General features: G+C 39.6%; 3 protein-coding genes and 2 long non-coding RNA genes across 7 annotated transcripts; 3 read left to right on the top strand and 2 right to left on the bottom strand.

Moving 5' to 3' along the window:
* The first annotated feature begins 4,954 nt into the window (after positions 1 to 4,954).
* On the top strand, positions 4,955 to 11,370 carry LOC135097676 (uncharacterized). Its single transcript, XM_063999622.1, has 2 exons — positions 4,955 to 5,248; positions 6,024 to 11,370. Exon 2 carries the CDS (start codon positions 6,582 to 6,584, stop codon positions 9,624 to 9,626), a length of 3,045 nt encoding a protein of 1,014 aa, XP_063855692.1. The 5' UTR covers positions 4,955 to 5,248; positions 6,024 to 6,581; the 3' UTR covers positions 9,627 to 11,370.
* A 16,537-nt stretch (positions 11,371 to 27,907) lies between these two features.
* LOC135097677 (uncharacterized) lies at positions 27,908 to 48,242 on the bottom strand. Its single transcript, XR_010265960.1, has 3 exons — positions 48,162 to 48,242; positions 41,255 to 41,383; positions 27,908 to 28,059 (listed from the first exon to the last, which is right to left on the bottom strand). It is a non-coding gene; the product is annotated as an uncharacterized LOC135097677 (long non-coding RNA).
* Positions 48,243 to 52,742: 4,500 nt separating this feature from the next.
* Positions 52,743 to 54,218, top strand: LOC135097672 (uncharacterized). The gene is made up of 3 exons (XM_063999621.1): positions 52,743 to 52,925; positions 53,363 to 53,666; positions 54,097 to 54,218. Exons 1-3 carry the CDS (start codon positions 52,743 to 52,745, stop codon positions 54,216 to 54,218), a joined length of 609 nt encoding a protein of 202 aa, XP_063855691.1.
* Positions 54,219 to 55,266: 1,048 nt separating this feature from the next.
* Positions 55,267 to 60,696, bottom strand: LOC135097673 (uncharacterized). Of its 3 annotated transcripts, none has more exons than XR_010265956.1 (4): positions 60,529 to 60,696; positions 59,193 to 59,449; positions 56,739 to 56,903; positions 55,267 to 56,049 (listed from the first exon to the last, which is right to left on the bottom strand). It is a non-coding gene; the product is annotated as an uncharacterized LOC135097673 (long non-coding RNA). The 3 variants fall into 3 exon arrangements; XR_010265957.1 differs by having other exon boundaries at positions 60,541 to 60,696; XR_010265955.1 differs by lacking the exon at positions 60,529 to 60,696 and having other exon boundaries at positions 59,193 to 59,586.
* Positions 60,697 to 66,185: 5,489 nt separating this feature from the next.
* Positions 66,186 to 69,539, top strand: LOC135097671 (craniofacial development protein 2-like). The gene is made up of 3 exons (XM_063999620.1): positions 66,186 to 66,236; positions 67,079 to 67,834; positions 69,462 to 69,539. Exons 1-3 carry the CDS (start codon positions 66,186 to 66,188, stop codon positions 69,537 to 69,539), a joined length of 885 nt encoding a protein of 294 aa, XP_063855690.1.
* The last annotated feature ends 2,550 nt before the right edge of the window (positions 69,540 to 72,089 follow it).

The following is a 72,089-nucleotide window of genomic DNA, read 5'->3' as shown; positions in this document are numbered from 1 at the left end:
TAGTGTAAATCTTTGGAAAGCTTTACTAAATATTCAGTGCCCATTTATGTGAGTATTGCTTCAAAGATTATAGTGTAAATCTCAGAAAGAAGACAAGCAGACCCTTCACCTTAGAAGCACAAACCCACACCACACAAAAAAAAAAAAATAATAATAATAATAAATAAATAAATAAATAAATGAAATAAATGAACAAATAAATAAATAAATAAATAAATAAATAAAAAGACAAAGAATCTTCATACTCATCCTTTATAACACTGCAGTCGCTTCGTTCCAGTCTCCCACACTTTCCTCCTCACGTCGTCTGGCTGAAATGAATGGAGGTGAAGGACGAGAGCTTGTGTCCTGTGGAGCGTGTCTAGTGTGCTCAATTTCCCTGACCTTTGAGCAAGTATTGGATTATTCTGACACTCACAGCGGATACTCACCTATTTACGTCCCCCGGGTTATCACGTTACGACCCAGAAAGGTTCCGCTGCGTCTGGTGGCCTCGGGTCCTCTACTGACCAGCGCGATGGGGCCACTGAGTGCTGGATGGTTTTGTCTATATATTATTTTGATGCGTTTGTACTGCAGTCACTTGTATAATGTAGCCTAAAGAGGACAAAATTAGCCTCTTATTCTCTCTTCCTCTGTTTCAAGGCGCCGCTACAAAATGATGAAAAGGCATGACAACTGTGCTTCACTAAAATGTTAAAACTAACTCAAATTGTTAAAGTCAACTCAAATTCAGATACGGTAAAATAATAATAATAATAATAATAATAATAATAATAATAATAATAATAATATATATATATATATATATATATATATATATATATATATATATATATATATATATATATATATATATATATATATATATATATATATTATGTGTATAGAATCATATATACCTCAACACGTCTAACTACCTTAATATTCGATATACATAAATCTTTATTATATATGGAAGGAACAATTATGATGAATGATAATGATGAAACTTATGACGAAGGAAAAGAAAGAAGAGAAGGAATAACTGGAAATGAAAAGATTAAAACACGACAATCATATAATGTTCCTCGTTCTCTTATACAATCATACGGCGGAATTTTTTTGTTTTTGTTTTTTCCCTATGCACACAAACTACACGGCACGCACGCACACACACACACACACACACACACACACACACACACACACACACACACACACACACACACACACCTACACTAACCCCCACCCCTCCCCCATCACACCTACACCCAGGCCCCAACGCGGACACAGCAGAAGCAAGATTTCAGAACTGCTAAAAGTGACTGAACAGCTCGTCAGAACCGTCAGGAGGAAGTTGATTTCTTCTGACTACGATTGTGAAGGTGCTGCCGAGATGAAACATCATTCTCGACGATCGGACACCGCCAGGGACGCCGAAATTGTCACACAATTGCGAGCCATGGTTGATGAAAACCCCAGCCGGTCCATGAGGTCCATTGCCAGAGAGTTGCAAGTGTCTGAGGGCACCGTAAGGAAGTGTTTGCATGAATATATCAGATACAAGTCATACAAGATGCGTAAGGCTCAACTCCTCTCCGCGAAGATGCAGGAGGACCGCTTCAAGTAGAGCAAGATGCTCAACAAACTGAAGTTCCCTCTGGAGAACAACATGCTCTGGTTCTTTTCAGACGAAAAGAACTTCTGCCAGGACCAGACCCACAACTCTCAGAACAACAGGTGGTTGGCTGTCTGTCCCAAAGATGTGCCAAGAGGCATGAAAGGCATGCAAGTTTCCTGCAACTGTCATGGTGTTTGGGGTAGTCTGCCGCGAGGGCCACGTCATGCCCCCGTTCTTCTTTCCCCAGGGGCTCAGGAGCACCGAAGTGTACATCGAAGTCCTACAGACCCATGTGAAGCCATGGATTGAGGAAGTAGCTGCTGGTAGACCCTACGTGTGGCAACAGGGCTCGGCACCATGTCACACCTCTCGAAAATCTCAGAAATGTCTCTCTGACAATTTCTTTGACTTCGTTGCCCCTGACGTGTGGCCCCCTAACTCACCTGATCTCAACTCTATGGACTATTTTGTATGGAGCGCAGTTGAACGAGGTACTAACCGCACCCCATGCAAGAGTAAGGATGATCTGATCAGTCGAATTAAGGTCGTCTTCGCCAGTCTCTGAAAGGAGGCCGTGAAGAAGGCCTGTGCCAGGTTTCCAGAGGCGTGTTGAGGACGTCATTGATGCCAAGGGAGAATTCATCGAGGAACGGGACACCAGAAGTGTGCTGATACAGAGCCGGTTTTATTTTTTGCAATAACTGCATTTGCAACAAAATTGTGACTTTTTTGTGACCCTATAAAAATGAAAAAAATACTGTACGCACCATATATATATATATATATATATATATATATATATATATATGTATATATATATATATATATATATATATATATATATATATATATATATATATATATATATAAAGATAAACTATACAGTTAAATGTTAACATAATGTATGGAGGTCTTTTCTTTCTTATAAACAAAGGAGAGAGAGAGAGAGAGAGAGAGAGAGAGAGAGAGAGAGAGAGAGAGAGAGAGAGAGAGAGAGAGAGAGAGGTCCGCTCGCCCCTTGAGTACTCCAGCCTTGCCTGGGGCGGCGCTGCGAATAAGCACCTTGCCCTCTTCGACAAGGTGCAGAGCCGTGCGGTGAGGCTGATCAAGGACAGCGGCGCCCAGCAGGAACCACGACTCGGCAGCTTCCAGCACCGTCGTGGCGTAGAAGCCTCACTGTGATGTTTAAGGTGCATCAGCAACGAGTGCCTCACCTACAAGTACTCTGGCAGGCCTCCCGGCGGGCACAGGTGGCCACCAGGGCCGTCTTCCAAGTCCCCACAGAGCTCCTGCAGCCTCATTGCAGGACGTGGCACCACCAGAGGCAGTTTGTGCAAACCTATGTCACCTGGTGGAATGCGCTACTTGCCTCGCAACCACGTCTGGCCGGCATAACTGTCCAGCAGTTCAAGGAGCTCGTGAACAACGCCTGGCTGCCGACATAAGAAAAGGAGAATGCCAACAGAGTTAGGCTTTTAGATAGGAAACACTAGATATGTTGCCTTTAGCCTGTAAAGGTGTTGTGGATTGCATATAAATGTGCATAACAGCAGACTCTGTCAAACTAAACTGTATCAAGTATAAATAAAAGAGAGAGAGAGAGAGAGAGAGAGAGAGAGAGAGAGAGAGAGAGAGAGAGAGAGAGAGAGAGAGAGAGAGAGAGAGAGAGAGAGAGAGAGAGAGAGAGAGAGAGAGAGAGAGAGAGTTTCAAGTAATGAAACAAACATTATCAAACATTATGGCCAAAAAAGGAGCAAACGTTGTATAATGTGCATAATGAAATGTTCATTAAGATATAAGGATAATGATGATTGTCATTTATAATGTAATGTCTTAATGTGTCTCTCTTCTCACACGTTGCAAGTGTCAAAGTATCTTTGACTTATATTTACCTCCTGTATATCATTTATTCACTTATTTAAAAACTTATTTACGTTCCAACATATTTTCATTTTTTCTAATATAATTATATACATATATATTAATCCTTAAGTGGGAAGAATGTTATCATTTTTATATTATTCGCTGGCCAGTCTCCTCATCGCCGAACATGGAGAAAAATCAACAAGAGATACGTAGATGTTGGTGATTGTTTTCCTTCTGTTAAATGATCGACATGAAACACTAAGCATACAAACAAGAACAAAGCGTCACACACCAATAACGGAAAATGACTAATTAAATGACATTATAACAGATTTTTTTTTCCTGTGTGTGTGTGTGTGTGTGTGTGTGTGTGTGTGTGTGTGTGTGTGTGTGTGTGTGTGTGTGTGTGTGTGTGTGTGTGTGTGTGTGTGTGTGTGTGTGTGTGTGTGTGTTGGTGAATAACTGACCGAATATACATGTATAATTAAATCAGCTAAGCACATTTCTTCAGCTAGTTATTACGTCATGTTTTCTTTAGTATCATGTCCTCATTCCATGTTACAATAACAACAATAACAACAACAAGAACAACAACAACAACAACAACAACAACAACAACAACAACAACAACAACAACAACAACAAAAACAATAACAAAACAAACAGCAAATGCAGTTGAAGCTACAGCAACAACAACAGCAACAACAATAACAACAACAACAACAACAACAATATTAACAAAAACAAAACACATCAAATGCAGTAGGAGCAACAACAGACAGACACAGACAGACAGACAATTAGACAGGGTGGAACGAAAATCATTTCGTGTAATGAACTCTTCTCCTCTAAGTGACTCTCTTTAGCCTCTCTTATCACTACAGCGTTGCATCTCTTGCTGTGTTTTACCCCTCTTTTAAAACTAACTGGTCTTCTGATCTTGCTAGATGCTTGCCTCCCATCCTCCCGCGACCTTCCTGCATAACACTCTCTTCGTGCTCTCATTTCTATTCTGTTATCGTTTGCAATGCCAGAGTTAACCAGTACTCTCAATCATTCTTCCCTTTCTATGGTAAAGTCTGGCTATCCCTGCCTGCTTCCTGTAACGAACTTTTCCAAGAGGGAGGTTGTATGTGTGTGTGTGTGTGTGTGTGTGTGTGTGTGTGTGTGTGTGTGTGTGTGTGTGTGTGTGTGTATACATACATACATACATAATATATATATATATATATATATATATATATATATATATATATATATATATATATATATATATATATATATATATATATATATATATATATATATATATATATATATATATATATATATATATATAAGAAGAAGAAGAGGAAGAAGAAGAAGAAGAAGCAAAAGCATAATAACTCAGTCCAGTTCAAGCACTTCACCAATCAGCGGACGTTTTCCTGGGGTCCCGGGCGCTAGCACCAATCAGCAACCGTCTTCCTGAGTCTGCTTGCCACCTAACTCCAAGCTGATTTTCGGCTGCGACAGACGATCCCAAATACAAAGTTGATATACCTACTGGCAAAAAATCCATCCTTCAGGTTTACCCACCCCCAGTGATCCATTGGGCACAAGGATTTCAAGAGAAACACTCCACTGATGTGTGAGAACAGCACCGAGATTTGTCCTGAGGAATACACAGACATGGAGTACAAGAGAGCAGAATCCGTGAAGGAAGTAAGAGCCGCGCGAGCCAAAGAGAGGCGTCTGGCTGCACTGCGTCGCCTGAGTGGCAAGAAAACACAGGCACGAGTAAGTACGAGTATACACCACAGACTGTGTTGCCTCAGATGACCGTCTTGCAGGTTTCTTCTTGAGTGAGAGAGTCTGTTAAGATGGATACACTGCGTGATTGTTTGATTGCTTGATAGATAGACTGACAAATGTATAGGTTGATTGATAGATGAACATATAGATAAATAGAAAGATACACCCAGATTGATGAGTTAAATGATTGGTAGATGGATAGATAGATAGATAGATAGGTAGATTGATAGACTGAGAGATTAGATAGAAAAGTAGATAAACAGATTAATTGGTTGATTGACTAATAGATAAATAGATAGATAGAGAGATATATAAATAGATAGATAGACAGATAGAAAGATAGATAGATAAGATTAAGATAGAATAAGAATGTAAGAAGATACTGACAGATAGATACACAGACAAATACGTAGAGAGATAGACAGATTGATATATTGATTGATTAAGAGAAAGGTAAATAGATAGAGATAGATAGATAGATGGATAAGAAAAACAGATACATAGATAGACAGATACACAAACGGATAGAAAGAAAACCAATAGATAAAGTAATTGATTCGCTGTCTTAATGAATGAATATACGAATAAGTTAATGAAGGAGTAGATTAACAGAGTGACTGACTGGACAGCTGACTGACTGATAGACTAACAGACAAATTCAGGGACATATTGAGATAGATGGTTCATCACCACATGCAAGTTTATATGAATACATGTCTCACTCTTTCTTAACATTTCCTGTTGTCTGGCTGCCCTACAGAAAGTAGTGACAGAGGGACGGAACACTGAGTCCTTGAAGGGGCCGGAACAAAATCAGTCCTTCAAATACAGCGCACCTCAGACATGTGACTCTGAGAACGAGGATGAAGAACACATTGAAATTTCTAAGATTGACTGGGTAACGGAGTGGCTGGACAAACATTGCTTCTTTGATGAGCAGGCCTGGGGCGCCGTCATGGCCGGTGTTGAGGCCACGCCAGAGGAGATGGAAAACGAACTCCAGGACAAACCCAACCCTCCTGTCGGTAACTTTAAACTGGATAGTAGCGAATACACTTCACTAGACAACACCTGCCCCAAGAAATTTCTCGCCGCCCTCACGCGCCTTAATCACTTGCAAAAGTCACACGATGATATCCTGGCACAGCTGACCTTCCCCAACAAAATGGTGATGCAACATGTGACATACATCGTCAAGGCCTTCCTGAGACGCATGTACTTTAGAATGAAGGGCAAGAGCCACAAGAAACAGGAGGCCGTCATGCGCAAGATGCACTACGCCATGTAGGGCATCGTGCATCGCTACTTCAAGCGGGGCATGGATAAGAAAGTCTATTTACACAAAGCAGCGGAGAAGGACGAGTTTGAAAACTGGAGTGATGATGAGGATGACGAGGAAGGTCGAGGCGATGACGACCAGATGGAAGAAGGAAGCGTCAATGAAACAAAAGACGAACAATGTGACGAAGTTCAGGAAAACGAAGAGAACCGGTCAAATAATGAAGACGAAATCCAAAAATGTAAGGCAGCAATTGAAGAGATAAAGATGGCGAAGAAGTTTGTGAGTAGCGCTGTCACGCTTCACGCACAGGCTCCAGAGACTCCGCTGAACACCATGGAAGCGATTTACAACGGAAAGTTGACGGTGGAGCACGTGCTCAAACACCCCCAAACTCTCACCCACCAGAATGACCTCGTGGAAGGGAGCGTGCCTGGGACGGAGGGCCAAGACGGTAACTCAAGCAACGAAGAAGACGACGAGGACGAGTATTACATCTCTGACGACAAGTCACACGCCAGCCTTGAGTTCTCCGACGACGAGAGAATGCACTGCCACCTCTCAGACGTGGAGGATGATGAGTGTGAAACGAATGACGCTTCTTGGGATGAGGAGGACGACAGTGACGCTGAGAGTGAGGCCCGCTTGAGTCCCACTGAGTATCCCTCAGATGGCGAGGAATCCAGCTCGGTTGAAGACGGCGAGTGCGTTGGTGCCAGTGATGATAATATAACAAAGAAAAGCCAGACATCACCAGAGAAGGATATGGACTTCAAGCTGCTTAACAGACTTGCCGGCGAATTCAGTGATGGTAGCGAAGAGGAGGGGCACGAGAAGGCGGCGTGGAGGCGGAGTCAGGATGTGAGCCGCACTCTGTGGATGCAGGAAATGGTCTCTGACTGCCCACTCAAAGACAAGACTTACAGTCAAGAATTCCACTGCTGCCGAGCTCCTTTGTTCCCCAAGGTCAATCTTTCAACACATTCCATTCAAGAGAAGGAAAAAATTCTTGAACAGTTTATGGAAAAGAATGTCAGCAGAAACATTCGCCGCTACGTCATGAAAACAGTTTGCCGAAGGAATTTCGTGATATTCAAAAAGGTGTGGCGGCGTGCCAAGGGCCTCAAGCGGTTCCCAGGCCTGCGCCTGGGCACACAGGGCACTGCAGCGTGGCAGTCTTTCAAGCGGCAGAAGGCCTACCTTAACGATTTCCTCATGACAGAGAAAGAGGCCCTTCTTTACAGTTTGTCGCGGAAGCACAAAGTGTCGTGTGAAGAAATCTACCAAGCACAGGCGACGGTAGAAATGCTCCGTAAGAAATGGCGACTCGCAGTCAAGATTGTCAAGTTCCTGGACCAGCTCCCCATCCGCCGCCTCCAGTACCTGAATGAGCACGTCCTCGCAAAGGCACAGCGGGAAAATGGAGGGGAGCCGCAAAGTCACTCAGACATGACCTCCGTGTTGCTGTTTTTACAGACTGTGGCTACAATGCAAGGACAGGAGTCGCCCTTTCCCTGCCACGGCCCTGTCTGTGAGAAGCTTCAAGGCTACGTGGAGAGCCTCGTTCACGATATCGATGACGAATATAAATTCTTTTCTAAGGAAAAGGGAAATCAGGCCCGCCGTGAGGAGGTCAAAGTAAAATTGAATAACATGAGCAGAAACAAGTTGGAAAAGTACTTGTCTGTCGCGAAAGAAACTTATCAGAGCTTGACGCGCAAGTTTCTGCAGCAGAAGCATAAATACCTTAAGAGACGCTTATCGGAGCACGAGCTTAACAGTCTGTTCCCCTTGTGCCCCAAAGATGACATAGGTCTGATGCACCTCCCTAAACACCAGAGGATGCTACTGCTCACCCAACATAACAACAAACAACTCAAGCTCCGGCGTGATTACATTAACATGGTCAAGGAAAAGGCACGCCACACCAAGACAGTTCTGGCCAAAATGAACAGGTTCTTGTCGCGGAGTTCGGCTCAAGACATAATTTTGAAAGTTTATGACATTCAGACGCAGGAGAGTGATTGGGCACAGAGGAGCATGGTGCTGGAAGATGAGGCAATAAGCTACCTGGAGGTGTCGCCGCAGGAGTACAAGGAGTCCACCAAGGACTCCCTCACAGGCCTCACCTGGGACATCTGGAGTGACGATGAGCAGGACAGTGATTCGGACTGGATGGATGAAGGCTCAGAGGAAGGTGAAGGGGAGATGAGGAAGGAGGAGGAGATGGAACGAAAGGCTGACTATACTGAAAACGAACCGCTGACTATACAGAAAATATTCCGTGAGCTGCATGTACAGTATTATCCTACAGGAAATTACATACTTAAAAATCAGCAGGATGTCCAGGAATCCTATCCAACTTCCTTCCCCTTCGAACAAAAACCCTGGGAGACTCCAGTCCACCACGCGATCCTGGATAGATTCGTAACGTATCTTAGCAACAACAAATCCCAGAATGGCAGGCCGTTGAAGATCGACTTTCGGAAAGAAATACGTCGACTCTGGCACTACAAACCTAAAGGTTTCATCAAGACCATTCGATGCTACGAGAACCTCAGCAAAACTTACAACAAGGAGCACAAGAAGACGTTACGAGCATGGACGGTCACGAAGGCTGACGAAGACCACGAGCACCTAAAGCACCATGAATTCAAAGTGTCCTCGGAGTGCGAAGGCGAGACTCCAGCAACACCTACGAAAGAAAAAGAGAAAATCATTTCGATGAAAAGGAAATTCCAGGTAAATGAAGACATTACTCATCAATTTCTAAATGCAGAGTCAAAGAAAATTAAACTGGATCACGATGAACATGAAACAAAGGAAATGGATACTGGAAAAAAAATCAAAAGGAAAATCGAGGAGAATGAACAAATTACGCAAATTAATAAAAAAATCAAGAATGGCGGATATGACAAAACTATTAATACGAAGTGCACCTCAGCAGAAGACGAAGAACAAAAAAAGTCAGTGAAAAGGCGATTTCAGGAAGAATGGGATGTAATGGAACACCCAAAAGACAACCTCAAAGAAGTTCAAAATAAGAAAAAGAGGGTTTGGCGAGAAGAGAGTCACGAATTTTGAAATGAAAAACTTTGAGAGCAGTGAGGATGTAGAAGGCTGAAGAGAATAAGCATGTGTAAACTATAAAGACAAAAGTAAAAAAAAAAGATAAAAGTAAAAAAATTTATTAAAAATAATTATTAAGAAATAACAGAAACAAATAAGGATAAGAGAAGAAAGAATGACAATAAACAAGAGAAAATATATGATTTGATGGAAAATATAGAGATACTAGAAAAAAAAACAATAAGACTAACGCTTTGTTGATTGGAAAGAAATTAAATTTTGAAAAAAATAGGCCTTGGAAAGAAATTAAGAATTTTACAAGAAAAAATAAAAAAAAAACGACTTGATGGACAAGGAGGAACAAAAGAAAAAGAACTTCATTAGTGGAAAATTAATGATTGCACAAAGCTAGAATTTTGAGATTCCCGATCTTACCTCATCGCCCCAAAAAAAGGAGAAAATTAATGAGAACAGCAACAACAAAATAAGGCATCCTGTAAATAACGACCAAAATCACGAGAATAATAAGAAAAAATAGTTTTGGCTAATTTTAAAAAGATTTAAGAAAACAGACTAAAAAAAAAAGGATCGACAGTCAAAAATACTGAAAGCACTAAAACTTATGCCAAAACACTACAACGAAAACAGAAGTCAAGCATTAGTTACTTAAAAAGTTACTTAAAACATTAATAGAAGCCTTCAAGCACTAAAAATGCAGTCAAAACAACAACAAAAAAAAAAAAAAATAGGCAAAACAATAAAGACAAAAAAAAAAAACAAGAGTAAAAACTTAGAAAAAAAAACAATTAAAACATTAAAAAGTGGTGAAAATACTGAAAAAAATGTCAAAACACTAAAAAGAAGACAAAAATACTACAAAAAGTGTCAAAACAACAAAAAAAAAAAGAAATCAACTCTAAAACAAGAAATCTAAACACTAGAAAAGTAGTTAAAATACAAAAAAACACAAAAAGAAAATAAAAACTAAAAACACTACAAAGGAGTCGCAAGAGAAAATGTTGTCAAAACACACACAAAAAAAAAAATGGAGTAAAACACTAAAAAAGAAAATAAAGAAAATAAAGAAAAATTAGTAAAAAATGAATGAAAATACTAAAAACTCAAACAAGTCAAAACATTACAGTGAGCCAAAATTGAAAAAAAAATGAAGTGAAAATACAAAAAAAGAAAAAAATATTAACATATTAAAAAAAATGCATATTAAGAGAAAAGTGTTAAAATAATAAAACAAAAAGACAAAAAATAAACAAAATGAAAAAAGAAGTTTAAAAACTAAGAAAAAAAAAACAGTTAAAACACTACTAAAGCTCAACACACTGAAGTAGGAGCCAAAACAATAAAGAAACCAAAACAATAAAAAAAAATATCAAAAGTCTAAAATTAGAATCAAAACACTAATAAAGGAGTCGCAACACTAAAAATTAAACTAGAATAGAAAAAAAAAACATGGAGTCAAAACATAAAAAAAAAAAAAATAATTTGAAGCAAAATAATAAAAAAGAAAATGAGTCAAAACATTAAAAAAAATGAAATAGAAGTCAAAACAATAAAAAAAAACAATAACTAAAAATATTAAGAAAATAATGAAGATACTAAAAAAGGATAAAAGGCAAAACACACAAAAAAATAAATAAATGGAGTCAAAAACACTACAAAAACATCAAAGCACTAAAAGGAAAAAAAAAGGAAAAATAAACTACAAAAACTTAAAACACTGTAAAAGTAGTGAAAACACACACACACACACACACACACACACACACACACACACACACACACACACAAAAAAAAAAATAAAATAAAAAAATAAAATAAAAATAAATAAATAAATAAATAAATAAATAAATAAATAAATAAATAAAAAATAAATAAAAAAATAAAAGTCAAAACAAAGAGGCAGGAGTAAACAAACAAAAAATTGAAACACTAAAAAAAGTAAAAAAAAAAAAAAGAAAAATGGAGTGAAAACATTAAAAAAATCAAAATACTAAAAAAAATATGAAATGTACCCAGAACACGAAATGGAGCAAAATAATAAAACAAAAAAAAAAAAAATGGAGTTCAATCAGTAAAAGAAACAAAAAGTAAAAACGCTCAAAAATAATAAAAACATTGAAAACATTCAAAACACTAAAATACAAAATGTGGAAAATGTGAAAAAAAAGAAAAATGGAGTCAAAACATAAAAAAAAAAAAAAGAAGAAATAATGAACACTAAAATAACAGGGAAATGTCAAAACATTCAATGAAAAAAGAATTCACAACATTAAAAAGTAAAAATAAGATGGAATCAAAACTCTAGAAAAAAAAATGGAATTTAAATCAAAATAATGGGGAAAAAAAAACAATGAAAGAAGAAAATGGAGTCAAAGCAATAAAAAGAAAAATAGTTCAAAACAATAAAAGAAAATAATTGAAAACACTGAATTAATAAAAATATGGAGCCGTAACACTAAAATGTAAAACAATAAAAATAATAATAATTATAGTAGAAAAAATAAATAAATAAAAAAAATGCAGACAACATGAAGAAACAAAAATTTAAAAAAAGTTACTAAAATAACATTAAGCCAAACACAAAAATAAATAAATAAATAAATAAATAAATAAATAAATAAATAACCAGTGGAAAAACAACATTACAAGAAAAGAAATTTACAAGTCAAAACAAAAAAAAGTTAAACTTAAAAAAAAAAAGATGATAATGTCAAAAGTATTTATAATAAAATAAAAAGGAGCCAAACACAAATACTAGAAAATGAAAAAAAGTCAAAATACTAGAAAAAAAATACAAATGTAGCCCACCTCCCCCCCAAAAAAAAACATCAAATTAAAACAATGAAGAAAGAAGAGTAAAAAAAGCTGGAACAGCCACAAGACAAGCCAAAGGAAGACCAAAATAAGAAAAAAACACGAATTGGGAAGTGGAAACCTTTTAAAACAGTATTAACACACAAAATACAGAAAATAAGAATGTGTAAACTATTAAAATAAAAAAAATAAATAAATAGATAAAAAAGATAAAATATAAAAAAATCTAAAAAAAAACATTATCAACAAATAACAAAAACAAGTAAGGTTAAGAAAAGAAAACAAAATACAAGAAACAAAGACAAGAGAAAATAGATGACTTCATTTTGAAATGAGAGATATTGTTAAAAAAAAAATAATAATAATAATGACTCTTCATTAAATTGAAACTAATTAAATTTAGAAATAAAACAGTAGGCCTTGAAAACAAGTCAGGAATTTTCTTTCACAAAACCAAAAATTAAAGAAAGAATTTGATAGACGAGGGACAAAAGACAAAGGACTTTAAGCGGGGACAAACCATGACTCCACAAAGCTACAATTTTAAAATGGCCGCACCACCAATAAAAAAAAAAAAAAGGAGAAAATTCATGAGAACAACAAAATTAACTCATCATGCCAATAATTACAAAAATCAGAAAAAAATAAAATAAAAAAAATTGTTCTGCCTAATTTCAATGAAATTTAAGGAAATAACCAGAAAAAAAGATGGATAATGAAAACATTAAAATAAAGTAAAAACAATAAAAAAACATGTGAAAATACTAGAAAGCAAAACAGGACTCAAAACACTACAAAAGGAATTAAAACATTAAAAGAAAGAATCAAAACACTACAAAAAGAAAAAAAGAAGGAGAGAAAATAAGTGAAAATACAGCAAGGAGACAAAATACTCAAAACACTAAACAAAAAGTCAAAACAAAGAGGGATAAAAAACACTAAAAAAGTCAAAACACTTGAAAAGCGTGTCAAATAAAAAAATAAATAAATAAATAAAAAGATGAATAGAGGCAAAATACAAAAACGAAGATGAAACAAAGAAGTTAAAACAGTAAAAAGCAGTCATGACACTAACAAACGGAGTGAAAACATTAAAATATATATATATATATATATATATATATATATATATATATATATATATATATATATATATATATATATATATATATATATATATATATATATATATATATATATATATATATATATATTATATATATATATATATATATATATATATATATATATATATATATATATATATATATATATATATATATATATATATATATATATATATATATATATATATATATATATATATATATATATATATATATATATATATATATATATATATATATATATATATATATATATATATATATATATATATATATAGTCAAAAACACAAAAAAAATCAAAACACAAAAAGAAGATAGACATTTGAAAACATTAAAAGAAGGAAGGAGTTCAAACGATAAAGAAAAAAAAAATAAAACACTAAAAAGATAAAACGACTCAAGACACTAAAAAACAAAAAAAAAAAAAAAAAAAATTAAAACATTAAAAGAAAAAAAAGTGAAAACACGAAACCAACAAAAAAGTTCAAAACACTGAAAGAAAAAAAAATGTAAGGAAAAAGAAAAATGAAAAGAAAGTCAGACTCAATGATAAAGGAAAGTCAAACAATCAATGAAAAAGAAACATAACACAAAAAAGGCTCAAAATACTAAAAAAAAAAAAGTCAAAATAAAAAATACACATTGAAAATAGTAACCAAAACGTAAAAAAAAAAAAAAAAAAAAATCAATATTAATTTGTGTATCCTGGTGTGAACATCACCACACCAAGTGAAATTCACAAGAAAAATGGCACAGTAAAAGAAAAACTGACAAAAAATGTTTACCAATATATATATATATATATATATATATATATATATATATATATATATATATATATATATATATATATATATATATATATATATATATATATATATATATATTTACACTGCAGTTAAATGTTAACATAATATATGGAGGATTTTCCTTTCTTTTAAGCAAAGAAGAAAAATGGAGAGAGAGAGAGAGAGAGAGAGAGAGAGAGAGAGAGAGAGAGAGAGAGAGAGAGAGAGAGAGAGAGAGGAGAGAGAGAGAGAGAGAGAGAGAGAGAGAGAGTTTCAAGGAATGAAGTAAAAATTACCAAACTTTATCCCCCAAAATAAGAACAAATATTGTATAATGTGCAAAATGAAGTATTCATTAAAATATAATGATAATAATGATTGTTGACTATATTGCAATGCCATAATTGCAAGTGTCACTCTTCTCATACACTGCAAATATAATTTATTTATTTATTTATCATTTATTCACTTATTTAAAAAAAACATTTACGTTCTAACTTATTTACGTTTTCTCTAATATAATCACATACATATATATTAACCCTTAAGTGGGAAGAATGTTATCATTCTCCTCATCACAGAACATGGAGAAAAATCAACAAAGATATATGCAGGTATACATCTCTGAACATTCTGCATATACTGTACATAAAAATAGAAGCTTCCAAGAATATTGTCTCCCTTATCACCATACCAAGCAGTCTTTTTACAAAAAAAGAAAAAAAAGAAATACGAAGAGATAAAGAAAAACACAACCCAACAAACCACACCACACACACACACACACACACACACACACACACACACACACACACACACACACACACACACACACCCATCAAAATGTCGTTGCTCTTCTTCGTCAATCAAGATAGCGCGCGGAACTCACTGACTGCCCGGGAACAATGCGGCCGTGGAAAAATACGCGGATGAGAGATGCCTTCAAAATAATAACTTGAGAAGCTGTGTGTGTGTGTGTGTGTGTGTGTGTGTGTGTGTGTGTGTGTGTGTGTGTGTGTGTGTCCTACAACAGGGAACAAGGATAACAATGGGGAAGTTTTTATAGAGTTTATTGGTATGTATACAACGTTTGAGATTTATTAGTTTATTCCGCTGATATCGTCCATTGGTAAAAGATTGTTAGTTTAATATTTGCTTGAATCTTTACACACTCCGATGGTTCAGCTAATTAACTGGCAATGACTTCTGGATCGAGTGCTGTTTGATACTGTTACTCTCTCTCTCTCTCTCTCTCTCTCTCTCTCTCTCTCTCTCTCTCTCTCTCTCTCTCTCTCTCTCTCTCTCTCTCTCTCTCTCTCTCATCTGGTGTGTTTGATTTTCATTCATATTTATGCAAAAGGAACAAGATGTTTTCTTGAGAGAGGCTTTTTCATTACATTTCCTCTGTGTGGGAAGATGCTGCGTTCAAACATCTCAGGGAATACTCGGTGGGGGAAAATATAGCGTACCGAAATGATCGCAAGATTGCACGATTCTTCTTTATATTTAATATTTATAAGCCTATAATTGAGATAAACATATGATGTTTTATTTTATTTTATTTATGCAAGAGGGTAACAAAAATTAGGAATCAAAAAAGGCCGCTAAGGCGACAGTCCCCAGAGACATAAATAAATAAATAAATAAATAAATAAATAAATAAATAAAAAAAACAGAGGATAAGTAATTTGAACCTCCCTCTAGAAAGAGTTCAAATCATAGGAAGGCGGAAATACACAAACAGACAGGGAGTTCCAAGGCTTAACAGAATTTTCAAGCAACGTACACTTTTTCTTTTCTGTCATCATTACAATCTCGGAAGGAGTTCAGAAATAATGTTATTACGATGCACAGGCCTTTTACATTTCATGTATTTCAGTTTCGAAATGTATACCATAATTATATTAGTTCTTGTTCAGTTCCCAAATCACGCACCTTTATAACACAACACTGCGTTATACAGAAGCTGCATAAAGGATAACGAGTCTACGAAGGCAAGTTGACTGCACAGAATGACTCCTCACCAGAGTTTTCATAAAGCAAACGTCTCACTTTCAGTTCCTATTTGGATTACTGAAAATAGATGACCACTTAAGTTGGTAATATAAATGCTGCGTATAGTAAATTATATTACCTCTCTCTCTCTCTCTCTCTCTCTCTCTCTCTCTCTCTCTCTCTCTCTCTCTCTCTCTCTCTCTCTCTCTCTCTCTCTCTCTCCTTCTATCCAAGATTCACCAAGTACCTCCTACCTTCCAGTTCCAGACACACTCCCGCCCTAAACTCGGGCGGAAAAGTGTGCCATAGATTAAGAGGGAAGCAAAATCTGAGACGTAAGGGGGAGCGATATGTATTGCCGGATTATATCATAGAGTGGAGGACCAACCATTGTGTGTCTTCATCCGAGGCTACCACAGCTCGCTACTCATTTCTGTTTTTTCGCTGCCTCTCCCTCCCTTTCTCTCTCATCCCGTCTCTTTCTCTTTCTCTTCTCCTTCATTCTCACCTCTTTCCTTCTCTCTCTTTCTCCTTCATCCTAATTCTTTCTCTCCATCATTCTCTCATTTTTTTCCTTCATCCTCACCTCTCTCTCTCTCTCTCTCTCTCTCTCTCTCTCTCTCTCTCTCTCTCTCTCTCTCTCTCTCTCTCTCTCTCTCTCTCTCTCTCTCTCTCTCTCTCTCTCTCTCTCTCTCTCATTCCGTTTTCCTTTGTTACTTCATGTTGAGAGCGATGAGCCAGGCCAACTATAGGATGCAAAGACTGCACAGGAAAGTACTTGAGGTAGAAGTTTGAGAGTGGGCAGCCTTGCAGAGAAGACTTGCGAGGATCAGCCACAGACAAGGCACCGGAAAGCTTCAGAAGAGGGAATGCTGCCACTGTATTCCCTTCACTGTCCTCTGGTTACTTTGTCTCAAGACGTCCTGTATTTGATCTCCTTGTCTCCCTCAGAACACCAGATACTCTTTTCTCAAACGTCTGCGCGTCACATCTCGACTTATTTTAATACTTTTAACGAGAGTTATTAGGGTTTTCAATGGCGTCCTCATGTTTCCAGTGATAGTTTAACAAGGTTTCTGCATCATCAATATAGATTATAGAGATTGCGCATAAGAATCTGAATCTTGGACTTGAGAGAACGTCACAATGGCAACACAACAGGCAATGACGTCATCAGTGACCTGCTGCCGGGGCGTGCTGGGTACCTGTCAATGGGTTTTGGTGCACAGTTTAGTCTTACGCTTCTCGATGCACATCAACGTAATCATCATCTATATAACGTCCACACGGATGGTGATGAGGATAATTAAACACATCGGCTCATATTTGTGACCTCGGTGTGTTCAATAATTCACGCAATTTTAATAGACATTTATATAAACAAGTACATCATTTTTGCTGAGCGATCGGCTCTCGTGGAACAAAGCTCACTATACCTGCGATTTTCCGTTCACTTCTGAAATTATAAGATAATATTCTGAAGTGCCTCGGTGTCTTTTCTCACAGACTTGTAATGAGCTGTGGTGGAATTAAGAATTTCAAGTTATTTATTTATTTTTTTTTTCATGATTTTAGTGACAGATTAATAAGAATTCTGCATCATCAATATGATAAAACATTAGAAATCGGGAAATCATGCCTGTGGCATTTACAGTAGTCCTTATAGGAGAACATAACGCTTACAAATACAAGAATTCGTGTCATCAGACTTATAATTTTCATTTTTTTTTTTTTTTTTTTTGTATTTCATATATATATATATACACACACATCATCATTATCTTGGTTTTTATTTTACTTTTAGTCTTAAGTCAAATTTTCCTTTCCCCTTTATGAAGTTTTTATTAATTTTTATTAATGTAGACCGTGATATTTGTGATTAGTATGGGTAAGCAGTGACTGTAACGCTCCTCTACTTGTACTCACGACTGACAACAACACGTCAAAAGAGTTCACACTCACTGGATCGCGGCTTGTAAATATGTATGAGAATGATTAACCTTATAATGAAGTGACTCAGTGTCCCAATCAGTGATGCAGTAATATCTAACGTCACTCACGTCATTCCCACCACGGATGGTATAAATTACTTCCACGCTGATTAACTCTCAGGCTACTGTGGCTTTTCCTCAACCTTAATACAGTTTCGTAGCGCAGGCTTTAAGTGTAATTACTGAAGATAAGTAAAAAAAAAGTGTGCCCAAGGAGTTTAAACTTTTCAGCGTTTATAGTTTCAGTTTTTAGACCAATAAAAGAGCATGAGATTACTGAAATAAAGAAATTAGCTTATTAAAGTGTTTTTTTTTTTTTTTATTCCTGATACTTCTTGATTACGACATTGAGCGTTTGTCTCTGTTAGGTAGCCTTTCTTTTACCCATTTTGTTTGGCCTTGGTCGTTGTCTCTAATAAAAACACTCATTACCTATCGGTCAGAATGGTCAACAGAAATACGTGGAACAACGTAAGACCAGACTCACCTCGCACTGCCCCTTAAGTTACTGGAATACCTAGGCAGGAATACACAGGCGAGTGATTTTCATAAACTTTAGTGAAGATGACTGGCTTTCTGCTCCTTTGCGGCGGCGATTAGGTAATGGAAGGACGGCGAGCCCCGACCAGCCAGCGTCTCTTCACTGCCAGCCACCACCATAAGCCATAAGTCATGGGCTGTTCCCGAGGACTTGTTTGGCTAGCGGTGGAGGCTGCACGGCCATCTCTGCGTGTGTGTTGTTGTTGTTTCTGATATAGTGGTGGTGGCAGGAGTAGTAGTAGTAGTGGTAGGAGTAGTAGTAGTAGTAGTAGTAGTAGTAGTAGTAGTAGTAGTAGTAGTAGTAGTAGTAGTAGTAGTAGTGGTACTACCAGTAGAGGTGGTGGTAGTAGTAGTAGTAGTAGTAGTAGTAGTAGTAGTAGTAGTAGTAGTAGTAGTAGTAGTAGTAGCAGTAGTGGTAGTAATAGCTGCTGCTGTTGTTGTTGTTGTTGTTGTTACTAAAGGAATTGTTGTTGGAATTTCCCTTTTTGTTACATGTGGAGGTCAAAACGGACGCGACACACATTATAACGGGTGACAAAAGAAATGCATGACACAGCTTGCAACATGATGATTTAATGCATTTTCAGCAAACCTTCAATGTCACCCTGCAGGACACCCACACTCATAACTATCTCAAATACTAATACAAATGACAAATATATGTAGAAAAAAGCCAAATACTGCACATAAAAAAAAATAAATAAAAAATACAGAAACGGTTGGCCATGCAAATCCAGTGAGTAAGTAATAAAGTGATAAAGCAAAACGTAGAGAAACATTGCTTGAAAAATTGCCATTGTCACCGATAACCAAGGCCGATGTGTGATGATGCTGACCACACACACACACACACACACACACACACACATGTAGATACACATGCAGTAGTATACTAAATACGTCTCTCTGTGTGTGTGTGTGTGTGTGTGTGTGTGTGTGTGTGAGAGAGAGAGAGAGAGAGAGAGAGAGAGAGAGAGAGAGAGAGAGAGAGAGAGAGAGAGAGAGAGAGAGAGAGAGAGAGAGAGAGAGAGAGAGAAACAAAGATAAAGACAAACAAGCAGACACAGTGAAGGAAACAGACAAACAGACAGATACAGAGAGACAGATAAACAGAGACACAGAGAAAAAAAGGCAAAGAGGAGAGGTATGGAAGGTCACGTGAACGCGGACAGAATAAACCAATCTGCAGTATATTTCTTTTGCAATATATGGAGGCCTCACATACTTCTGCTTTTGTCTCCCCGCCGACTGGCTTTTGTGAGCATCATTTTTGTGTGTTGTAAAGCTTGTTTGTGCCGCGGCCACCTTTGCGGTTTAATGGCCTTGGCGTGCTGTATGTGAACGCCAACTAAGGGAAGAGGTTAAAGAGAGCTTATTTTTATACCGAGATAACGGGATGCCCAGTCTCTCTCTCTCTCTCTCTCTCTCTCTCTCTCTCTCTCTCTCTCTCTCTCTCTCTCTCTCTCTCTCTCTCTCTCTCTCATCTTACCTACCTTAGAGCTATATACCCACCTACCTATATAAACACCATCCTACCTACATACCTATCTATCTCCGTTAATGTGTTTGTGATTGTCTTGCATCTAATCTGGAATACAAAGCACGTGCGTACAAATTCCAGACAATACAGGAAATTAGTGCTCGCATTCTTCGACACAACAATGGTTGATCGGGTTCCCACGACATTTTCTCATATTAATGATACAGACTCCTTGTTCAACTAGTATCATAAAAAAGACAAATAAAAGCTCCTGTTACTTCCACTAAGGCTTGATGAATGTAGTCGAGATACAGGGAAGCAATCTCTCAGAATACGGGCCATACTTTGCACACGGCCCGATCTACACGAGGCCAAAACGTGTGCACTGCATCACTTGGCTGACGTGCGCCACTAAATCTTGTCTGAAATCCCCACAGCAAACCATCGTCAGGTAAGAAGGTCCTTTACAATGCCGGACTGTGAAGCAGCCTTAGGTTTCATTTAAATGTCATCGTGTCCAATTAAAAACAATGCTAATAGGCTTAATGAGTTAAAGGAGAGGAGACGCGGGGACACTGATGGAGTTAAAGTCACGCATGGATACTGCTTCAGAGAATGTAAACTTCAACAATCATAAAAGACCGGCTTTCATAAGCACTGCTGTTACCATATAAATTATATGTATTTATTCTCCATTACTTCACAACTGGAGATTTCTCTCTTTCCCATAAGAGTCAAATTGTCAAAAAGATTAATAAGATATTTAATAATCAGGCTATTGTTGATAAATCTATACGGAGATAAGAAGAATATATATATATATATATATATATATATATATATATATATATATATATATATATATATATATATATATATATATATATATATATATATATATATATATATATATATAAAAAACCCTTTCAGTGCGATAAGTAATAGGTCTCAGCACTACAAACAATTCATGAAATCAAAAAAAAAAAAAACCTGCAAGAAAGAAGGCGATAAAGAGGAGTGGATTTTTCAGTTTTTAGTCCATATAATGGAGGTGACTGTGGAACAAGAAGTGCCTCAAAGCGGCTTGTGACTGAGGAAAGATGACCCAAACAGTAGTGAAAGGGTTAATGGTTAGGCCTGTACACAAGAAAACTTCTCATATTTTCCCAGTCCTGCCAACCTCCCCAGAGTGGCAGGAGGCTGCTGCGTGATGCAAACCGAGGGCTACCAATCCTCCCTTCCCCAGTGCTGGGCAAACATGACTCTGGCGACCTCCCTCGCCTCCACCTCTCACCTCGTAAACAGTAAACACAGTGGAGAGGGCAGCGCCACCTGTGTATTGCTGCCTTTATTCTATTCCAGATGGCAGCTGCGCTTCATTTCTCTCTCTCTCTCTCTCTCTCTCTCTCTCTCTCTCTCTCTCTCTCTCTCTCTCTCTCTCTCTCTCTCTCTCTCTCTCTCTCTCTCTCTCTCTCTCTCTCTCTCTCTCTCTCTCTCTCTCTCTGTGTGTGTGTGTGTGTGTGTGTGTGTGTGTGTGTGTGTGTGTGTGTGTGTGTGTGTGTGTGTGTGTGTGTGTGTGTGTGTGTGCTCGCGCGCGCGCAGGCGCTCTCTCTCTCTCTCTCTCTCTCTCTCTCTCTCTCTCTCTCTCTCTCTCTCTCTCTCTCTCTCTCTCTCTCTCTCTCTCTCTCTCTCTCTCTCTCTCTCTCTCTCTCTCTCTCACACAGACAAAGAGGACACACACACACACACACACACACACAGGAGAGAGCGAGCGTGAACGCCACACTGCCATTTGTGTGCCTTGTTTGGAGTAATGCAATCACACGGGGTTACGAACAAACGTAATGAAAATGAAGACTCCACCCGAGGCCCTCAGATCCCTAAAGACACAAGCACCGCACAAGAGGGTACTGGGCTTATGGGTGCCCGTGGATCATCACAGACAAGATCCTCAGGCTTAGTAATCAGGATACAACTACCACCCGCACTCTCAAACGCTTTGTTCTCTCACCAAAGCCAGATCTTAAAGCCCACAGAGAGGATCAGTCGATTACCGCGGACCATTTTTCTAAATCATAATACACATTACTAGAATGATGAAAGTATCCTTTATAACTTCAATAACTTCCACTACAACCTGTTACAATAAGTCGAGAGAAGACGCTGAAATGTTTGAGAATGCGATCTTAGAAATAATGGGTTGAAGCTTAACAAAGCTAGATAAAAAGAAAACAAGACTGGTTCCCAAACTGAATGAAAAATGACAGGACAAAATTCAGTATCACTTTGTTGGTGCTGAGGATGTAAGAAGCGCTGAACAAAGAAAAGACAAGTTCATGGACAGGGATAACAGGTGGATAGAGGCATGTATGTTTTCTACAAGATCTATCATGTGTCTGCCTCCTGGCTTCTTGTATCTTGCCTTGTGTTATCATGTTCTAGACGTGCCGAAATAAAAAATATCTGTAATTAGCAACCATATCAGGCAATGCTCTTTTCTTTATTTTATCATTTATTTTGGATATTTTTTTCCTGAGTGATATATGCGATATTTTAGTGTGTTCAATATTATTACCGTAATTGTCATTGCCTTCTGTAAAATGTTTGTATTACGTTGCCTCGTCACGGTTGGTCAGTGTTACATTGTAGTGCACCCAATCAATATCATTATCTTTGTTAACATGTACATGCCTCTATAGCAGTTTGTCTCTACACCAGGAAGGCTTATATGGAATCGTACGTTTTTTTACATAAACATCCTTCAGATCCTTTGTTATAAAATTCTGAAACCGCACTGAAAGGCGTTTGCGCTTATAGAGTATTATGTTCTTTGCAATAATGTTACCCTGATGCGTGGGTTTAGTGATCTTCACTTAAAAAAAAAAAAGCTCTACCGCAAACGAGGAAATATAATAGACGAAGAGTGTGCAACATCTTTCAGCTAATGTCCATGTGCATCAAACGTCCTGCCTCTGCCATGAAAACAACAGTAAAGACACAGCTTCTAAAATTAAAGTATTCAGAATTTTGATATTCATGAACCTTATTCTCAAAAGTTTCTCTTGACTACTTTTAACAGCCTCTAATGGATGTTCTTAGGGAGTTTAAATGGTCTCTAGAGATAGTTTGACAAGTATTATGCATCTTTAGTGGAAAATAAGATATCCACTTCTATGGTTTTAAAAATAACCATGAAGAGATAAGAAAGTCTTTCAAAATACGTGTTCTCGTTACCTATGAATTAACAGCATCCCAGCACTTCCTATCTTCATTAGCTGCGAAGTAACAAAGCTAAACATCTCAATCACGTTCTTTGCCCAATCATGCTAGGCTCACTAATATTGCCATTATGAGTCATTGTGAAACCCGCCGCCTCGATTGCTGCTCAAGGCATGTGGTGTGGGAACAATAAAAATTTTATCTGATTTTTTTAATCTTTTAAACAACATTTTTCCTTCAAGCCAACCACACTGAGTTTTTTGTTTTTCTTTCATCGAAATTTCATAACGCGGCCTGAATCCCCGAGTCACGGGCGTGGAGGGTTGTCTGATGCGCGGGACTCCCCAAGCCAGCGAGACAGGGATTAATGACGTGTCGTGATGGCCGTGGTGGTGCAATGGTATAGGCCGGGAGGAAGGTGATGCCTGGCCGTGGGTGTGTGTGTGTGTGTGTGTGTGTGTGTGTGTGTGTGTGTGTGTGTTGTGAGCGCGCGCGTGCATGCGTGCGTGCGTGCGTGCGAGCTTAAGATCTCTCTCTCTCTCTCTCTCTCTCTCTCTCTCTCTCTCTCTCTCTCTCTCTCTCTCTCTCTCTCTCTCTCTCTCTCTCTCTCTCTCTCTCTCTCTCTCTCTGGTATAGGCCTACTCTCTTTTACAGATTTTCTTGGGTCATTTTTTTATTTTATTTTTTTTATGTACATATCACTATTCCAGTATCATGGACACACAACTTGGAGGCGTCTTCCTCCCTATCTCTCTCTCTCTCTCTCTCTCTCTCTCTCTCTCTCTCTCTCTCTCTCTCTCTCTACTTAAGGTATCGCTTTAAGGTCTTTTAAAGATATATTTTTTTCGGTGATTCTCTCTCTCTCTCTCTCTCTCTCTCTCTCTCTCTCTCTCTCTCTCTCTCTCTCTCTCTCTCTCTCTCTCTCTCTCTCTCTCTCTCTCTCTGATCACGAGTCCCTGGGTCTCTGCTTGGAACTATTATCAAAGGCTACGTAGATAAGCGATCGGGTTCTTATGATGTTTTCCAATAAATGATGCAGATTCATACAAACACTACTGAAAATCTCAATAACCTTCACTATAGCCAGCGAAAAAGTGTTCAAGTGTAACGCCGAGACGTTTAAGAACACGAAGACTGCTGCAATGTTCGATGTGTACATGGTGGTGATGGTGGTGTGCGTGCTGCTCGTGCTGACGTTCAAATCCCTGTGAGAGTAGGAGGTCAACATCTTTTATAGGTTATGAACTATGCATGAGATTGGAGTCCATAAATGATTAAGAAACTCGAACGTAAAAACCGATAAAAACCGTAAATGTCTAAAAGGTTGTTGTTATTATTATTATTATTATTATTATTATTATTATTATTATTATTATTATTATCATGTTATTATTGTCTAGCAGTGAAAAGGTTACTGATGAGTTAACAAGACAACCCAACAATGGTCAACAACCATTGACACGCCCCTCAGCTTTTTCTTCATTAATTCTACAATATTCGCGGTCTAAGATCTAAATTTCAATCAGTAGAACACCACCTCTCCTCTTCTAAACCTCCTCCTCTTTTTCTCACTGAAACTCAGGTGTCTAAGGCAACTGACAGTAGCCCCTTTTCTGTTCCCTCCTAATTTCTCTATCTTCATTTTCGATCCAAAGCTGGATGTTGCGTTTATGTGCGCAACAATTTAACCTGCTCTCTTGAATCTTCCGAGTTTTCCACCATCTGGCTACGACTACAGAGTCACTCTCAAACTAAATTTATCTGTGCTGTATACCTCTCACCTAACTCCTCTGACTATAAGAAATTCTTTGACTACTTAACTTCCAAAGTGGAGCACATTCTGACTCTCTTCCCTTTTGCAGAGATCTCCATTCTTGGAGACTTGAAAGTTCACCACCAGCTTTGGCTTTCCTCTCCCTTCACTGACCATCCTGGTGAACTAGCCTTCAACTTTGCTATCCTCCACGACATAGCAATTGGTGCAACACCCTACTCGTATTCCTGACCGTCTTGGAGGTACGCCCCAACATTTCTGAGCTTTTCCTGACCTCTAGTCCTTCTGCAAATGCTGTCACCCTCTCTTCTCTGTTGGGCTCCTCCGATCACAATCTCATATATGTATCTTGTCCTATCGCACCAATTCCTCGTCAGGATCCCGCCTAGGCGAAGGTGCCTCTAGCGTTTTGCCTCTGCTAATTGGGGGACCTTAGGAAGTATTTTGCTGATTTTCTTTGGAATGACTACTTTCTTCTTTCTCTCACCCTTATTCTGTCCACCTCTCTAATGCAAGAGGTGGATGCATTATTGTCAATCATTCATCCCTTTTTCTGGTAAACTCTGGAACTCCCTGCCTGCTTCTATATTTCCACCTTCCCATGACTTGAATTCCTTCAAGAAGGAGGTTTCAAGACACTTATCCTTCAGTTTTTGATTACCGCTGTGGACACTTTTCTGGGACTGGCATTTCAGTGGGCTTTTTTTCATTTTTTGGATTTTTGTTGTCCTTGACCAGTGTCCCTCCTACATAAAAAAAAAAAAAAGGATCAATCAGTGTTGGTAGCAGAGAGTGTTGGGAAGATGATATATTTGACGGAATCCTAATCAGAGCAAAATTGTCTTTAAAGTCATAGTGATTACTGATATTGTCTAGTAGTGAATATGTAAATGATCAAGTTAACAAGAAAGCTTAACAACACTCAAAACTGAAGATAGATTTGACTGTTGGGAGCAAAAGACTGTTGGAATGACTTTACGTTTGATGAAATCGTAATCAGCAATGGTTAACAATATTGGCATTGCCTTTTCCTGGGTGTCCCATCCGGCAGCAAAGAGTGTCGGGGAGTTACAGCTGAAGTATCGATACATCTCTAATTAGTGTGATGAGCGGCGCATTGTTTTATAATACAGGATACGAATCTGTATTCATGGATTCCTTCATCGATGGTTTGCATATTTATTTATTTTCTCTCTCTCTCTCTCTCTCTCCTCTCTCTCTCTCTCTCTCTCTCTCTCTCTCTCTCTCTCTCTCCTCTCTCTCTCTCTCTCTCTCTCTCTCTCTCTCTCTCATTTGTCTATCCATGAATCCATCTACCCACCCATCTATCAATTTATCCATCTATCCATGCATCAATATATTCCTTCCATCTATTCTTCCGTATGTCAACTTATCCATCTATCAGTCTACCTTTCTATTTAATTATCAGTCCATCCATCCATCCATCCATGCATCCATCTGTACACGCCTGCAAACATATACACACGAGAAATAAATACGCAAACAACAGCAAAACATCAAGAGTACGAATCCCACACGAAAAACATACGAACTTCCCGCTAATAATTATCCATCCATCCATTTACACAGACACGCAAACATACACACACGAAAAACAAACTCGTAAACAAGAGCAAAACATGAAGAGTACAAATGCCCCAAGAAAGACACACATCGAGAGAAAAAGAACAGCATCAAACTGGGCAGAATAATTACCACACTCATCGTAAGCCTGGTGATGCGACCCGCGAGTCACGCCATCACTCAGCTTCGCCTCCCGCTGAGAGCAGACGAAGAGGCGCCCCACCACACCCCGCCCCACCTCGCCTCGCTCTGCACCTCCCCAGCCCGCTTCCTCCCTTCGGCAACAGACCAACAAATTGTTTCACACGGCGTAAAGGGAGTGAGAGAGAGGGAGGAAAAAAAGGAACGAAAAAGGGAAAAATCTGTTCTCTTCCAAGCTTTGTGTGATGAAATGAACTTTTCGTGGGACGGTGCCTTGGGGGGAAAAGGATTGGGGGGATGGAAAAGGGTGAAATAGAGGACGGGAGAGAGAAAGCAAGGAAGAGGGAGGGAGAGGAAACGTGGCGTATTGTCACTGCGGGGAAATGTTATCTTTATTTTAATTAGTGACAGTCACGTAAAGTTGCAGAGGAACATACCACCTAGTAAGGTCAAAAGTGAAGTTACAAGAATCAGTAGAGCTACACGTGACAGTCCCTCTATAAAAACACACTTGCCTAATGCCTATGCTCACCTACACACCCTGCCCCTCAGATACCACTAATCGTCTACTTGCGACATGACTGAACGTAAACAAAGCGAGGGAGAAGAATTTAAGAACCAGTACGTTTACACGAGTCCCTGTATAAAAAAAAAAAAAACACATATACCTATACCAACTATCAGCACTCTATATAAATACCCCCCTAATCATCTCATCCCAACATGACTGAACGAAAAAAAAAAAAAAAAAAAAAAAAAAGCGCAAAGAAGAATCATTCACGCCGCGGTTGTCGCTACTGGATTCTTACCTGGAGAGTTTCCTTGTTAGTAAAAGTTGTCTCGTATTTCGCGGCACGGGGAAAACAAAGCGTGGGAATCATTACAGTAGTGTCGCGGGGTCTGGCAGCACCGGGGGTCACTGATCGGTGCACCTGCTGTTCCTGGATCCCACCGATACACGACCACGAGTACTTGGGCTGCTTAAACAAAGTTGTATGGCTAAGTTGGTGGAGTTTTTTTTTTTTTTTTTAATGTGGAATATGACAGTCTTTTGTACAGTTAGGGAAATTTTATTTTATTTGTATTTGTTTCTGTCTGTCTGTTTGTCTGTATTTATATATCTATACAGTATACCTATTTATCCACCCATCTATATTTTTATCTTTAATTTCTGTCCTATCTATCTATGTCCACCTATCTTCTGCCTATCTGTCTACCAATCTTCCGTCTATCTGTCTACCTTTCCTTGAAAATCAAAACAATAGATGAACAAATTAATAAACAAACAAGAAAATAAACAAAAAAGAACAGAATGAAATGAAAAAATAGATAAACATTATCACGCGACAAATTTAATTTTTCCTGTGAGTTGTCAGCTTTAGTTCCTGCTGCCAGCTTGTCTCGGTCACTGGTGGCGCTTGTCTGTCTGACTCTACTACAGTGTCACACTTTTCACATTACCTGATGTGCACCTCCTTCCCATAAACTTGTTGCCAGTTTGATCTTATTTCCATACTAATATATAGCTTTAGTGAAACAATATTTACAATTTTTTTCTTTTTTTTCTATTCATTCGTTTATTTACTCATTTGTTAATTTATTTACCACTCGTAAAACCTTTCAAAATACGCACGGTCATGATAAAGAGTCCGATCTGAACTCTTTCACTGCTGGACAAACATTTCCATATATATACCTACGACTTGTTAGAGACTTACTTATGGGCGAGTCTCTTAAATGATTCCGTGGCTTAGAAAACGTAAAATTAACCCACATTTTTTTCTTTCATTCAATGTTTGGAAAGTTGACAAAGGGAAACCAAAGGAGTGAAAGGGTTAAGCTTAAAATCCACTGCTTCAATTCTTACGTATTTTTAGGTATACAGTATTTATGCTCAGCTTGCGGTGTGAAGAAAGTGACCTCATTTCTTGTCAACACGAAGTCATGCATCATAATCCAGAATGCATATACATGTACGTATCCTTCCCTTGTTTCTCGGGTCCTTCTTGCATGCCCTTTAAGGCATCGCGGTGGTGGTGCAGGTGAAGTAGTAGTCATAGAGTGGTGTGGTGGTGGTGGTGCTGGTGACGTAGTGGTAGTGAGATGCTGTGGTGTGGTATGGAGTGGTGGTGGTGGTGGTGGTGGTGGCGTGGTAGTAGTGGTGGTGGAGTGGTGGAAGTGGTGTGGGCAAGGGGATCTCCACACTGAGGCAGGCCACTCTTCGCTCGACACAGCTTCAGGTGTTTCAGAGCAAGACGTAAGTGCACTCCGCAAGCCACCGCCTTATCGCCTCTGTGCACTTCTTCACCTCTTTATCTCGCAAAAATACTGACGCCACCTTTGTGTTGGCTGCAGAGCGCCAGACAGAATACACCCAGGGCCACGCGGCGTAATTCTTGTCTGAGAGTTTATCATATTGCGATTTTCTTTTTTTAATTTCATAATGCGAGGAACAAAGCAGAAAAAAACAAAACAAACGTAAATTATCATCCTGTCATACTCGGTGCCTCAAATTCACTGAAAGGTTCCTGCTACAATATATACAAGCATTCAATAGACATGTTTTTTCTTTGTTCTTTATTTGTGTTCCTCTGCGAGATCATGAGAGTCATGAGGCTTGTAGTGTGTATATACGTATGTGTACAGATAAAGACTCCCTTCCCCTGTGTGGGTAAAGAGTAATTTTCATCGCGTATTTAGTAAACACACGGCAAAAATTAGTGTTCCCTTTCCTTGCACGCGTGGAGGAAAGTAATCACAACGTGGGGTGTGAGGCGGCGGTCACTGCCGCTGAGTAACGGGATCTGAACGTTCCCTCCCTCACGCTCTGAGTTCACCGGCAACCCTCCTTTAAATTTTATTGATGATATAAGAAAAATGTTTAACACAGACCACAATGTTTTTTTTCTTTAGCAGAGACATTTCTCGAGCAATTATTCGGTGTTCAAAGAGGACGCATTAAAGGGGAAAAATGCCTTAAGATCTATCAGATGATATTGGAAAAATGTTAGCTAAAGCAAATATTTTGCCAAGAAAGTTAGAGCTATTAATTTGTATACATAAGCAATTATAAGCATATTTTAAATCTACCACATAATACAAGATAATGTCTGACAAAGAGTTTGACGAAGACTCCAACACATACAATAAGAAATTTCTAGTGCTATAAATTTGCACGATTATTATATACATGGTGACATCTGCTGTACTAACACCACGGCGAGAACGTGCACTGAGGCAGAGGGACGTGTAACAAAGCCGCACTGACAGACCCAGGCCCGGCCATTGTGGGCAATACTAACTTGATAAGGCAAAGTGGTGGACATGTGCCCCAGGTAATTATACCGGACTGTAACACAAAAATAGTGAGCGCTGTACACGGTGAGGTACATACAAGTGAGGCAGATGGGAGGCGCCGGGCGGCCCACGCAAGCCTTTCAGTAAGATTGACACGGTCCATCACCCACCACCATCGCCTGCATGACCCCGCAGAGGAACGCAAAGGAGGAAACAAGAGCAGCATGTATAATGAATGCTTGTATAATTGTATTCTTCTAGGAGCCTTTCACTGAAATGAGGCGCTGTGTGTGAGATAAGAAGCTAAAATATGTTTTTGTTCAGCTGTGTCCTTCGCGATATAAACCTCAAAAAAAAAAAAAAAAAAATGGCGATGCGATGAACTCTCAGACCACGAGACAGGAAAGCCGCCACTGCCTCCAAGACTTCGCAGCGCTGCACTGTCTTGATCAACCCCTTGCTTATCATTTTTTTTTTTGTTTTTTGTTACTTACGATGCTCTCATGATACAAACAGCACGAGATATACTGAGTTTAATGATACAAATATTCCAAGCTATGATCATTAGTGATACGATCATTCGAACCTCGGATAGATTTAATTGAATCAGTAACACAAACATTCATTAACCATTTCACTGTGATATGCAACAGCTCACATCCGAATCGCTTTACAAAACACTTAAAAACACTCACATGAAAAGAAGGCGATTAAAAGAGTAGATATTCCTATCTCTAGCTAGTGTAGTCTTCAGAGCAAGCTGTAGAAAAAAATGTTTCACAGTGGTCAGCGGATCAAGAAAGTGTTTAATAACACTGAATAAGTTAAACATTATAATTAAAACCGAGACATCACACAACTATCACCAACACATACACAAAAATTGCCTGTATTACTGTAACCACCATCCGCGTCACTTGACCTAATCCCAGGCCGCTGCAGACTCACCCCGTGTAGCAACAGTCCTACTCCACTGAAGGTGAACAGTCCACCAGTGTCGCAGCAATAACTTTTCCACGTGAATTTAAAGTGGTCTTCATTCCAGAGAGAGATAAGCATGAAAAATGGCAAGGTCAATTATAAAAGACAATTGACGCCATCGGCAGCACAGAGGGAGAGCGATTCATCGTGGAGGAACAGTTACGCCGCGATGAAAAAAGTGGGCCATCGTATTTTGAGTTCCCTCTTTCGTTCTGGCCACTCGTTGATAGGCATAAAGGAAGAGCTAATCGCCACACATACCTTCACACCAGGTGCGCCTCAGCTACCGACTGTCCGTGCGTCACCTCAGCAGGGAAGAACGTGAGATTTAGGCTTGGTCTGTTTTAGGGTTTAGGTCTGTTTTCAAAGGCCACGGAGATGATTACTTGCTACGGATGTTTTCTTTTACCTATTGATGGTGTAGAATGTTGCCTTCTTTATTACTAGAATAATGTACATATACACGCTTGAAAACACCAATTACTTCCACAAAGATGATTACTTCCCCTGGATATTTTCTTTTACTTATTGATTGTGTAGAATGTTTCTTGAATTATCACCAGAATCATGTACACACTTGAATACACCAGTAGCTTACTATGGTCTGCTTAAAATGATTCCCCCCAAAAAAAGGCGAAGAAATGTCTGGGAAAAGGTCGTGAGGGACACGCAATATTAGCAGTGTGAAAAGAGACTGTCGAGTGTTGCAAGATGCGCGCTGTGTCATCTTGTGGAAGAAAAACACGATACAGAAAGAATAGAAAATCAAATTCGAGGAAAAAAAAAAAGCTTTCCGTGCCACTCAGTCTATGCACCGACAAAGGACGAGGTGAGCCTTGCACAACGGCATGGACCGTCACGTCTCAGCAAAAATTATGTGCTGCACCTGCCACGCAAAAGAATATTGGTGTAGAATCACGATGTAACGCACTTCCAGTTTTCATGCTGACAATATTGACACAGGACTGGACGTAGGCAGAAACTCAGAAAAAAAAATAAATAAATAAATAAAAAGAATAAATAACCATACCGTTCATCATATTATTGTCCAAGATGAAATCGGGGGGAGCAATTCCACTGTGAATATTGAGCAGTGGATTTAGCAGCACAGCACACAGCGATATGGTAATGATGGAGTAAAGAAGTGATGGCAGAAAATACATCGTGTCCTTGGAGAATATTGCATAACAAGTCGTCCACCGGAAGATTAAAAAAAATAATTTCCAGCATTATGATTGTAAACTTTTGAGAAATACTAATATTAGTTTTTCAAATTGTCTTCCGTCAATAGCTTTATCTGAGTCTGTACGAGGAATGCCAGCAAGGCTATGATGGCTGTGATAAATAGTGTTTCCAGCATTCTGCTTGTAACCTTTTGAGAAATACTACCAGTACGTCTTTATCATCCTGTCTTCTATCAATACCTTCATGAGGGATACCAACAAGGTGACGAAGAGTTACATGAAATGGCGTTTCAAAAAATTCCATCGTGAACTTATATGAATCACTGCTTTTTCGACTACCCTCTATCATGTAATCATATCTGTACAGGTGCGCTGCAAAGAATATGAGGAATATCAGTAATGTCATGTTTACTGTTAAACAGGGAGCACCAGCAGTGATACCAAAGTCCGTGTTCCAAACAGAAGCAGTTTTATCTTCTATAAAAAAAAAAAAAAATGAAAGGATGAAAAAGGACAAACTGATACTTTGATCGACAAGGCGTGTCGATAGAAGGGAGAAAACACGGTGCAGCAATATTTAAACCTTCCATCTGCCCTCAAATCAAACCTTCACTGATTTTATGCCATAATGCTTGCCTCACTAAGCAGGTGGCAGCAGGAAGCGGCTGGGATGACGCTATGGTAAAACTGCACGAGACATAATTGAGTTGACTGACACCTGGAACTTTTGCCCTCATAGTTATAACAACACATGAGTTTCCTCCTCCTCCTCCCACACACACACACTTAAAACACACAAACAAACAAACAAACATACAGAGGCATGTTATAGGGAAAAAAAATCTTATTCAGGACTAGCAAGACGAGAGAGAGAGAGAGAGAGAGAGAGAGAGAGAGAGAGAGAGAGAGAGAGAGAGAGAGAGAGAGAGAGAGAGAGATGGGAGGGACAGATAGACACGTGTTGATAGATAAAATATAGACAGGCAGGCAGGTAGGCAGGAAGAGACAGACAGACAGACAGACAGACAGACAGACAAGCAGGCAGACAAGACAAGCAAGAGATTCATAGATAGAAAGATGGACACATATAAACATGCTCAAACAAACAGACAAGGCAGGCAGAACAGGCGGACAATTACACAAACAGGCACATCAGTATTATTTCCCCTTTCATAAAATTGTGTCTCTAGTGAAAGACAAGTTAAAAATAAACAAGTGTAGTACTAATTATGTTTCTCGTAGGTCATTAAGTTGCATTTATTGGCGGCACGGAATGAGGGAAGTAATTTTTGCAGCAGCAGTGTGTGCAGGCAATGGAGCAGCGGGACGTGGCATGGCGGTGAAAGGCATCTGTTGCACGCCACATGGAGCTTCCCACACCGACTGAATGCTACCGACGAGCAAAGCGAGAGGGTTTGCTTGGATATTTCAGAGATTTTGAGCAGATATCAAGGTATATAAATGTCTAGTAAAAGCAAGGTAAGATATCCAGCAAGTTGTGTGTTTGTTATTGGTTTTAACAGGGAAAAACTTGGCAAATTATATTCTTCTTGAGACGCACATGTCTTACTCTTAGGTTGTATTCCTGTCACTAAAAACAAGCTAAGGAGACCACTGCTTGACATCTTCATTGTGTCTATATATCCTCAAGGGAAAGATGAGCATCCATTGTATATATTCATAACGTGCAAGTGCTCAAAGAATGCATGACAGTGTTGTCAAGGCTGTGGTTTGCTGCAGTAACTGTGACCCAATATTACATTAGTTTTGCCATTATTTGTTGTTTATAATCCGGATTTGATGTTAAACGTTTTACTATCACGAAAATTTTAGTTATGAATTACACGTTTCAGAAAATCTTATTAATTATGAAAACAAGATAGGAGAAAAGAAAATGTTTTAGTGTTTTACAGGCATCCGAGAATAGCAAGAAAAATATGTTTTGTCCTCATGTCTATAGTGGAGTAGCATGACTATATTTTGGGGACATTCTCTTATGTCTGTAAAATACTATCACTTTTTTTTATAATGTGAAGAAAATTTTCTCCAAGAACAACGAAATATTTATCAAAGGCTCGATTATAAACAAAGGTGATCTCAATATTTTGTATGGCTCATAATCGTGTTCTTTTTACGGTTGTGTGATTCTCGCTTTATAATTTCTCCAAAATATAAACGTTTTCTAAGGTTTAGATTCTGCAGTTTTTTTTTTTTTTTTTCTTTCAGTGTATTCCGTGTGCGTCATCCACTGATACTGCTCGCTATTATTTCATCATGGCATTCACGAGGCTGCAAACATTGTATATCTCAACCTATTTTTAACCCCAATAATACTTTTTTTTTTGACTGACACTGTTGTGTGTGTGTGTGTGTGTGTGTGTGTGTGTGTGTGTGTGTGTGTGTGTGTGTGTGTGTGTGTGTGTGTGTGTGTGTGTGTGTGTGTGTGTGTGTGTGTGTGTGTGTGTGTGTGTGTGTGTGTGTCTGTGTTACATCTCCAGCACTCTTCAATGCCTCCTTCTTTGCCTTCTGCAGTTGCACTAGCTTCTTCATGTTAAACTTTCAAACCCATATTTTTTTTGTCCTTGCGTTCCTATTCCTCAACAAATCTACATATCACTACGTCACTTTCCTGGCACATGCATGTGGGCGGGCACTTCGAAAATAAAACACTGCAGCCCACGTTTCCAGCTCACCCGGCACCTGGCGAGCAGCAGTGCGGGTGAGGGCTGCCTCTGGTCATTTCAAACACTACGGGGCCACGTCTCGATAGTGGGCACAGCAGACGCCACTTCCGCGCAGCATTTTATCAATACGCCACAACACAGCAGAGGCTGGTCTCCGTGACGGTGCTTCAAGGGTATTCATTGTTTTTTTTTTCATTTTCTTCCAATTCGGTGCATTCAATTTGCACCTGCACAATATTCCATAACGGAGTGAAAGGGAGTCACCAAAACCTGCCTTTGGGCGAGAAGAGATTAATACACTACTATTATATACGTGTTCTTGTATTATATATGATGCTGAAGAGGAATAATCCTCCTCGGCGGTAAATGATTAACTAAGATCAAAATGACGTGTAGTAAAGGAGAAATACCAGGCTAGATCCTCTACCTCAAGAACTTCACGTTGTCAGCGGTAATGTAGGCGAGATGAAACTTATACGTGCAGAGGACACGATTCCCTTCAAGGAAGAGAAGTAGTCCGGTTAATTAGATATGTCCTTCTATGAGACAGACATTTGTGACGTCTCTGGCACGTTTGTAATACAAAGGAAAGTATGTAAGAGGCAATACATTCAGCAGTTTTCCTCAGTCGTAAGTGTCCTGATCTGGTGACAGTCTTCCTACAAAACCTGACACCTGATAGGCTCTAGGCAGATTAAAACATTTAAGACTGAAGGGAAAAACGTTGAACACAATGGACGTGAATGCTGGGGCTTACTTCACTATGGACCATGACTTGACGTTTGGAAGAGAGGAAAGCTTTGAAGAGTTACAAAGGCTGAGTATGGAGTCTTGGCTCATCACACGATTTAAGGCTGAGGGAAAAACGCTAAATACAGTGATGGGTGTTGCAGGTTAATGGATTTCTGGTGTTGGCACTGTTTTTTTTCCATTGCTTTGCCGCCATGATTCGCGCCAAGGAACATTCACGCTTCAAGTTTTCTGCATCGTGTTGGAAGAGGGCGAAGTGCGGCCTGTGCTGGTTTTTGTTGTGCTTGGGTGTCTGCTGGATGGCGGTGCTCTTCATGTTACTGCTTCATCTCTTTCACTGCAAGACTTTTTTGTTTTTTTTGCTTCGACTCTTTTAGTGCTAAACATTTTTGTCTACTTTTAATTCCCTTCCTGCTACATTTTTTCTCTCTACTTCAACTCCTTCAATACAAGACTTTTTTTATCTCTCTCTGCTGCAACTCTTTCACTGCTGGATGATTTTTTTTCTGCTTTACCTCTTTCAATGCCAGACAATTTTTATTTTCGCTTCAACTTTTTCACTGCAAGATTTTTTTGTTTTTGCCTCAACTTCTTTTATTGATTGCTAGACAATTTCCTTCTCTGTTTTAAATCTTTCAGCTGCTAGACATGTTTTTACTGCTTCAACTCTTTCACTGCCAGACTATTATTTCTTCATCACCTACATTTTTATAACAATTACTTAGGACATAAGAACACAATGGAAGCAGCAGGGAGCCAGTAGGCCTACACGTTGCAGTCCCGTAAGTACACCCGCCTATCATTCTTATTCACAATTTAATCATATCTCCTTTAAAGCTCCCTATTGACTATTTTGCACTGCACTCGCTTAAATAATTCGGCATGCTAGAAAATATATCAACTTTCTATTCTCGCTTTTTTTTTTTTTTTTGAATGTTAACAAAGGAAGGCTGTAGCAACAAAAGGGTTATTTTTTTTTAAGAGTAGGTAACTTTATTTTACGTGGAGGGAAGAGAGAGAGAGAGAGAGAGAGAGAGAGAGAGAGAGAGAGAGAGAGAGAGAGAGAGAGAGAGAGAGAGAGAGAGAGAGAGAGAGAGAGAGAGAGAGAGAGAGAGAGAGATGGCGGAAATGCGATTAGGAAGAAGAAAAGATAGGACTGACTGATTGAAAAGACGGAAAAAAGAGGGGAAACGAGAACAAAGGAGAGGAAAGGAGAGAACAGAGCAGATCAGAAAACAGAAAAGCCGAAGTAAAGCGAGGCAAGGCAAGACGAGGCGAGACAAGGAGAGGAAGGGAGAGAAAGGGAGAGGAGATTAAAGGGTGGGCAAAGGTAAAGGAGAGTAAGGGACAGGGAGGAGAAGAAGAAGGGAGGGAGGGTGATATATACAAATTTCATTGGAATGTATTATAATAACAGAAAAAATGGCCAGGAAAGGAAAACTAAAAAATATAATCATGGTGGAATCAATTTAAAAATATAAAACAAAATTACGAAAGGAGAAAAACTGTCTGCGACCAGTAATAAAATAAAAGCAACGAAATTGATAAAGCGAAAGAGAAAAAAAAAAGAAAGTTGAAAAAAGATAAGAAATAAGTCAGTTAAGATCGAGAATGTTACAAATGGGAGGCATAAGAAAAAGACGAGAAACGAAATGAAAATAAAAAAATACAAATGAGAAAGAAGGAAAAAATGAATAACTGAATGGAAAAAGAAAATACTGGACGTCAAATAGAGAAGAGAACACTAAATAAATGAGGTACGAGAAAAAAAAATTCCTGGAGGAGGAGGAGGAGGAGGAGGAGGAGGAGGGGGAGGAATGGCGGAAAGTGGAGGAGGAAGAGGGAGAAGAACGAGGAGGAGAGAGATATAAGAGGAGGAGGACGGCAAGGAGGAGAAAGAGAAGGAAACGAAGGACGGCAAGAGAAAGGAGAGAAAAAAAGAGCATGAGAAGCAAGCGTGGAAGGAAGGAGTAAAAAAAAAAAGATGGAGGAGGGGAAGGAAGAACACCACGAGTAAGGAAGGGAAAGAAGGGAGAATTGAGGGATTCTCGACTCTTGTCAGGAGTGTCTCGTGTATCACTGCCTCTTTTAATCGAATGAGGACGAGACGAGGCGACGCGGCACAGGAGAGATGGTAGTAGCGGCGCCCCTCATCCCCTGAACCCATCCATCCATTTCCAACTCAAGATACAGAAACAGTAATCAAAATAGTGCCTTTTCCTGGGTGAGAAGAAATAGTGAAGTTCTCTTATTACTTCCGAGCCAACCCAGATCTGCCCCCTCTCTTCTTACAGCCATTTGAGTCCAACTTAGCGCCGCTGGAATCATTGCCTAGTGAGTATTAGGCCAGCTTCCCCATGCATGTTATTCTTGCAAGGAAGTGCCCGTGTGCGCCCTCACAGGCAGGAGACGTGTGCGATCAACTCCTGGGCTGAGAGAGAGAGAGAGAGAGAGAGAGAGAGAGAGAGAGAGAGAGAGAGAGAGAGAGAGAGAGAGAGAGAGAGAGAGAGAGAGAGAGAGAGAGAGAGAGAGAGAGAGAGTCAAAGGCCTAGATAAACATACATCAAACGTTCAAGCACAGAAATTTAGGCTGGCAAGATTTAAAACTTGATCTATTGTTTCTGAAAATAAATATTCCTTGATCGTCAAGAGACGGGCATCTGTTACTCTGCACCAGAGTCTTGTCCCTTGAACAATTCACCTGTCACTGGCTTCCCGAGGCAATGCATTATTACAAGGCATCTTCTCTTTGCGTCACATTAGAGCTTCTCTTACTTTTGTTTGACTCAGATCCAATTACTTAAGGGTTTCTTCAGACAAAGAGCCTGTATCCGTAAGAAATATTGAACGCTGTTTTCGCAGTTTCACAATGGAGGTTTCTGATTGATAACAAATAGTAATTGTGAAAAGTGTGGAAACTTTTCTTTCAGTACAGAGTGTCAAGGAAGCTTTCTATAATTTCGTTATGCCTTACTAGTAATTCATTTCTCAGTCCATCTGAAAAATGAATGTACGTCCCCTGCTAGCACGAGCACGAGTCATGAATAACTTTGTAAGTAATGACTGGCTGTGTAGTGCTCCACCAAAACTAAATAAAATGTTGTGGCGGAATTCAGAGAATGGCATTAAAGGAAATGAGGTGCAGAAAGATGGTTTCATGTTACCCTCAAGCTGTTTTTGTTATATATTTTTGTTCATTAGAATCGTGTACCTTTACTTCAGTAAGAAGTCTTTTACAATCATTGGCGTCAGTGGATTGATCGTCAAAACGTGTTGACTTCATAAGAAGACGCAAATGTAAGTCGATCAAGCACTGCCTTATAAGGATGAACACCTAACTGTAATAGCACCAGGTGAGTGAAAAGCCGCGATATCGAGTTCTCAGGTAGCCAGGTAGCGAGGAGCCGTGTGGTGGTCTGTTCCCTTTGGTGTTGTTGAGAAAAGGGAGAAAAAAAAAAAAGAACACGAAGAACGTAAGAAAAGGAGTAAGATAACGAATCGAGACAGGAAATTAGAGGAGCAACAGGAGGAAATAAAGATGTGAAAGAGGAAATTTACGTATTCTGCTCCATCCACCACCTCCCATTTTCTTCCTATTCCTCTTTTGGTAGGACGTGAGGAAAACGATGGTGGAGGTAGTACAGAACAAAAAGACACACTCCTAGCCCTCATGACACACGAGGAGGATGGAGCAACGGATCAAGGCTATAAATGTATTACATGCTGCACTGTGTCCTGTTTCCTAGACTACTCCTCAGGGCACATGTATGCCTGTCAATTGTTTTAAGTCTTAGAGGAAGTGGCTGTATACGTAGATGTGATACAGTTGACTGTAATCCCAAGCATTGCATCATTTTATCCCTGATATTTAACAGGCTCTACTGAAAGTTATTCGTGTTTTTGATGAGTGTTTTCATAGTTGTAGTGATAATTTAGCAAGAATTTTTCTTTAATGTAATAATAATAATAATAATAATAATAATAATAACAATAATAATAATAATAATAATAATAATAATAATAATAATAATAATAATAATGATACAACTTTAATTCATTTCACAGCTGGGAAACAATTTAGGTCGTTCACTGCTACCAATCTTTGCTAATGTCTCTTTAATGATGGCGGCCATTCATTTGTAAGCCACGTCAACTCATTCATGTTAGAAAATCGTTGCATTTTCCTTTAATATATGAAAGTACATGTTTTTTATGGATGAAAATGTTTTGATTTTATTCATAATTCACAATGCATCACGTACACAGACTTAACTGTCTGAGACCGCACACTATCACGCACACCATTAAGAGGAACACCGCCGTCTGAAACAGGAAGAAGAAACGACCTCATCAAAAGTAAACAGAAAGAGGAAAACAGAAGACCCAGACAGTAAGCAGAACACGTCAAGGAGTGCCCATATGAAGGCTGCACTCCCACCCAACAACTCAACTCACCTTCTTAAACGACTGACTGCCTGGCTCAACGTTCCTGCTTGTCAAATGTGCATTCATTTTACACCATATATATATATATATATATATATATATATATATATATATATATATATATATATATATATATATATATATATATATATATATATATATATCCCCACAAGGAAAACATACGAATAACTACCGTAACATCAGCCAAGCCAGTCGATCCTACCACACTTACTTATCATTGTTATCACTATTAATGATTTATTATAGCGGTAGACTTCAAAATAGGATAGTCTTGAATTTGACAAATAGACGTGCAAGCTGACTGTTGCAATTCACGGCAACCTCCATGCCTCACCACTTCTACGAGCAAACTAACAGACTGAATACCAAATGACACCAAATAACTTGCATATCAGTAATTATACATCATCACTAGCAACACAAGATACTTCATGGGCGACCCCCCCCCCCCCACCGCTCTCTCTCTCTCTCTCTCTCTCTCTCTCTCTCTCTCTCTCTCTCTCTCTCTCTCTCTCTCTCTCTCTCTCTCTCTCTCTCTCTCTCCAAACAAAGACTAGACCTGTACAAAGACCAAAACACCAGTGCAACATCCCCGTGCTGCCTATAATAGGCAAACCGACACCGTGCACCAAACGTTAACAAAAAACAGCAGCAGCAGCAGCACCATCAAGCAGACATGACACACAACATGAAAGAAAACGGGGAAAGCACTGACAAAGAGAATGACAGACGCACCCCACTTCAAGGTCTCGTCAGCTGTGTCAAAAGAGAGAAAAACAGCGGAGGGGGGTAAAAGACAAAAGCCATACCTGACATGCTGAAGGACTTTGAGGAGGATAGGGGAGAGGGGACGCCGCAAGTGAAGGCACAAGGGGCACTGGGGCCGCTGGTGGGCGCTGGCTGGCGGCCTTCCAAACTATATATCTTGATCGGCTTGTCTGGGAGGGAGAGGAAAAAAAGGACGAGAATTCTTTTAGTTATCCTTCGTCTTTCCCTGACTAGTGACACCTGAGGCCACGATAATGTGCCCCGCGGGTGTCGCTAATGGTGTGGTGGTGGTGGTGTGTGAATGTAAGTGTGGTGGTGGTGGTGGTGGTGGTGTTATCAAAGGTGTGGTAGTGTTGGTGGTGTGGTGCAAATGGTTACTGGTGTCGCAGTGTTGTTATATATGAAATGTTATAACACACTTAAATAGCAGAGGTAGTGCCTTACTGCTTTTATTTAAAGGGATGGAATAAAACATTACAAGCATGACTGCAAACTAGCAAAAAATACAAAAGTGTTAAGTGCACAGACATTACACAGTCTCAAGAGATGGCTGGATAAATTGATGGATAATGATGACAGATGGCCTGGCCTGGTGGCGGAGAGCTGTCAGAAATATTGATCTCATATGTACAGTGAAAAACATATCTAGAGAAAAAGATGTTATGTGGTAAGCAGTAGTTGTGTTCTTCTTCATCAATATTGTGTGAGTTTTAAATGTGACAATGAAGCCACGTGTTGGGAAGTCCAGTTAGCAAGAATCGGCTTTAAGTTGAGACCCTAGATCTCTATTTCAGCACTTCATCCACCATCCGAACTCCATTCCAAAACTGAAATTACAATGTGCTTTAAGTCCTGCATCAATGTAAGGTGGAAGTGTTCAGCCAAGGCACTGAAGGATGAAGGAGAGATAGAGCAATGAGTTATGAGCCAAGACGTGAGATAAGTCGCTGTCTTCAATTTAAAACCTATCGGCGGATGAATATTATGTCTTTTCAACAACAAAAGCCCTTTACTGTATATATTTAGGAAATTTTACATAGCAATTTTCTTCTTCTACAGCTTTATTTCCTATAGATACGAAAATAGATCAGCAAGTGGGAATTATACACATGCTGCATCCAACTTTATTTCACGGTTTCATTTTCCAATACGCCAATAGGGGGGAGATAAACGTGTGGTGCCAAATTATGTTAGGGAGAGTGTATGGGTGTTGCAGTGTGATAAGACCACCATTAATACTCATGTACACACACACACACACATACACACACACACACACACACAAATGCATCCATCCATCCCTCTTCCTTTCCCCCCTCTTCACGCAAACACACCCATCCACCCACCAACCAATACACACACACACACACACACACACACACACACACACACACATCCCATCGTCCCTCACGCGTTTTTTAGACAAAAGACTCACAATTCAAAGCCATTTTATTCACCTGTGTAGTTACTTTCAACGATATTCACACTAACACATATACAGACAAGCTCTTCAACAGTGCTTCCATCAGTCAGTGCGCCTCCCTTCCCTCATGACCGCCTGTGTGATTCACTGCAATGTTTAAATCGGTGGTTTGTTTCGGGTTCATTAGGTTAATTCCTTTTTCAATTGTTTGTATTGGAATTTTTATCCGGTAGATAGAATTTGGTGGTGGTGGTGTGGTTGTGGTGGTGAGAGAGAGAGAGAGAGAGAGAGAGAGAGAGAGAGAGAGAGAGAGAGAGAGAGAGAGAGAGAGAGAGAGAGAGAGAGAGAGAGAGAGAGAGAGAGAGAGAGAGAGAGAGAGAGAGAAGGTCTAAAAATAGTCAATATAACAACAGAAAGTAAATCCTCTTTTCTGGACATTGATACGGAATAGCTGCAAGTGATTCACCAGGAAAGAGACATCAGAAGACCTGAAAAGAACCGACCAACATATTCACTATCTCTGCTACACAAGTATTTCACAAACTATTCTCTAATAGGATTACTGCAACGCTTGATCTCACTCCTTCCTGCGACTCCCGTTAAGGGTCGCCACACCAGACCACCAGTCACCATTTCACTGTCTTCTTCGTTTTCTGTTGCAATAATTCAACACAGCACACAGGATTCAGGAGGCGTTGTGCAGCTCACGGAATCCATGTGAAATATTTCGAATAAATAAATCCACAATGCGTGGCTTTAGCTGAGCAAGAAAAATATCCTCAACCATATATACACCTTCGGAGTGACTGAAACACTGGGGAGAATTGAGGTTAGTGGACATGTGAATGTACTGGAAGACTCATACGAGGTACAAAGTAGTATGTCGAATAAATGAATCCACAATGCATGACTTCCACTGATCAAAAAATGCCCCCGATTCTGTAAAAACCTTAGCAGTTATTGAAGCAATGAGAAGAAGAGGAATAGAGGAGACATGTCAAAGTATTGCAAGTCTGATGCAGGAGGAGGACACACACACACACACACACACACACACACACACACACACACACACACACACACACCACCGCGACCTGCTTCCCTGCGACGCACCGCCGCCGCGACGAGCCCTACGCGCATGTACCAAGCTGGTCCCCATCAGAGGCTGCACTGACCGTTACAAGCACATCGCCGTCCCACTCTAGTCAGGCTGTTTAATAACCACTGATGTTACTGCTACTCTTGTTTGTCATTCTAGTTAATTTTATCTTCTTATATTGTTTTAATTTCTCTGTTCTTAATTTTGCCTTTTTAACTTTCATTTTTATAGTCTGCCTCATAATTTGCCTCTGGTTTGGTGGTATTCTCATTGTTTTTAATGTTTTCTTTCTACCACCAATGTATATTTTCAGCTGTTGGCTGCATATATATATATATATATATATATATATATATATATATATATATATATATATATATATATATATATATATATATATATATATATATATATATATATATATATGAGGAGCACCGGCCAAGGGCAACAAAAGTGCAATAAAAAAAGGGCTCACTGAAGTGTCGGTCCCCGACAAAGGCGAAAGCGTTAGTCAAAAATTACAGGATAAGTGTGTTGAAACCTCCCTCTTGAAAGAGTTCAAGTCATAGGAAGGTGGAAATAAAGAAGCAGGCAGGGAATTCCAGAGTTTACCAGAGAAAGGGATGAATGAATGGGCATACAGGTTAACTTTTGCATTAAAGAGGTGGACAGAAAAGGGGTGAGTGACTGAAGAAAGTCTTGTGCAGTGAGGTCGAGGGAGAAGGGGAGGTTAGCAAGAGCAATTGGCATGAAAACAGCGGTAGATGATAGCAAGATATGCAACACTGCGGCGATGAGAAACAACCTGAAGACAGTCAGTTAGAGCAGAGGAGCTGACAAGACGAAAAGCTTTTGATTCCACCCTGTCTAAAAGAGCTGTATGAGTGGAGCCCCCCCCTCCTCCCCCCCCACATACATGTGAAGCATACTCCTTACATGGACGGATAAGGGCCCTGTAAGGAGTTAGCAGTTGGGGGGTTGGGGAGTGAGAAAACTGACGGAGACGACTCAGAAAGCCTAACTTCATAGAAGTTGTTTTAGCTAGAGGTGAGATGTTAAGTTTCCAGTTCAGATTATAAATAAAGAACAGACCAAGGATGTTCAGTGTAGAAGAGGGGGACAGTTGAGTGTCACTGAAGAAGGGGGGTAGTTGTCTGGAATTCTAGACAACTATCCCCCCCTAGATGGATGGAGAGAGAAAAAAAAAGTAATTGAACAACACTAAGTTTGTTCTGCCCCAATCAGAAATTTTAGAGAGATCAGAAGTCAGTCGTTCTGTGGCTTCCCTGCATCTATCAGTAGCATCTATATTCAATAAACTGTTGATTATTAATAATGATAACTATAATAGTAATATTATTATTATTATTATTATTATTAATATTATTATTATTATAACACAAAAAATGTAACACAGGTACACTAAATGTACTTGCAAAACTAAAACCGTAAAATTAGAGAAGAAGGGAGCAGGTAAGTGCAAAGTAGTTCACCTGCGTCCACGTCTCCCTCTCTTCGTAATCCAGGTGATAATGTACGTCAATCACCTGCATTATGTATTGATTTCATGCAAACACGTTTTTTTTTACTTAACCCTTTTACTTACTTTTTTACTTTATATATATATATATATATATATATATATATATATATATATATATATATATATATATATATATATATATACTTGTTCACATTTCCCTGTCAGTGATGGCATTTCCCAGCCGTCACACGGGAAACACTTCAGGCCTGGACGAGTGACGCACACTATTATCTTTAATTCAGAATTTTAATTTACCAAAAATATGCTTATTAGTAGATTCACTTACAAAATGTTCAAAAATATAAATTGGAGTCGTCAGTTGTATCATATAAATACAATACAATTCCGCTACGAGATACACACATATTTACAAATATTTCATGTGTGTTTCATTTTTGGCAGCCATTTTTTTCTTTTTTCACTGGCAGTTGAGGATTACAAGCTTTCACCTAACAAACGATTTTTTTTTTATCATATTGTATAAATCAAGAGCAGTAAAAATATTTCCATAGTGGGTAAAAATAATTGTAAACAAAACAAGTCCACAAACATTAAGCGCTGCCTCTGAGTTTGCGTCAGAAGGAAGGTGTTGCCTGAAGTGTGAATAATGAGTGTGCTAAATGGTTATATGAGTACATCATTAAAGCTAATACTGTGGCAGAATGTTGTTGTTGTTGTAGTTGTTGTTGGTGTTGGTGTTGTTGTTGTTGGTGTTGGTGTTGGTGTTGTTGTTGTTGTTGTTGTTGTTGTTGTTGGTGTTGTTGTTGTTGTTGTTGTTGTTGTTGTTGTTGTTGCTGCTGTTGTTGTTGTCCTGCTGCTACCACTATCAGCACTACGACAGCTGCCACTCCTGCTACTGCTCTTACCACTCTTACTATACTATCCTTATTTGTCTGCTCATTTGTCTGTCTGTCTGTCTATCTGTCTGTCTATCTGTCTGTCTTTGTCTGTCTGTCTCTCTGTCGGTCTGTCCTCAACACTGAAAACAATTACAACTACAATTTTCATTGAGGGTGTGAGGCAAGACTTTACGTAAGGGTGATAACAAGTCCTTTACGACCATCAGGGGAACACCTCAGACAGACTCACGAGGCCTCAAGTAAAGCAATATGTATCTAACTAATTGAATCCTCAAGTCGACTTCCTGCAGTGGCTGTATAAAAGGGAGGCGGTCACGATAACCTTACAAAAAAAAAAAAAGACGTGTATACTAATCAGACAGAGAGAGAGAGAGAGAGAGAGAGAGAGAGAGAGAGAGAGAGAGAGAGAGAGAGCGCACCGCATCTATTCCAAAATCTCGTTTAATGCAAAGGATCATGAGAACTACGCAAGAAAGAAAAATAAATGAAAGAATAATAATATAATGTTACCGTAATATGAAAAAGAAAAAAAAAAGTACATCAAGTTCGTCACCAGATGAACCTCACGATGTCAAAGCGGCGCTCCTTCCGACAACTGGCGGAGCTTTGCTGGCCATGAGGTAATTACATCCGATTATTTCAGGAGACGCTTCGTGATCCGGCACGGAGTGGAAAAAGCGCGGGCCTCGTTAGTGCGTGCCCTGCCTCACTTGAAAGAAAAAGGAGAACAAGCGGAGAAAATGGGATTCCGTGGCGGGCGAGTCTCAGGGTATTGTAGGCGAAACTTTTTATTGATTTATACTGCCTTGTTACTTGCTTTTTTCTTTTTCTTTTTACTGAGTTTCCATACGAGTCGGTGGAGGAAACAGGCGGCTAGAATATTGAAAAAAGCATGAAAAAAATTGAGTGGAATTAAATGCAGAGCTTGGAACGAATCAATAACGAGAGGGAGAGAGAAGAGAACAACAAAGGGAGAAACCAACACAACGTACACCACCACCACCACCACCACCTACACTACGAGCACACCCACCACCACCGCCTCGCCATTCCCGAAAAGGTCGAGCCTGTCTTCGGTAACCAACTAAGGACATTTTCGCAGTACTGGAAATTGTTGCAGCGTTCTCTCGTCGGCTCCACAATCGTCGCGGCGGGGAGAGGGACGCCATTACCCTCAGCGCCGCGACGAGCTTTTCGGGGGCGCTCTCAGACTGTCTTTGTACTTCCCTTCCCTGCTCGCGGCGGTCACGGGGGCGGTGATCTCTGCTGGCAAGGTGGAGACATTTTTGAAGCTGTATTATTTTTTTTGTATTATTTTCATTGTTGTTGTTCTGCGATGTTTTGTCTTCTTTCTGTATTTTTTTTCTATTTGTTCGTTTATTCTTTATTTTCATAACTCCTCCATCTTCTACATCTAACTATTGCTACTGTTGCCATTACCGTTACTGTTAGGACAGCAACTACGACTACTACCACTACTACTATTGTCGTAGCCAAGCCGAGGGTGTGTTGTCGCCAAAGCACCCAGGCCTTGGCCACCCATTGCCCCAGAGGTCACTGGTTATCGCCGTGACCCCTTGTGAGGCTTACGGCATCCCTGGTCACACGAACAGGACAGTGCCTGCCTTGATGACGAGGCACCCGAGCGCCGAGTAAAGGTGACTAAGGCCGTGTAGTTAATGGACCTAGCCTATTCGTAATCAATCTTGTGATCAAGTTACCTTACAGTCGCTGACTTCACAAAACACTTCAGTAATGCACGAACTAGAAGGATATAGAAAAACCATATATGTTCGCGTGTAAAGGTGGTTATTGCCCCGCACAACCCCTGGTAATTCACAATGTGTCGGGTCGCCGGCATTGCACCACCTACTCCCTGCACCGTAGCCACGTCACCACATAAACCCTGCACAGCTATGCACCGTATGGAGGCAATCCACACATTTTCCCAGAACCATACCCACATCTAACAACACACATAATAATCACAGTCAAATAGAGACATTTATAGTGCTTAACATACCTTCAAAGGCCAACACAGGACCCAGGTGCACCCCACACAACCAACACCACCCTGGTGTCGACACAGCCCTGGCCACGTCACCACTGGCCACCCAGAACGCACTTGATAACACTTCACTTCCCTATATATACTAAGCCTCACCTAAGTAATATACAAAAGGCACATAAAAATAAATATTCATAATATGATCTACAAATATACATACAAAAATGCATAAAACAAGAAAAACCTGGCAATACACAGGACCGTCCCGAAACCCGGACGAATACGAACAACCACGACTCCCGTCAGGTACTCAAGACATCGTGATTCATGATACAATACCCAATTATAAAACAAACGAATTTTCTCCTGAATGGTATATATATATTTTTTTTGTAATAAATTAAAGGCACCCGTACATATTCAAGATTACATCATAATTTGTATTAACTTCATACGCACTGATCATATCACTCTCTCATATCAAAACAAAATTTTTGTTCTGGTCTGCATTAAAACTCCGTTGTCAATTTCTGAAGGTGTACATGATCCATACAGCAGACAATTCTTATCATATTCTCACATGCATGTGTGTATATACCATTACGGGGAAATATTAAGAAGAATCGCGCAGCCCTATTTCCTATTTTTTTTTTTTCGGTTCGTGTCCCCTACAGTGAAAGGGAACCTGGTGGGAAAGCGGGGTTTTCGGGTGTGGAAAGGTAATATAGAGCCAATTATCGCCTCTTACCACTAAAGATAAATAGGAAGCTGCACTACTGCTGCTGTTCATGTTGTTGTGATGGCAGCTGTGTTCTTGCTCTTGCTGCTACCATTCTAACTAAACCTAATTATACCTAATCTAACCTAACTAAACCGGTAGATATGAAATAGAGCAGCAGCAGCAGCAGCAGCAGCAGCAGTAGTGCAGCTCCCTGTTTAGTTTTGGTGGTGAGAGGCGGTATTTGGCTCTACTTTAGCTTTTTTCACTCGAAACCCTGCTTTCCCTCCAGCTCCCCAACATTGCGAGGGGTGGGAGCACAAAAAAATAGGAAATAGGGCCGCACGACTCTTCTTAATATTTAGCCACATACGTACATGAGATGTCTTGTTGAAGCAATGTTAAAGAAATCGTAGGCACAAATACCTTTGCGGATCCAGTGGAGAACGTATAAGCTTACCCCAGTGAGACACTCACTGTACAGGATGGCAGCCAAACAGGAACTGCCGCTGGAAACTTGGAAAGCCTCACTTTCATATGAAACAACCCATGAAACCTTGAACGAAGCCCGAAACAGATCGATACGCATATCTTCACTAACGGATTTCACACAACTTTCATCAAAGTAACATGCAAGTATTTTTTTTCACACTTAAAATTACATAAATCTCTCTGGAACTGTAGTGTTTTGTCTTCAGCTCATACTGCCTAGTAGCGACTCTGCCCGTCACACTGTCACTGGTGCGACTACAAAGGAGAGAAAATGACAGCTGGTCTCACACTCTCACACACACGCACACACACACGCATATCTGCTTCCTTCTGTGTGTGTGTGTGTGTGTGTGTGTAAGAGAGTTTGGCAGCTCTCTCCAAACTGATGTCGCTGCATACATCATGAAGTTGAGATAAAATAGAGGAGAGATGACAGGTATTGGCGGCAGTGCTGAGATGCTGGGAGGAAACACTAGCTGACAAATTGTTACTTCATGTACAGACAGTGATAGTGTCTGGCATAGAGGCGTACATTCCTCACTCATTTTCTTGTCCTAAACCTTCTAAACCTTGGTTAAACACAGCTTATTCTCGTGCTATACATAATAGAGAGGTGGCCCACAAAAGGTACTTAAGCCTTCCATCATCAGAATCTCATGCACTTTATATTTTTGCCCGGAACCATGCCAAGTATGTTCTCCAACTAGCCAAAAACTCCTTCATTAACAGAAAGTGTCAAATTTTTTTAAGATCTAACTCCCCTCGTGATTTCTGGCATCTAGCCAAAATATCTCCAATACTTTCCTTCTTCTTCTTCCCCTCCTCTATTTCAACCAGATGGCACCACTGCTATCACATCTATTTCTAAAGCTGAACTCTTCGCTCAAACCTTTGATAAAAACTCTACCTTGAACGATTCTGGGCTTGTTCCTCCCTCTCCTCCAGCCTCTGACTACTTCATGCCACCTACTAAAATTCTTCGCAATGATGTTTTCCATGCCCTCGCTGGCCTAAACCCTCGGAAGGCTTATGGACCTGATGGGGTCCCTCCTATTGTTCTCCGAAACTGTGCCTCCGTGCTTGCACCTTGCCTAGTCAAACTCTTTCAGCTCTGTCTGTCAACATCTACCTTTCCTTCTTGCTGGAAGTTTGCTTACATTCAACCTGTTCCTAAAAAGGGTGACCGTTCTAATCACTCAAACTACCGTCCTATTGCTTTAATTTCCTGCCTATCTAAAGTTTTTGAATCTATCATCAACAGGAAGATTCTTAAACATCTATCACTTCACAACCTTTTATCTGATCGCCAGTATGGGTTCCGTCAAGGTCGCTCTACTGGTGATCTTCTGGCTTTCCTTACTGAGTCTTGGTCATCCTCTTTTAGAGATTTTAGTGAAACTTTTGCTGTTGCCTTGGATATATCAAAAGCTTTTGGTAGAGTCTGGCACAAAGCTTTGATTTTCCAAACTACCCTCCTACGGCTTCTATCCTTCTCTCTGTAACTTCATCTCAAGTTTCCTTTCTGACCGTTCTATTGTTACTGTGGTAGACGGTCACTGTTCTTCTCCTAAATCTATTAACAGTGGTGTTCCTCAGGGTTCTGTCCTGTCACCCACTCTCTTCTTATTATTCATTAATGATCTTCTAAACCAAACTTCTTGTCCTATCCACTCCTACGCTGATGATACCACCCTGCACTTTTCCACGTCTTTTCATAGACGTCCAAGCCTTCAGGAGGTAAACATTTCACGCAAGGAAGCCACAGAACGCTTGACTTCTGATCTTTCTAACAAACATGGTATTGTTCAATGCCTCAAAAACTCAATTCCTCCATCTATCAACTCGACACAATCTTCCGGACAGATATCCCTTCTTCTTCAATGACACTCAACTGTCCCCCTCTTCTACACTCAGCATCCTCGGTCTGTCCTTTACTTATAATCTGAACTGGAAACTTCACATATCATCTCTAGCTAAAACAGCCTCTATGAAGTTAGGTGTTCTGAGACGTCTCCGCCAGTTTTTCTCACCCCCCCAGCTGCTAACTCTGTACAAGGGCCTTATCCGTCCATGTATGGAGTATGCTTCACATGTCTGGGGGGTTCCACTCATACTGCTCTTCTAGACAGGGTGGAATCACCGCCGCAATGTTGCATCTCTAGCTGTCTTCTACTGCTATTTTCATGCTAACTGCTCTTCTGATCTTGCTAACTGCATGCCTCCCCTCCTTCCGCGGCCTCGCTGCACAAGACTTTGTTCTTTCTCTCACCCCTATTTTGTCCACCTCTCTAACGCAAGAGTTAACCAGTATTCTCAATCATTCATCCCTTTCTCTGGTAAACTTTGGAAGTCCCTGCCTGCTTCTGTGTTTCCACCTTCCTATGACTTGAATTCCTTCAAGAGGGAGGTTTCAAGACACTTAGGGCCGTAGTTTTAGAAAATTTGAGGGCCCTTACATGAGAAATTCGTAGTTTTAAATACCGATTCCTTTGATGAACCCTTACTTGCCACACTGTAAACCTTTAATATTATTGGAAATGTAAGGGTTAGTGACAAGGGTGGGGTAAGTATGCCTTACATGCTACCCTATAATGAAATAACCGATAAAATCATATAATTATCTTACAGATATAATCAGAAACGAATTAGCAAGTATTTTACAGCCTCTTTCTTGCTATAGTAACCAACAATTTAACCGTGAGGCAATTTTAGTGACTTTTAGAAACAGTAAGGATACGATAAAGAAAAAGCGTCAACAAACCCATACTCTGCTCTGCGGCGTGGTCTTCTCAGCTGACTGGTAAGTACCATCACTTATTAGTTCTTTTAACAGTAAATACAACTTAATATGATTTGTAATGGATACTAAGGAAAAAAAGGAAATAAAGTGGAGATAAAACAACTAATTTCGAGGTACTGATAACTAATTTATGTATCAAATGTGATGCATCTTCATTTCGAGATACTTTTCAATTCCGGGAACTTTATATATATATATATATATATATATATATATATATATATATATATATATATATATATATATATATATATATATATATATATATATAAAGCAAACACATACGTGACCACAATTCAATATCTCAAAAGAAATAAATAAACAAAAAGCATCATATTCCACCCAGATAAAAAATAGTCAATGCCTTGGAACCGTATTTATATAACAACTTAACCTAATGTAACTTAAGCGAACGTGAAATAGCTTTATTACCAAGTGAAATCAGCATATCGCCCTCCATATTCTCCAAGAATTTTTCAACCTGTCTAATGTTATGTTATGTGGTTTCTTATTGTCTGTCTTTATTCATTGTAGATTTAACATGGAGAATGGTCATCAATGGCTTCAGTTACGAAATATGCGGAGGATGGAGGAGATGGTTAGAGTGAGGCTGAGAAGAGTGAGGCTAAGAAAAGTCATTCGGGATCGCAGCAATCCATTTGAAGACCTTGCTGAGGAAGAATTCCTCCAACGATTCAGACTGACCAAGGAGTGTGTGCTCTGTTGCAAAACATCAGAGGACACCTTCCCATTGCTGCAGATGCAAGAGGTAGGTACCAGATGTGCAGTACATGTCATTGGTTTCCTGGTGGATGGGATCACTCTTCCAAGTTTGATATCAATGCAGTAGCTGGTACATATAAAATCCATTATTACTGGCAGAAGAGCCTGTCAAATGATATTCATTATTTTGTCAGGCCATACTTATCATTTACACACTTTTAACAATATACATTATTTAGTAACACTACATGTAATATAGTAGAATATGCTTATTCATTTTTTTTTATTTCATAAAAAATGGATGGTCCAGGATGCTTCTTTTTCTTTTCTGAGATACAGCATATATTCAAAGAATGTTTTGTGGTATACAGTTCAATAAAGTGCTATGGCGTTTAGTTTTATCTCAAAGCATAATGAACATAGAGAGACAGCTGTATTACATAATTGCCCTTTCATTTCCCATCAGGTTGCCCAATACCACAGCATCTGCAACTCCTTATAACACTGAGATGTATGGCCACTGGTGGACACCAACTTACAATCAGTGACTGCTACCAAGTCTCTCAGACAAGTATTAGCAGGTGTATCAGGACAGTGACGCCCATTATTGCTCAGATGGCAAAGGACTATGTGAAGATGCCAACAGGTATGAATGCAATAAGAGTAATGGAAGGGTTTTTGGAGATTGCCAGAATGCCAGGAATTGTTGGTGCTATCGACTGCACAACCCACATTCACATTCTGCGACCAGCTTGTGAGAATCCAGAACTGTACCACAATAGAAAAGGTATCTTCTCCCTTAACTGTCAAGCTGTATGTGGACCAGATTTAGCTTTTTTTAATATTGTTGCGAGATGGTGGGGTAGTGCCCATGACAGCAACATTTTTAACAACAGTTTGTTACGGCATGAATTTGAGCAAGGCATGCACGAGGGTAAGTTGTTAGGGGACATGGGTTACCCTTGCCGTAGTTATCTGTTTACTCCACCAATGAATCCCAGCAACCAAAGTGAAACAGCGTATAATGAGGCACACATTAAAACAAGAAATAAAATAGAATGTGCATTTGGTGTCTTAAAAAGACACTTTAGTTGCTTGGGCAAGCGTCTTTACACGGCTTTAGACACCACAAAAAAACATTATTGTAGCAGCAGTTGTGCTACATATTTTTGCAATTCAGAGTAATGTGCCTCTCCCAAATCATCATCTTGAATCAGACGATGCAGATTCGGATGATTCAAATGCAGATGATCATGGTGTTGACCCAGAAACAGCCATTGCTAACAATAATGCAGCACAGCAAGCTGGAAGGGCTAGATATATCAGAACATACTTCTGATAACACAGGATGGTTTGATTCTGCCACTCAAATATGGTATCTCCTCCATACTCTTGTATTAACCTCTTTCATTACTCCATCCATGTATCTGGTAAACACCCAAGCGGACAGACATCCTATCTCACACATGCCACTCTACCAAATATTACACCAGGTATTCAAGAGCATTCCTTCTAAACTATAGGTGTACATATAACTGATTATAAGTGTTATCCAAAATAGTATTCAAATATGTACGAATCTAAGGGATTTTTGCTATTTCTTTTTTTTATGTGAATTGTTACTCAGAAAAATGTACTTGTAATTCCCATTTCTTACCTTGATGAGTTTGATTTTACTTTGTATACAGTATGACTATAAACACTTTGTTATGAAAATACACTAGTTGTTATACAGTTATGGTAAATGACAACACTAAGTAAAAGATATTTTTCTCAAAAATATAATCACATATTTTATCACCATCGAATAGAGTAATCATATTTTACTGCAACAGAAAAGGAAAAATCAATTATATACTGTAGTTTTAGTGTCTGTGTGTGTGTGTGTGTGTGTGTGTGTGTGTGTGTGTGTGTGTGTGTGTAGTAATAAAACTTCAGTGGTTAACTGTATAGTAATTTATTATCCAATGTAAATAAATATACATATTAAGAAAAAAACAAGGTTTTAACGATCTTTACCTCTATTTATAAATCACAGTTATATATCACATGAATATATGTCTTATTGAAAAAATCCTTTAATGATCACATCACTAATGAAGCACAGAGATTATCTAAGTGTTTGTACTAAATTGGGGGTGTAAAAAAGGAGACTAGTTATTAATGGCCATTGCCCTTATATAGTAATTATATAATAAATCACAGTCCTATATCACATGAATACATGAATCTATGTACTATTTCAAAAAAATATAATGATGATACCTTTCAAACAAAGCACTGAGATTACTATATATATATATATATATATATATATATATATATATATATATATATATATATATATATATATATATATATATATATATATATATATATATATATATATATATATTATAAGTGTTTGTACTAAACTGGGTGAGTAAAGAAACTTTGGATCTTGGTCTTACAGCAACACCGCAAAACAAATTTACGCCTGATCATTTCTAGAATTGTCCAAGAAATCTACAAATGCACCTGCAGCTGCACGCACATCTTCCAGTGTGTCTCCAACTCTTGAATGTATAGAAGACATAATTTTCATTGCTTGGCGTAGACAGTCCCCTTCCATCTTTTTATTTTCTAAGTTTTGTTTATGAATTTGCATCACTATTTCATGTTCTTCCTTTTGAAACTATGGCAACATTTCATAGGACTCTCTGCCAACACTGTCTTCCACTTGCCTTTTCTTTGCTTTAAACTTTTTCCCACTCACTTTTCCTCTTGCACTGGAAGACTGTATTGGTGACAATTCACTTGGAAAGGTAACTGGTACCGATGCCAAAACAGAGGTGGAAGGAAGAGGTGTGCTACAAATTGAAGCTACTGTACATCAACAGAGGTTGAAGAAAGTGGTGTACAGTGGTTGGAGGAGCTTGAGGATGACACTACAGTTCTATGAACATCCTTAGAAGTTAAAGGAAGAGGTGTGCCGTGGATGGCAGGACTGTAGAGCAAAGCTGCAGTTCCCGATGACTCAACAAAAGAGGTGCAAACAGCAAGTGCACTATCATTTCCTCTGGCAGGCATGAGTGAAATAGGCACTGAGCGTGCTGTGGATGGCTGTTCAGTCATGGCCATCGGCTCATCCAACTGCTCTCCCTTCTCATTAATAACAACGACAGTGACATCTGTGAACAAACAAATAACATTAATGAAAGTAACAGTATGGTTGTTTACAGTATAGTGTTTAAGTATATGAATGGATAGCCTCTTCCACTGAATGAGTAATATAGTTACAAGGTACATATTAATGTTCAACCCTCTCTAAACAAGATGAACTTAAATTGGTTTCTGGTTGATACAGATTTTCTAAGGCCTTGACAGATCTATTACAAGCCAGAAATTTCTGCTTTATCTGGAATTTGTCAAGTCTGGGTGGGTCTTCTGTCAGACAGATTCCATGTAAACCAAAGTAGGTCCGTCATATCAGGGTATTTTCTGTGCATGCACACCATTTTTTCAAGGAAGCTCTTAAGGCAAGTTTACATGAAAACACCAATTTTGTCTACAGAATAATTGGTCTCTATGCTACAAAACAGTTTAGAGTCGTCTGAGTATGCTGCATGACCATGTGGTGAAATATTTTGCCGGATTAAGCCAAACCAAAGAGTCCCATGATATTAATCAAGTTTAGATGAAAACTGGGTTAAGAACAAGAAAATTATTGGAACCACTGCTCCAAAGTGATGAATAATTTGCAAAAATAAGGATGGCATCAGAAATATTTGCAAGTATGAATATACTAGAACTCAATATCACATTTAAGAACAGAAATGTGATATGTAAAACAGAAAATTTATTACTTAATGGAACCAACCTGTTGGCCATGTCACTGTCACTGTGGTTTGGGTCCGGTTCTAGCTCGTCTGCGATGAGAGCAAGGATTTTCTCCAATACAGGGTCTGGCTTGACAACTGGACTTAGAGGACCACCTCCTGTTCAAAACAGTTTTTTCTTCTGGTCACTAACAAACTTCTTGGCCCTGAAATTATTTCACATCATTAGGCATAAAAAAGTTACATATTTTCATTTATTTTTCCTGCACTGCACAGTACAAGAAAGATACCATACCATAATTTCATATTGATAAATTATCATCTATAAAAGCTACATAAACAAAAATTAAAGAAATATTGTAGCCTAATTGCTGCTGTTCTTATGAAGAATGGTAAGAACTAATAAATTTCAGGATAAAACTATAGAATAACACTTCCTCTCTAATCATTAAAAAACAATGAAAGATTATAGAAACATTACTGGTCAGCATGTCTGTGATGTTTTAAAGTGGGGAACACTTGTTGTGAGGTTTGGTCAGCTTTGGATAGGATGGGATAGGTTTGATTAGATTAGGTTAGGTTAGGTTAGGCTAGGCTAGGCTAGGTTAGGTTTGGTTAGATTATGTTAGGTAAATAAGTCACAGACAAACCTAACCTAATTCAATCTGATATAACCTAATCTAAACTAAAATAAAGTAACCTAACCAAACTTATCCTGTCCTATATGGCTTATGTGAGGTTAGGTTAGGTTACTTAAGTTTAAATTAGATTAGGTAACACTCACAGACCAACCTAACCAAACTTAATCAAGCCTAACTTAATTTAATGTTATGTAACCTCACAAGAGCTGTCCACCCTCACAACATCACAGACATGTTATATTATAATTATATATTGGGTACTCTAGCTCCTTGCATGGTTCTCTTAGTGTTTGGAGAGGTGCTAATACTATAGTTTCACAAAATAATCAAATGCATATTTCTAAGAAAACTTTAAATCATTCATGCAAAGTACTAGGGTAAAGGCAATTAGAGACTTAATATTCTGTCTGTCAGGAGAGGGTAGTTGAGATAAGGAAGCAACTGGAGGATTCAATTGAGATGGAGAAAGTGGAGTGACATTATATTATTTTTATATGGTGACTTTTACCTGTCTACAGAACAGTAGGTTGACTTTTTTACCACACACATTTCCCTTGACCTTGACCCTGTCCTTCTTAGAAACAATCTTAGATGGGTAGATTATAAAATTCTTAATGTTTTACAAAGGTACTCATTAATAAACTACAACAAGAACAATTATTATTATGTACGGTATTATTATAGTTTAAGCCATTACACACTACGTGGTAATAACCTACCTCATTTTGTTCTTCTCTCTATTCACATCATTTCTAATGATTACACTACTTGTCGGAAATTAATAATAACGCCACAATAGGCCTGGGAATGCACAGCGCCCTCAACTTTTTCTAAGTCCACAGGTAAACATAAATGGTGTATTGTTGCCTGAACTTCAGTTGTTTAATGCTTTGAATTGTGGGTAGCTGCTGGATAGGATCACTGTGTCTATAATTCCTCGGGCCAATCACGTGCTACCACCACTTAACACCACGAGTTGCACCAATAGGAAGTCTCTATAAGTATCCATAAGCTGTGCGGGCAGGTGTGTGCACACCGCTTCCGGTCACTTCCGCCATGGCTACTGTTGACGTTACTTGTGCTGGTTGCAAATTTGATTATTGGCTCTTCATCGCTACGTTTCACCGCAAAGACGACTTGTGCTACCAGTTCTTGAGGGAACACGGCGTTTTACCCACTGCAGTCGAGTGTCCCGAGTGCCACACGCCATGTAAGCTGCGCAGTGACAGGCGTGTGTGGTATTGCGGCCGGTACCGCAAGCTGCCGAAAAAGAAGCGCAGTAAGCAGTGCAACTTCAGCGTTTCTGACTTTAAAGGAACTTTCCTGGAAGGAACGCATCTTCCTGCGTGGCAGGTTAGGTTAGGTTAGGTTAGGTTAGGTGCTTAGGTTAGGTTAGGTTAGGTTAGGTGCTTCTCAATGTCTTGTCAAATTGCAAGAGGGAGAGTTTGGGGTATTTTCCTAGATATAGAGAATTTCCCTAGATTTAGGAAAATTTCCCTAGATTTCTCTAGATATTGGGGAAATTTCCCTAGATCTTTAAAGTCCATATATCACTCGTATATGGCTCCCCCCCCAAAACCCCCGGTTCCCCACAGGCCCCCAAGCTTGCTTGAGGGATTGGGGGGCCGTGGGTAGAGATTGGGGACATTGGCTTAAACTATAAATTTACCTTAGGTACCAATTATCCAACAGAAATCCTCTTTACCGGTATGTGGTAACTAATAGTAACATTAATTTAACCTGATAACACTGACATTTAACTAATTTTTCATCTCATAATTACTTTCTACCGTAGGAGTGTGGAAAAGTAAACTTCCTAATTACCAAACGACATTTTAAAACCAACATACTAACCTTGATCTCATGTTTTCCCAAATCTTCTTAATCTGTTTTACAGTCCTCTGCGGCCCCAGACCACTGGCAGCAAGAGTTCGTGATCTCCTCCCATACTCTTGCCTTGACCGGTATAATGCGGGCGTTGGTGGCTTTGCTGAGGAGAACAGCTCTTCTTTCATTGATTAAGTCTAATAGAAGTATCCTCTCCTCTTCTCCCATGTGCTGCATTCGTTCACTTCGCAGCATTTTTGCAAGAGAACATAAAGTTCATTCGTCTGCAGCGGGTTGGGAGATGTTCGATTTGTCACTGCGACTTGGCTATGTAACATGTTCGTATAATATTCAAACAACCTACTATTTTATGTGTACATGATACTATATCACATATTTTATGCTAGTATATATGTTTTGATGAAACATTAGCTGAAAATTCTCCGCAATAAACAATAAAAAAATGAACAAGTCGACATATCCGAACACAACCAAACTTTCAGAAATGCCACTCTATGCGCATACATAAACAGAGCGACCACACTACCTTTCAAGGGCTGCCAACGGTGAAAGTAAGGGAGCGGGTGGTTGAGTGTTTAACACTAAGGCACTAACCCTAACTCACGTTAGGGTTAGTGAGAGTGCGAGGGTTGAGGGACCATTTGAGTGTTGTTTTAAGCTATTTTAAGCTATCAGTTTTTGACCACTGCTTTGACCCTTTTATGGGACTGGCATTTCAGTGGGCATTTTTCTTTTAGTGGATTTTTGTTGCCCTTGGACAGTGTCCTTTCTACATTAAACAAAAAAAAAAAAAAAAGACAAAGCTACACACCTTGCACAGGTACCCTTGGATGACTACTCTCACTTCTCAAGGAAAAGGTTAAGCTCCTATCAACCGTTTAAGATCAGCCATATACTCGTATCTCAACTGATACCAGAATCACAAACACTGAAGACCTGTGTACAGTCAGCTCTTTCAATTAGCACAATTCACAAGGTCAAAAAGGGTTACACTTCCTCTAACCGCATGAGACCAGCTGCTTCAGCCAGTATATTCAGACACATTGGCATCAGAAGGCAATATTTCCTCTACCAACAAGCGGTACAAGTTTCTATTATTAGCACACAAAGCTTCACTGGATGCACATAGGCTAGATATAGATACTCTTGCATTACCCAGCCACACTCTTTCCACCAGCAGAAGGTGATAGCACAGTTCCACAGTTAAGTACATAAAGCTTCACTGGCACTAAATGCTTAGATACATTGTCATTGCGCTACCAAGCCACACTCCTTCCATCACAACAGTACAAGGTGCCACCACAGTTCCTACCATCAGTGCAAGACGCTCTCCCTGGCTTACCTTGTCGCTCACCTTAGTATCGAGGTGGTTGCTTTCTTTGTAGGTGAACCAAACCTTGGAGTCGTTGCAATGGGTGAGTGTGTAGGCCTTCACCCAATGTTTGCGGTCCGTGTCCCCTCGGCCTCGCGTCACCACATCGGTCATCAAGTGTGGCGGTCCCAAGTCCCACTGAAGCCACTGGTGTTTTGCAAGGGATGGAGAGAGCAGATTAAGTCTCGATTATAGTTGAGAATGCTGGCAAGGGTTACACCCTGCGGGGTTTGGGAGAAAGGTTGTTGATAAGGTAGGTAAGAATAAAAGAACATAGTAAGATACAAGCAAGAACACAAGGGAAACAGCAAGAAGCCAGGAGGCACACACTTGGCAGTCCTCATACAAAGCATACCTACAGTAAGTAAGTGCACCTATCATTCCTATCCATAAATTTGTCTAGTCTCTTAAAAGCTTCCTATTAATTTTGGTTACTGAGTCACATCATTGTTACTTCTTTGAGGATGAGATGCGTTTTTCTCTTTTCTTTGTTTCTACTGTGTGTGTGTGTGTGTGTGTGTGTGTGTGTGTGTGTGTGTGTGTTTCATTCTTTACTGATCATGAACTAATAAATTTATGATACTACACTTCATTCCGTCCGTTTTAATCTCTCTCTCTCTCTCTCTCTCTCTCTCTCTCTCTCTCTCTCTCTCTCTCTCTCTCTCTCTCTCTCTCTCTCTCTAAGTGGCAAGTAATGTGCCTGCGCAGATACTACGTGATCAAATCTTACGCTACCTTTCTTTCCAGATCTCCATCCCTCTCAGAAAGAATAAGATGAGAATCACATTTATTTAAAGCACAAGGAAACAATTGGTCGGAGCAAATTTAAGCCGTGACCAAGAGGCAGCTCAGTTGTCCGGTGAAAGTTGTTTTAAGCTTCAGTCAACAAGTTGACCTCCACCATGTGCCCTTTACTTATATTGTTGTTTATTTCCTTATATCAACAAATACTCGTAAATATGGAATGTCCTGCTCTCGCAAGCTGTAACAAAGCACCCCATTGCTGCTGAGTCCCCGTGACGCGTGTCTTGTCTACGACCATTTGTGATGGCATTATGAATCTTGCCTGTATGTGCAAGGAATTAGTACAAAGATGGATGTAGTCTGGTAATGGTGAAATGCTGTCTACAGAATATACTTATGTGGAGTTACATAAGAACATAAGAAATAAGGGAAGCTGCAAGAAGCGACCAGGCTTACACGTGGCAGTCCCTGTATGAAACACACCTACCTATTTCCATCTGCTATCCCCATCCATAAACTTGTCTAATCTTCTCTTAAAGCTCTCTAGTGTCGTAGCACTAACTACATGATTACTGAGTCCGTTCCACTCATCTACCACTCTATTTGAGAACCAATTTTTTCCTATCTCCTTCCTAAACCTAAATTTTTCAAGCTTGAATCCGTTATTTCTTGTTCTACCCTGGTTGCTGATCCTAAGAATTTTGCTTACATCTCCCTTGTTATAACCCTTATACCACTTAAAGACTTCTATCAGGTCCCCTCTTAACCTACGTCTCTCTAAAGAATATAAATTTAACAGCTTCAACCTCGCCTCGTAAGGAATACTCCTCATCCCCTGTATCCTTTTAGTCATTCTCCTCTGTACTGATTCTAATAGACCTATAATCTTTCCTGTAATGTGTGGACCAGAACTGCACCGCGTAGTCTAGATGAGATCGGATATGTTTTCTATGACTCGGTGAGTGGTAGATCTGTAAACTGAAATTACTTCGTATCACTCAAGCAATAGACAGATGCATTGGTTATCACCAGTGAATATCAGTTAATTATATCTATGAAAATATACAAAAAAAAAAAAAAAAATAGGAGCTTCGAAACGACACTGCAGAATTAGATGCAGAATGTCGTTCAGAAAGTCTCCCCCAGGAGCAGTGCAGTCAGCGCGTCTCAGCATACACACAAGAAGAACCCAACATATACAGCGGTTGTAATTCTTTTGATGAGGAAGGGGTGCTGGTCAAGGGTAACCCGAATGTATTACTGCTTCACAATAAATGAAGAGAGAGAGAAAAAAAAAAATTCGAGTACGACTTAAAGTTTTGGTGGTAACAAGATCCAGCGGTAAAATGTCCCACAGAGACAGTAACACCACTAAGTACTAACCACGGCAAGACAACACGTGTACTCTACTTGCACAACGCTGTCATTCCTCTTATCCCCGCCTCTTTATCTTAAATGCAAACAAAAAGTAAAAGAACAAAAACAGATTGCACGGTATGGGAGACAACGCACGGAAACAGAAATACGTGTTCATGTCCAGACAGCAATTTCAAAGCAATCCCGAGGAAAGATTCCAATGTTGGCCTGGTAGAACAAGCCCACGTGTGACTGGAGTGGTTTGGACAATGCAAAAATTACATTCGGATAAAATAACCGACTTGAAACTCATGTAAAGTGCAAGAGTTACTCTTTTTCTTTCCTTTTAAGAGTCTTCAGTCACAGCATAATGAATGTAATGCTTCACACTGCCTTGCTCCTTGAGGCTATTTACAAATTTCCAAAACGAGGGTACAAGTAGTCTATCTGAACTCTCTCTCTCTCTCTCTCTCTCTCTCTCTCTCTCTACTCGTATTATAGCCAATACCTCCTCATTAGAAATTCAGTAAGCTAGGAGTGTGGCATATCATGCAGATCTACCTAGAGGTGCTTGCCTTGATTGATACCTGACTATCTCGGAGAAGGTTACGAAACCAAATGACAAAAATGCTAAGCCGCAGCAAATCAGCTGGAGCGAACTTAACAATGTACGTCACATGGCAAACACAGGCACTCTGGCAGAAATAAACGCACATTTTCAATTAATATTTGTGACCATTAACTTGAACTATTGTTTTTATCAGGAGAGAGAGAGAGAGAGAGAGAGAGAGAGAGAGAGAGAGAGAGAGAGAGAGAGAGAGAGAGAGAGAGATGGAAGCCTGGCCAGAGAATGGGAATAGTGTAGATAAGGGAAGGGGGAGGCGTGGTCAAGGCAGCACTTAAGCCCCAAGGAACACCACACTCCATACACTTTTCCTGTTCTCCTTCGTGCGTCTCTAAATGTTTCACTGTTACTCCTTCCGGGTTAACATTTTCAGGACTTTGTGTTGGTTAGGTTCGACTTCTGATCACGATTACTGATTTACGTGGGCTTTTAATTATTCCCACTTTAATAACGTGGGTGTAGCTCAATTAGTCCCAGCCTTAATGGAAATTGTTTTACGCCACCGGCTGGGAGTATACCAACGATCTTGTCACAGGCTTACCACACCATCCTTTGGTGTTACCAATGGTGAACAAAGCGAAAGTAAAATGTGAGTAGAGTTTACTGCCTCACGAACTGTATTTCAGCCAGATAATAAGAATACTGAGAAGAATCTTCATGGCAGTAAGGTTTTGATGTTCGCTCACAAGGTGTGAGGCGCTTTACTTGATGGTGATACGCCTCGCTCATCAAGCATACGAGTACGTGTTGTTGGAAGGACACACTGTGTACACGCTCTCTTACATGCGTACAAAAGTTTATCCTCCAGCTGAACACCTCACAAAGAAAACACAAAGACATCTTATACAGTACTGTGAAAAACCTGGCCAGAATTCCTTCCCTCACGTATGTCTCACCTCGCTGTATGCGTATCGATAAATTTCTTCACGGAGTTGAAATCTCTCGTCGTTCCTTTTGCCCGCTTCAAACTTTAATGTGCCTACCAGGTCAGGTTCACGTTACTGCTTCAAAAAAAAAAAAAAAAAAAAAAAAAAAAAAAAATTCATTCGAATTGAGTGTCTGTTTTGCCATCCAATCCTCTGACACTGGTGGATCACTGGACTGTCATAACACGAAGTATTTAGGCTCCATCTAAGTCTCTCTCTGACGCTGCGTCGTAGTTTCCTTGACAGTACTTGGATGTTCAAATTAAGATACACTATGCTAATGCGGACTGCTGCGAGGGGAACTTTGAAGCAGGTGTATATGCATTCATACAAAACAAAATGTGTTTGAATAAAGCATGAAAACATAAGAAGCAAGCACATTAAGTTAGGAAAAGGAAAATTCACTACAACTTTTTGGATAAGAATGATAGGGCACAATTCTCTCTCTCTCTCTCTCTCTCTCTCTCTCTCTCTCTCTCTCTCTCTCTCTCTCTCTCTCTCTCTCTCTCTCTCTCTCTCTCTCTCTCTCTCTCTCTCTCTCTCTCTCTCTCTCTCTCTCATTACTCCCCTCAGCACCCAGACACAGAAGCTCCTCTCACCGCGGCCCGGTCCTTCACCTCCACCTGCATCACCTCCAAAAGGCATATTTCTGAACCTCGGCAGGGTAGTATCATAACTACTTCTGACACAAAAAAATAGTTTTGCGGAGTGTACCCAAATGGACGGAAGGTAAGAAATTAGTATCATGAATTCAATGAAGGGAGAGAGTGACGAAAAACAATTAATCGGAGTATAAAAATTCCTAAGGTTCGAAGTCATGGATATTTGAGGAACTAAGACACGTGCGCGTACACACACACACACACACACACACACACACGACGTTCTTGAAGGAGGGTCTCACTAGGCAAGGCTACACGAGAAGCTGCTCACTGTCTTAGATACAGCAGAAGAACACTAATGCCTTTATTACGGATGCTGAACATTTAATTTGTCATCAGTGTAACCGTTTAGATCCATTTACGTGCGTGCGTGTCTGAGTGGTTATTTACTCACTTGACTAATGTGTGTGTGTGTGTGTGTTTTTTTTTTTTTTCTCAAGCTATCATTTCTTATGAATTAGGATAATATGAGTACGTTAGCGGAGAGAGAGAGAGAGAGAGAGAGAGAGAGAGAGAGAGAGAGAGAGAGAGAGAGAGAGAGAGAGAGAGAGAGGGGTGAGACGAGACGAGACGAGACGAGATTACACACACACACACACACACACACACAGACACACACACACACACACACAGACACACACACACACACACACACACACACACACACACACACACAAACAAACAAACAAACAACACACAGCCAGCAAAAAACAACATTCTTTCAGCTGCTGCAGACAGTGCCTGAAGGAGGGCCCGTTCGTGTGTGTGCCCTGTGTTGTCGTCGCCTCGGTAGCACCACACCCACGTATCCCTACGAGACCCCAGCAGCATCACGAAGTTAGTAAACGTGCACCTGACCGCCAGAAACAAAGTGTTAAGAGACACACTATACTTTAAAAGGAAGGTTTTTTGCTATTTTAGTGCCCATTTAGCCCTAAGCGACCATAGGATGAGCGAGGAACGTCCTGAGGTGCATCGATAATGTCAGGGTCTAGCGGTCGAGAATGTGCTCATATCAGGTGTCGAGATTGTTCACGAGATTTAACAGCCGGCGATGCTATACCTGTCAATCAGCTCATTGTTATTCACAGGCAACATGTTCATCGCCTGCACCTTCCCTACCTTCTTCTGTATTTTACACGACCCTATCAGATGTAATCAGAGACGATAAAACAGCATGACGAGTAATCACGACGCCGGGTGAAAGCAATAACCGAAGAGCGAAAGGTAAGGGACGGGGCTAGGCAAGAACAGTCCCTTACGCCGAGAAATTACAAGGTTGAAAATGGTGTGTAGTAGTTAAATGTGAATGGTATGGCGAGGAATGATAGCATGCCAGCGACAGCCACACTGGTTGATGTGGAGGCAAGGAAATGTTAGGAGGTTACAGGCGTCTTGTTCGTAAGAAGTCTGTAATAATAAAAAAAAAGAAAAAAGTACTTTAGCAATAGTTCAGGGAAGAGAATAGGGTGATGAAGAGAAATATAGTTCTGCGAAGGACAGATTACGTTAACTGAGGTTCTGTATTAATGAAAAAACATCCTTCAAAATTAGCTTTGAGATGAAGTCCGCGACGGTTCATGGGCCGCGACGGTTCATGGGCCTACTCCACATGAACAAGGAACTGTGTAACTTTGAAGAAGTGTCGCGGCTTACCCTAACCTGCAGGCTTGCCCGGGGACTAGTAGGAGATTCCCTGTAACCAGTTGGGGGCAATAAGCAGCAGGAAAGGACTAATTAACAGTTCTGAAGAGCCAGGATAGGCCTAGCAAGCCACTGGTGTTACAGTTTTTGCTCAAGAAACGCAGAACGTGCCTCGGAATCGGACTGACCAAAGAGTAACGAACCGGAATGGAACTGGACATGAAAATAGGAAACAAAAGACAATAAAGATTGCAACGATAAACTTGGCAACATTCAAGGATAAAGAAGAGGAAATAATAGAGATGATGAAGGAAAGAAAGCTGGAAATCGTTGGATTATGTGAAACTAGAATCAAAGAGAAAGGAGAAAAAACATTACATGAAAATTATAAGATCATATATAGTGGTAATGAGGATGGAAGACATGGGGTTGCTATAATGATGTCACCACTGATGGCAGAAAGGATGGACAGTATGGACTGCAGAAATGAGAGAGTGATGGGTATAACGTTAACTATAGAACAGACAAAAATTAGCATTATCCAAACATATGCTCCACAACAGGGCAGAAGTCTGAGGGAGAAAGAGCAGTTTTATGAAACTCTACAGGAAATGACAGAAACAATAAGACATCACGAGAATGTCATTGTCATGGGAGACATGAATGGACATGTCGGACAGAATAGAGATGGAGTAGAGCACGTCATCGGAGAGTTTAGCATTGGCGAAAGGAACCAGGAGGGAGAAAGAATAATAGATTATTGTGTGATGAATAACATGTCCATTATGAATACTTATTATAAACATCAGGAGAGCCATAAATGGACATGGTATCGGTGGAATGCAGCACAACAAGGATATACTGAGAGGTCAATGATTGACCTGTTTCTCACCAACAAGAAAAACATATTTAAAGATGTTAGGACCATACCATCTGTGTCCTTAGACTCTGACCACAGGTTGGTGGTGGCTAAATTAAAAATTGTAAAACCAAAGGAAAAAGTCAAGAAAAAGCAAAAGAGATTCAAACTGGAAAACCTCAAGGACGAAGAGAAGAAGCAAGCACTGCGGCAACTGGTAACATTACGAAAACCAACCGAACTGGAATTGGAAGAAATGAACATAGAAGAAGAATGGAATAAATTCAAGAACACCGTGTATGGGGCAGCTGAGGAGACAGTTGGTATTAAAATCAAATATGGAACCAAAAAGAAAAGTACTGCATGGTGGACTTATGATGTTAAACTAACAAAACCACAGGAGATTGAAGAAAGATGGAGAGAATACTTCCAAGAACTTCTAAATGTGGAGGATGTGGAAGTGGATGAAGAGCGGAATCTAGATATACAGGAGGAACAAGGAGAGAACCCAAATGAGATCAGTATAGAGGAAGTGAAGGAGGCACTAAAGAAGATGAGAAGCGGCAAAGCCCCAGGGGACGACGAGCTCCCTATAGAGCTATTTAAAGCTGCTGGGGAAGAATGTGTAGAGTGGATGAGGTACATTTTCAGTAATGCGTGGAAAGAGGAGAAAGTGCCCCATGACTGGCACAAAGCAATAGTATGTCCAATATATAAGAAAGGCAGTAAAACAGATTGTGCAAATTATAGAGGTATATCCCTGTTATCTCATGTTGGAAAATTGTATGAAAGAATAGTTGAGAAAAGATTAAGAACCTGTGTCGAGGAGAAACTAGGAATATGGCAGTATGGTTTCAGGCCCAATAGGAGCACGACAGATCTAGTGTTCACTTTAAAGATGATAATGGAGAAGAATTGGGAGTGGAGCATTGATAAATATGTGGCTTTTATAGATCTGGAAAAAGCCTTTGATAGAATTAGAAGAGATTGCTTGTGGAGAGTCTTACAACATCAAGACTACGGCATAAACTCTAAACTGATACGAGTAATTAAGAGTATATATAAGAACACGGAGAGCAGAGTCAAGAACAGAGAGCTGGAGAGTGAATGGTTTAGCATTAAGACAGGAGTGAGACAAGGGGGAGTGCTCTCTCCTTTGCTATTCATTATATACATGGACAGATGCCTGAAGGAAGTGTGTGTAAGGGAGGATAAAGAGATCACGCTGGCCTATGCAGACGATGTCGCTGTCGTGACAGGAAGCCAACAAGATCTTCAAGAGGCCATGACAAGATGGAATGATGTCTTAAATAGGGAAGGAATGAGAATGAACAAACAAAAAACAGAAATAATGAAAGTTGGCAGAATAAAGGAGGAATGTAATATTTACATAGAAAACGCTAAACTGAAACAGACCGACAAATTTTGTTATCTGGGAGTACTTTTCGACGAGGAAAACAGACAGAATATAGAAATTTTAAATAGAATACAGAAGTACAATGCAAATGTCAGTGCATTGTATCCCATACTTAAAGATAAGAATATTCCAACAAAAGCTAAAACCATAATATTTACAACAATACTAAGACCAGTACTTCTATATGGGTCAGAAACTTGGACACTGACAACAAGAACATCTTCACAAATACAAGCAGCAGAAATGAGAGTTCTGAGAATGATCCGAGGTGTGACCAGACTTGATAGAATTAGAAATGAAGAAACCAGAGAGAGATTAGGGATAACATCTGTACTGAAGATAATTGAAAAGAACAAATTGAGATGGTATGGACATGTCCAAAGAATGGAAGATACAAGATACGCAAGGAAGTTTCTGGAATGGGTTCCTCTAGGCAGGAGGCCGGTGGGACGACCTAGGAAGCGATGGATGCAGGGAGTTGAAGAAGCTGCTGAACGAAGAGGAAGAAATCTACAAGAAATAACCAGAGATGAGGATTTCATGGATAGAGACCTTTGGAGAAGATTTGTAGAGGCCGGACACTGACAGGCATTGCCTACCTTGCGTCTGGTGAGAAAGGTGAGAATGAAGACGTAGTAACGGGCACGCTATGGCACATTCTCTTTGGTAGCTGCCAACGCCGGCTGTACATGGTGTTTTCTCTCAGCTGCTCATGAACACTGGTGACGAGAACGCTGAAGAGAAATGAACAACAAGTGGCCGAGCAATGGAATGTTATTGTAGAAGTAACGTGAGCTGCGGCGATGGCTCGGGTCATGACGCCGCCCGCCCATCCTCCCACCTTCCCTCCCTCCAGTCCCTCCCTTCCCTCCTCTTCCTGCTCTCCATTCCTCCTTCCCAGGCTGTCACTTGTGTCTCCTTCGTGGTGGTGATGAACAGCCTGCTGATGACGAGCGCAGAGCGTGATGCTCGTTGAGGCGCTTGGTGAGGAGAAGGGGCACCTGGCACCCTTAAAGTGGTGCCCCGGTGCCTCTGATCTTGTGGGAATCAAGGGGGATGAGGGAGACAAGGACAGTAATCTTAGGATTTTGGAGAATGACTGCCACAGTAATCCTGAAATGTATGATGCGCGAGAAGCAAAACTTATTAATCGAGCTGCTGTTGCGTCACAGTACTCCAGGTTATAATGAATGAAATTACTGTAACGTTGTCTTTTCACCTCATACGCTATCATCATAATATCAAGACATTCTGTCTGCCTAGTGCTAGAATATTAGTCTTCACAAAAACATGATAGAAGATGTAACTGAATAGCGATGATGACAGAAGGATCATTGTTAATATAGTATATATATATATATATATATATATATATATATATATATATATACTCGTATATATATATATATATATATATATATATATATATATATATATATATATATATATATATATATATATATATATATATATATATATATATATATACATATATATATATATATATATATATATATCTCCATAAAAAAATTTTATGGAGATATAATTTTGTGTCGATAAGCTACTGTATAGACCCAGCAGCATTCTAGGACGGGGCACACCGGCACACGTGTAGTATCAAGAAAGTCGTATGCCATACATCCCTTAAGAGCGACAACATCAGACAGAAGCTACGTTCTAACTTAAAAGGCATTGTCTGCAGCCTCGCCTAACTCACAACTACAGAACGTTTAGTGAGCGCTATAAGACTAGGGCAAATGGGTGAGATGATAATATACTGACCCACCATTTCAACGACTGTAAAGAAAGAAGAATATTATGGCGACAGACTGAGAGGGAGTGGTAGTAAAGGTTCACTACATGTCCTGTAACTGTCGCCAATTAACTCCCAGGGCTGAGATCACGTACCTTGTCCTCAGCACCACTGATCGCCATAATATTCTCCTCACCTTAAGATCGCTGGGTGAGTGGCTTGACAGGCAACTTTATAGTGGTATACACACTCTGTACACCTCTTAACCAAGCACTACGTCTACGTCTCCTGCAGTATGATGAACAACTGAACTGATTATAGTGCACCACAACAACAAATTAGCGGCGTCCACCAGCAGCACCACCGCTGCTACCTCTTGTTAGGCGCTTCAACACTAACATGCTTCTGGTCTTATCTGCTGATGTTTAGGTACTCACGATAAAAAAAAATCCCTGGCAGATATAAAGGTGATAACACAAAGATGGAAATGAGGAGGTGTTATCTAACGTGTGTGAGAGGCCCCGTCAATGCTGGCAAAGGAAGAAATATGAAGTGCCACGTATGTCACCTGCTTCTTATGGTAATTATGGTGAGAGAGATCATAGGGATAAACTGCTGCTCGTCTTTGTTAAGTCACTCAATGACAGATTTTTTTTTTCATTTTTTTTTTCCCTCACGACAATTAAGTCGATTTTCGTTTGGTCAAAGTTTATTAGATTCTTTATTCCAAAAACACGTGTGCTGAAAGGCGTCATGCTGCTGCCTAAGTAGTGCTGATGTGAGCATCTCATACACACACACACACACACACACACTTCTCAATTCTCATTGTAAAATAAGAATCTCTTTAAGAAGTTTTCATATGGTTAATTATCTTACGATAATATCTCATAATAATCTATAATATGAATTTATCTAGCACTGATAAAGTCCTATCGACCTAAATTTCGAAAATTTCTGGATATCCATCGTTAATTTTTCTGCCTGTTCTCTCGTCCCTCGTAAACACCTTTGACCTTGAAAGGCAGCCTTTCAGGACTAGAAAACTTGTTTAGGATCACTAATTTATGCACAGAACCTGTCACCTTGCGTACCCTCCACTGCCTGCTGCAAGCTTTCCACATGCCATTCATGTAAAAATAATGATAATAATAGTGAACATATAAATAAAAATAGAAACGAGGAAATTATGTAAATATAAGGAATTACTTAATTTATTTTTACATCTTAAGAGACGCACGTGAACAGGCGAACACGTGAATACTAAGTATCCAGTACGTCAAGGAGAGCTGCAGCCTATCTCTGGTTCTTAAATAAGCAAAAACCCAAATATGGGGAAACACGGCACGTTTTTTTTTTTTTTTTTTTTTTTATTTGCGGATATGTTAAGCTGCGGGAAGCTCCATCGTGACTCCAGTGTTAACCAAGTAACAAATTTAATTTGTTCGGCGGAGTAGTCTGTTGAATACTCAACAAGCACTACCACTCACCTCCCAGAGACAAGGAGACTGTTAAGCAGTGACAGGCAAAACAATGAAGCCTCAC

Source organism: Scylla paramamosain, unplaced genomic scaffold (assembly GCF_035594125.1).
Source record: "Scylla paramamosain isolate STU-SP2022 unplaced genomic scaffold, ASM3559412v1 Contig28, whole genome shotgun sequence".
Lineage (NCBI taxonomy): Eukaryota > Metazoa > Arthropoda > Malacostraca > Decapoda > Portunidae > Scylla > Scylla paramamosain.
This window is presented reverse-complemented; position numbering and strand designations above follow the sequence as displayed.

Excerpts from the sequence above, each read along its gene's own strand:
- LOC135097676 (XM_063999622.1), top strand. The coding sequence starts at position 6,582 with ATGGATAAGAAAGTCTATTTACACAAAGCAGCGGAGAAGGACGAGTTT.
- LOC135097672 (XM_063999621.1), top strand. The coding sequence starts at position 52,743 with ATGGAGGAGATGGTTAGAGTGAGGCTGAGAAGAGTGAGGCTAAGAAAA. Across the intron at positions 52,926-53,362 it reads CATTGCTGCAGATGCAAGAG|CATCTGCAACTCCTTATAAC; the intron begins GTAGGTACCAGA and ends CCAATACCACAG. Across the intron at positions 53,667-54,096 it reads ACTGTACCACAATAGAAAAG|ACGATGCAGATTCGGATGAT; the intron begins GTATCTTCTCCC and ends ATCTTGAATCAG.
- LOC135097671 (XM_063999620.1), top strand. The coding sequence starts at position 66,186 with ATGGCGAGGAATGATAGCATGCCAGCGACAGCCACACTGGTTGATGTG. Across the intron at positions 66,237-67,078 it reads CCACACTGGTTGATGTGGAG|GGCAGAAGTCTGAGGGAGAA; the intron begins GCAAGGAAATGT and ends GCTCCACAACAG. Across the intron at positions 67,835-69,461 it reads TAAATGTGGAGGATGTGGAA|CTGCCAACGCCGGCTGTACA; the intron begins GTGGATGAAGAG and ends TCTCTTTGGTAG.